The sequence below is a fragment of the Phyllobates terribilis genome, unplaced genomic scaffold, assembly GCF_046119375.1.
Source record: "Phyllobates terribilis strain yellow unplaced genomic scaffold, ASM4611937v1 Scaffold_65__1_contigs__length_7625178, whole genome shotgun sequence".
Classification (NCBI taxonomy): domain Eukaryota; kingdom Metazoa; phylum Chordata; class Amphibia; order Anura; family Dendrobatidae; genus Phyllobates; species Phyllobates terribilis.
In genome coordinates this window covers 2,437,291-2,509,379 of record NW_027362825.1, presented here as the reverse complement: position 1 = coordinate 2,509,379, position 72,089 = coordinate 2,437,291, and the positions used below count along the sequence as shown (strand labels likewise).

The 72,089-nt window shown below is 45.5% G+C and overlaps 1 protein-coding gene across 1 annotated transcript; it reads left to right on the top strand.

Moving 5' to 3' along the window:
* Positions 1-17,131: 17,131 nt before the first annotated feature.
* LOC141193184 (prostamide/prostaglandin F synthase-like) lies at positions 17,132-39,358 on the top strand. Its single transcript, XM_073662112.1, has 7 exons — positions 17,132-17,255; positions 22,482-22,686; positions 31,564-31,615; positions 33,009-33,072; positions 37,726-37,801; positions 38,107-38,225; positions 39,248-39,358. Exons 1-7 carry the CDS (start codon positions 17,193-17,195, stop codon positions 39,272-39,274), a joined length of 606 nt encoding a protein of 201 aa, XP_073518213.1. The 5' UTR covers positions 17,132-17,192; the 3' UTR covers positions 39,275-39,358.
* Positions 39,359-72,089: the final 32,731 nt, after the last annotated feature.

Here is a 72,089-nt window from a genome sequence, read left to right as displayed (position 1 = left end):
TCCGTCACTGCCCACACCACTGCCAGGAACTCTAGCTTGAAGGAGCTATAATTCTCAGGGTTTCTCTCTGTTGGCCGTAGTTTTCGGCTGGCGTAAGCAATTACCCGCTCTCTGCCCTGCTGGATCTGGGATAGTATGGCTCCCAGCCCCACGTTACTGGCGTCCGTGTGGAGGATGGAAGGCTGGCCGTAATCAGGGTAAGCCAGGATCTCATCCCCTGTGAGGGCCATCTTCAGCTGGCGGAAAGACTCCTCTTCCAGCTTGTCCCACCTGAAGGCCGGCTTCTGATTCTTGGTCTTTGACTGAACCAACAGGAGATCTTGCATAGGGGCTGCCATTTTGGTGAACCCGGGGATGAATCTTCGGTAGTAGCCTACCAACCCGAGGTACTGCTGCACTTCCTTTATGCTGGAGGGTCTTGGCCAGTCCTTAATCACCGTGATCTTATCAGGGTCTGGAGCTACTCCGTCAGCACTCACCACATGTCCCAGGTACTGTACCTTTGGTTTCAGTAGATGACACTTGGAGGGTTTCCCCTTTAGGCCGTAGCCTGCCAGGGCGTCAAACACTGCCAGGTGCTTCAGATGGTCCTCATATGTTTTGGAATACACGATGATATCGTCCAGGTATAGCAGGACCGTCTAGAAATTCTTGTGCCCCAGAAAGCACTCCATCAACCGCTGGAAGGTTCCTGGTGCATTGTAGAGTCCGAACGGCATACAGTTGACTTCACTGAGACCCATCGGGGTGGTGTCACGGGTGTGTCGCCACGAAGATCGTCGCGATTACACAGCCTGACTTCTCGCAGCTGAGTTTTTGGTGCTTGGTGTTTTTCGGCAGGGAGGGAGTTAATTCTCTCTCTCTGTGCTAGACGAGGCCCAGCCTCGCCCAGCTGTAGTTAATTCTGCAGTATTGGGACTCCTTCAAATACCTGCCGTTCTGATAGGGTAGTTGTCGGTGAAAGCTTCTCATGCAGACTATCAGAGCGGTACGTGGTATTGTGGAGTTGGGAGTGAAGGGTACTCGGTGTGGTTTTTTCCCTTCCTCGCTTTATTCTTTATCCCCTTACCCGTTGGTGTTCCCTCCGTTGTAGTGGTGTAAGTTTTTGTATGCGAGGTGGTTTTTGGTTTGCCCCTTGTACAGTCTCGTTCGTCTTGTATTGTGTTTGGCAAATACGGTCCTGTCCCCAATTGTTGTGATCGGGGTCCTTCTCAGGACTAGATTACTGAGGTTCAGGGATTCTCAGGAGGTAGGTTTACGCTGGCGGCCTGGACCTCTGTACCATCAACAGTACCTCCAGGTAGAGGGATTAGGCAGGGCCTCAGTGTAGGGTCAGCATAGGCTCCTGACCTCCTGAACGCCGAGACAGCGTGACATTTTCACCGAAACACTAAAAGATTCTCTCCAGCCACCATGGATCCAATAGCCAATATAGCTCGGCAGTTGCAGAGTTTGTCCTTGGAGCTGGCGGACGTTAAGTCCAAGGTTTTGCATCCCCTGGAGCAAGCCGGATCAGAACCCAAAGTAGCTCTCCCTGACAGGTTCACGGGGGGGCGGGACAAGTTTTTTGTTTTCCGGGAGGCATGTAAGTTGTACTTTTGGCTGCGGCCTCGGTCATCGGGGAGTGAAGAACAAAGGGTGGGAATTGTCATCTCTCTCCTTCAAGGGGACCCCCAATCTTGGGCGTTCTCTCTTCCCCCAGGCTCTCCGGCTCTCCGGTCAGTGGATGGGTTTTTCTCTGCTCTGGGTCTCGTATATGATGACCCGGATCGGATCTCCCTTGCTGAATCTAAGTTACGTAGGATCCAGCAGGGAGATCGTCCAGTGGAGGAATTCTGTTCAAAGTTCCGTAGGTGGGCCACGGACACCCAGTGGAATGACCCGGCTCTTCGGAGCCAGTTTTGTCAAGGTTTATCTGACAAATTAAAGGATATGTTGGCACAGTATGACTCTCCCGCGTCGCTGCAAGCCTTGCTATTCGCATTGACAGACGGCTTCGGGAGAGGTGTGGGATAACTCCACCCCCTGTGATGACTCCACCTTCTACAAGGGTCCCTTGTATGGAGGTTCCCCTGGTCAGTCCAGAGGAGCCTATGCAGTTAGGAGGGACATCCTTTCGGGGTAGGGGACCGGCGGTGCGCCACAAGACAGGAAGGTGTTTCTTCTGCGGGAGAAAGGGACATTTTATTGGGGGGTGTCCTTCCCGTCCTTTGCAGAGCAAAGAGTCGTCGGAAAACTATTGATCCTAGGTTGTGTGGTGGACGGCAATCTGGGAGTAGGTATTTCGTCCCTAGGTTCGTCTCAGTTTCTTGTACCGGCGGAGGTGGTGGTGGGTACGAGAACTGAGAGGTTATCTGTTCTTCTGGATAGTGGGGCCGGGGCTAATCTGGTGGATGCTCGGTTTGCTCGGGTTCAAGGTATGCGATTGAGTGTGTTGGCTAAACCCATCTCCATATTCTCGATCGATGCCAGGCCTCTCGGTCAGGGAAGTTTTTCGCAAGTGGTGCATAACATAAATCTTCAGGTGGGGGCGATACATAAAGAACTGTTGTCTTGTTACGTGTTGGAGGGTCTTCCCACTCCTATTGTGTTGGGCCTTCCTTGGTTAATTAAGCATAACCTGGTTATTAATTGGCAATCCAGAGAGATAAGTCAATGGAGTAAATTCAGTAAAAAAAACTGCATGAATACGGTCATCGGTACGGTCGCTCCTAGGGTCTTACTCCCATTTCTGGCTGACTTTGAGGATGTGTTCTCGGAAAGAGGGTGTCAGGAACTACCTCCTCATCGCGTGTGTGACTGTTCGGTAAAACTGCTACCTGGGGCCAAGTTACCTAAATCTAGGTTGTATAATTTGTCTGGTCCGGAGAGGCAGGCCATGAAGGATTATATTTCTGAGAGTCTGGCTAAGGAGCATATTAGACCTTCATCTTCCCCGGTGGCCGCAGGGTTCTTCTTTGTGAAGAAGAAAGATGGAGGCCTACGCCCTTGCCTGGATTTCCGTGAACTTAATCGGATTACGGTCCGAGATCCGTATCCACTCCCACTTATCCCCGATCTCTTCAATCAGATCGTGGGCGCCAAATGGTTCTCTAAATTGGATCGCAGGGGGGCGTACAATCTGATTAGGATGAAGGAAGGGGATGAGTGGAAGACGGCTTTTAACACTCCGGAGGGACATTATGAGAACCTTGTCATGCCATTTGGTCTGACTAATGCCCCGGCGGTGTTCCAACACTTTGTTAATGACATTTTTCACTGCCTGGTGGGTCAGTTTGTTGTTAATTATCTGGATGACATCTTAATTTACTCGCCTGATCTTGTGTCTCATCAGGAGCATGTTAGGCAGGTGTTACAGATCTTGCGGGATAATAAACTGTACGTCAAGTGGGAAAAGTGTGTGTTCGCCGTTCAGGAACTCCAGTTTCTAGGCTTCCTGGTGTCAGCGTCTGGTTTTCGTATGGACCCTGGGAAAGTGCGGGCAGTTCTTGAGTGGGATCGGCCAGAGAATCTTAAGGCACTACAACATTTTCTAGGGTTTGCTAATTATTACTGGAAATTCATTCGTAATTTCTCGTCCATGGTTAAACCTCTCACAGACATGACAAAAAAAGGGACGGATTTTTCTAGGTGGTCTGACAAGGCTTGTCAAGCTTTCTCCTCCTTGAAAAAATGTTTTGCCTCGGCACCCATACTCATTCAACCTGATGCGTCACAGCCATTCATTGTAGAGGTAGACGCTTCTGAGGTGGGGGTAGGGGCAGTATTATCACAAGGTTCGTCTCCTGGTGAATGGCGTCCGTGCGCTTTTTTCTCTAAAAAATTGTCGTCCGCTGAGAGGAATTACGATGTCGGCAATAGGGAACTCTTGGCCATTAAGTTAGCTTTTGAGGAGTGGCGCCATTTTTTGGAGGGGGCAATCCATCCGGTCACCGTCATCACCGATCACAAGAACCTGCTATATCTGGAGTCCGCAAAACGTCTGAATCCCAGACAAGCTAGGTGGTCATTGTTTTTTACCAGGTTTAATTTTGTCGTCACATATCGTCCTGGATCAAAAAATGTAAAGGCGGATGCCTTATCTCGTAGTTTCCCTGGGGCCGGTAATACGGATGACCCGGTTCCTATCCTTCAGGAGGGGGTGGTGGTGTCGGCAGTATGCTCTGAGCTTGAGGAGGAAGTATTGGAGGCTCAGGGGGACGCCCCTGTTGGACCTCCTGGGAGACTGTTTGTTCCAGATCAGTTGCGACAAAAGGTGATCGAGGCACACCATAACTCAGCTTTGGCAGGACACCCAGGGAGTAAAGCAACTGTGGATCTCCTTTTGCGTCGGTTTTGGTGGCCTAATTTACATAGGGAGGTGGGAACTTTTGTTGCATCCTGTGGGGTTTGTGCACGCTCTAAGACCCCATGTACCCGTCCGTCTGGGGCTCTCTTACCTTTGAAGATCCCGGAGCGTCCTTGGACTCATCTGTCTATGGACTTTATTACGGATCTCCCGCCATCTTCGGGTAAAACGGTCATACTCGTTGTAGTGGACAGGTTCAGCAAGATGGCACATTTTATCGCTCTTCCTGCTCTTCCTAATGCTAAAACTCTTGCGCAGGTGTTCATTGGGGAGATTGTAAGGCTTCACGGTGTACCCTCTGATGTGGTGTCAGATCGGGGGTCTCAGTTTGTGTCCAAATTCTGGAGGGCTTTTTGTACACGGCGGGGGATGCATTTATTGTTTTCTTCGGCTTTTCATCCTCAGACCAATGGTCAGACGGAACGTCTGAACCAGAGTTTGGAGACATATCTCTGGTGTTTTGTGTCAGAGAACGAGGAGGACTGTGCTTCTTTCTTACCTCTGGCGGAGTTTGCTCTTAATAATAGGCAGAGTGAGTCCACTGGTAAGTCCCCGTTTTTTGGGGCATATGGTTTTCACCGCCAGTTTTGTTCTTTCAGTAGGGGGGGCTCTTCGGGGGTTCCTGAGGAGAAACGATTTTTGTCATCACTTGCTTCGATATCAAAAGGGGTGCTGAATAATCTAAGTACTATGGGGAACCGATACAAACGTATGGCTGATAGGAAGAGAGTGTCTGGTCCGGACCTAAGTGTGAACGATCGGGTATGGTTGACTACCAAGAATATTAAACTTAAGGTTCCCTCCTGGAAACTGGGTCCCAGGTTCATCGGGCCGTATAGGATCTGCTCTATAATTAATCAGGTGGCATTTCGTCTTGACCTCCCCTCTACTTTTAAAATTCACAACGTGTTCCACAGATCTTTGCTTAAAAGGTATGTGGCGCCGGTGATACCGTCACCTTTACCTCCTCCTCCTGTGGTGGTCAATGGTAACTTGGAGTTTCAGGTATCGAAAGTCATCGATTCACGTTTTAATCGCCGGTCCCTTCAGTACCTGGTTCATTGGAAGGGGCATGGTCCTGAGGAGAGGATGTGGGTTCCTGCGTCGGATATTAACGCAGACCCTCACCCGGATAAACCTGCGGCACGGGCTGACCATTGCTGGCTATGATGCTCAAATCGTTATCTGGGTAGCGGGTAATATCTGAGTCATTCCAGTACCGCTTAAAAAGCACATAGGGGATGGTGGTTACCTGTGACCCGGTGTCCAATAGTGCACTCATAGGAATGCCATCCAGCACCACAGGCAAGACCGGTCGTCCCCCTATGCACTTATCACGCCAGCTCGATGGGCCTGATGGTCTTATGCCTGGGGGTCGGCCCTCAGCCCCAGGTTGAGCCCGTTTAAATGACAGTACCTTGTCATATGTCCTGGTTGGTTGCAGCCGCGGCAGATAGATTGTCCGTCCTGGTCGTAGCGGTCGCTGGGCCTTCCTCTGGACGATGGGACCCTCCTCTGTCGGCGCAAAGGGGCATCCTCCGGACTGGAAGCCAGCTGGCTCTTTCCTGGAGGGGACACCTGTAAAGACTGCACAGTTCTGGTTAGCGCGGCAACGCTTTTGGTCAGCTCTTGGACCTGATGGTGCAGGTCTGCAGCCAGGGCTTTGTCCAAAGCCTGTGCATCAGCTCCCACAGGCTCTGCAGACAAGGGCGCCGCCTCCTGGTGATAGGGGGGCGCCTGTGGGTTACAGCGCCACCTGGTGCCGGTTCTTGGAGCACCCGGATGGCGCTGTCTTTAAACTGCGCAAAGTCTAAATCAGGGTTCTGCAAGGCCATTACACGCAACTGGGTTCGGTGGGCGCTGGACAGCAGACCCTGAATGAACTGTTCAGTCAACAGCTTATCCTCATTCCGCACGCTGTCAGGGTCTGCCTGCTTAATGGCTCTCAAGGCCTCCTGCAAATTCAAAGCATAGTCCTGTATACTGTCTTGTGCCCGCTGTTTGCACCCATAAAATTTTAGCTTGATCTCTGCTGAGGTGCGGGTATCAAAAGTGTCCTTTAGACGGGCCAGTATTTCCTTTACAGTCCCCTTTTCCCTGGCTGACCAGGACTTTACTTCTCTTTGGGCTGCTCCGATTAACTGGCCTATCAGGATGCTCACCTTTTATTCCTCGGACAGGGGGTATACTTTGAATAGGCTATTCAGTATTTCCTTAAAGTCGCTCAGGGTATGTGACTCCCCTGAGTATTGGGGTAACCATGCCGCTCCGGGGATATACGGCATCGTGAACGGCATCACTGCGGCAGCAGCCGCGCTGGCAGCTCCCTCCATTCCTGGTGTATTCCTCCCACCTAGTTAACCGCGGCCTACCTTCCGTTGCTTTTTCTCCGTAGGCCACGGCTCTGCAGGTGATCGTCGGGGTCGAGAACCTTGCGTCGTGTGCTGATGACGTCGGCGTCTGCTGGGCTCCTTCCAGGACCTTGCGCAGCGTCAGTACGGAAGGCGGGGCTTCAGCTCTCGCGCGCTTTTTGGCGTCCACGCCCCTCTTCTTCCCGTGCGGCGTCACGAAAATGGCGCCCAAAGGCGGGAAAATGTCTGCGGATGGCGGGAAAACGGCTGCCGATGGCGGGAAACTTCACCACGGTAAGTATCACAGTCTTTCTTCAGGCACGCAGTACCCGGTGGTTGCGGGCACAAAATCCTGCCGACTACGCCAAAGTTGACGCGCCCCCTGGGCCGTGTGTAGGGGAATACCCGGAGCCGGGTCTCTGTGTAATGCTGGGGGTTGTAGTCTCCGTGGTGGCGACCCGGTCCCGTGGCTCAGGGTGGTCAAACCAGTGGCGGATCTGTTTATTTGGTTTTCAATGTTTAAATGTCCGACTACGCCACCCGTGGATCGCGGTCACTGAGAACCGCCGCTGTGGGGCAGACCGCTGAGGCTGATGTTGGGTGCGCAGCAGAGGGTAGTATAACTCCCCACGGGAGGAGTATAGCCTCAGGGCAGCGTGTGTAGATGATGAGGGTTGTGGTGCATGGGCGCAGCAGAAATGACTCAGAGTCCGTGCAGTGCAGTTCAGAGTCTTTACTGTTGGTAATGAAGAAGGCCCTGCCGGGAGTACTGGCTAACATTAGAGGCCTGGTCAGTCTGTGAGCGAACAAGAGTGCCCCTGGCCAGGTGGAGGTGTAGGCCTTCCCGTCTGACTGCACTCTTCCTGGCTACCTTGCTGTAGTCGTGTAGTAGCCCACGTCCCTGAGTGCACCGTGTGGTGCTCACCCGTATGGCTGGTGACTTGGGGCTTTTGGTAGCCTCCCCTCCTCGATGGCGGTGCCGGTACCTTGCGTGTGACTGAGCCTCCGGGCTTCCTATGGCCAGAGAACCTGAAATCCCCTGCCAGGTGGTTTCTGCTGCTGGATGTGGAAATCCTCACAGCCTCGGACTCCTGTGTCCGGTTCTCTGCGTCTTCGGCCAGGACGAGCTCTGCTAGCTCAAGTCCCTGGCCTTCAGCTCCTGTCTCCTACAGAGCTCCTTGCTTGCTGCTCTGACTCTCACTAGACTCTGATTCACTAACCCCGCCCCAGACCCAGTTTATAAAGGGCAGGTTCCTCAGCTCCCTGGACTGGGGCAGGAGGTGTTGCATGTTACAGTGCTCCTGACCAGGAAAACCCATGCTCGCTCTCAGACATGGTATTTCTACCACTGTGGAAACCAGACCCCTGGGATGCCACATGACCAAGTTGACAAGCACTTTCCAAGTGATGCTAAAATCGCTTAGAAAGCGCTTGACAACCCGCATGCGGAAATGCATGTGAACAACGCTTCACATCTGTATGTCCCAAGCAAGAAAAACGCATGTACAATCCAATCCGCATGTACAATCCGCATGCGTTTTTTCTGCCAGGGAGATGCAGAAACACTCAGGAAAAATCCGGAGCATTTCTGCATCGTGGGCACATAGCCTTAGACACATTATGTAGTACACACAAGCATACACAGGTATATACGAAACCTTCATATGTACACATACCCTATAATATACACAGGTATACATACAACACTCACATTTACACATACTATAAAGTATATAGACACACATGTACACACAGGTATACACACACCACTCACATATACACTCATACTATAGAGTATAAACACATATAGACACTTTATATAACATACACAGTGTTAGGATCATTCAGCCATGGAGGGTCCTTGTTGGAGTCGGGGTATCCCCGTAACAAGAAATACACAGACACGTAGTGTATAATCAAGTACTGGGAAGCCCCTGAGCGCGTCTCTCTCTATGGGTGCTGTCCCTTTATTTATACTAATAATCATATTTTTTTGTCAGACATGCGCAGTAAAATGCCTTTGTTTCACAAGCAGTGAAGTGATGATTCATAACAGTGGAATGTTGATAAGAAAGTTTCATAAACAGAAAAGTGATAATTAGTAGAAGGTTGCTGAGACAGCTAAAACAAGTTACAATCTAGTTTCTGGGCGTCAGTCCAAATGTCCAGATAAGGGAAGAATAACTTCATCTGTGTCTTACATCGTAGTCTTGGGTGAAGTATAACTCCTATCATCCTCTCAGTCCCCCCTTTGATTCTTCCTTATGGACTTTTGGCAGAAGACCTGGTCCGGGAGTTCTTTTCTTTCATATTCTTGAGTCCGTGTTACAAAGCTTATTTATGCATATTAAAATAATTTTTAATCCTATTTTAAACACTACATATATGACTACTATAATTAGCACAATCTGTAATATACCTTGCAGAATTCCAGCCACCCAACCTCCAATACCCTTAAACCAGTTCTTTGGGTTGAGAAAGGAGAAGGTGTCTGACCACCAGCTATCTTTATTTTGGTCATTGTGTCTGTCATATTCATCCCGTAATCGTTGTATATCTGCCAGCTTGAACCTCATACTCATTGTACTGTTTGGATCTATGTAATGACAACAGGTTGGACCAATAATTTGACACATTCCTCCCTGGGCCGCAGTTAGGTAGTCTAACACTACAGTATGTTGATTAGTAACAATTATAAGTTGATTTTGGACAGCTATACTAGTATTAAGTATATCCATAATATCCCATATCTGATCATCTAGATAGTCGGTGGCCTGAACTAATTTATCCCACATCTGCATCAACATTGGATACACAAAGAAAGTGCTGAATATTTTATTAGGAATTCCCATTTGGACCACATGTGGCCTACCTGAAGGTCTAGGCGAGTTGTCGGCTGCTCTTTTGTATAGTGTGTGTTTAGGTACTGCTTGCATATCTACCTGCTGATTCTGAACTATAAATGTGGCCGGTGTTAAGCGTCCTAGAGTACATGCACCTTTTATTCCTACTGGGAGCCATTTGTATGCTCCATTTCCACAAATCCAGAAGGTTCCTTCAGGCAGATCCCATATTGCAGAGTGTTGGAGCACCAACCTATGTACCAAATCTAAAAATTTAGATACATTCTGAAGTATACACCAAGGGGGTTTTTGACCTAATGGACTACAGTATCCTGCATCTGGATTTTCACAAGTCGGTGTACCTGGGTCATATGCACTTTACTCATTACATAATATATTACCTGGTATCTTTGAACATGTATCATTGTTTCCATCGGGGAATAATTGTGAATATTTCCAACCATTATTGTGTATGTATTTTTCTACTATATCAGGTTTAAAAGGTTGAGAAGAAGATACTGTGCTACTAAAACTGAGTTGTATATTTTCTGTAGGAATTAACCCTAAGTCTGTTAGTCCCGTCTTATTTCTAGGAACCCATACACCTCCTTTAAACGCTAAATATTGTAAGTTGTTTATTTTTCCGGTCATATTACCTTGCCACCAGGGAAATCCCACCCACCCCACAACTGGGATGGCAACAGTGGTGTTCCACAATCTAGAATTAACGGTTTGGTTATTTGCTAATTTGTCTGAGCAATTAGTCCATGTAAACACTTCCTCAGGGGTCATGGGTACGGCCAGGAAGGGTATGCTCGTGGCTGATATTGGAGAATGCGTACAAATCCAACAGTCTGCTATTTTCTGTCCGCCATCGAGCAGCCCGTTTACCAATGTCTCATGATGTTTTATAAATTTATTATCTGTAGGTTTTGGGGAACTTAGTTTATCCCACAGGTCTCCCTGATCTATCGTTATAGCTAACACAAGTACAATCACCACTATTTCTTTTTGCAATGGCTTGCATGTACCCATGCTGATTTTCCTTCCAATTTTACTGCAGTTGGAGTTGTCAATAACACCTGATATGGACCCTCAAATCTGGGTTCTAGCGTTCTTCTGTTATGTCTTTTTACGTAAACTTCGTCTCCTGGTTGCAGCTTGTGCGTTCCCTCGATGGAATCTGGATCTGGAATGGAAGAGAACACTAAAGAGTGTATTTTAGACACATGCTTACATAAATTTTGTACATAAGCAGTTAAGCTTTCAGTTTCTAACATTAAAGTCTGTGGGAAATACAATCCTGTATTGGCAACTCTACCAAACAATATTTCATGGGGGGTGAGTTTGCTCTTTCCCTGGGGGGTGTTTCTGACTGAATACAATGCTATTGGGAGACACTCAGTCCATGGTTTCTGTGTTTCTGCCATGGCTTTCTGTATTTTTAACTTAAGTGTTCCATTCATTCTCTCAACCTTACCAGAACTCTGTGGGTGGTAAGGGGTGTGTAGTTCACTTTTTATACACAACATTTTCATTACATTCTGAAAGATCTCTCCAGTAAAATGTGTACCTCTATCTGACTCGATCACTTCTGGGATACCATAACGGGGTACCAGTTCATGTGCTATTTTTACTGCAGTGACTTTAGCCGTGGCTGTATGAACTGGATAAGCCTCTGGCCACCCCGAAAACATGTCCACACATACCAGTACATACTCATAGTGTCCATGCTTAGGCATCTGGATGTAATCGATCTGAAGTCTCTGGAACGGATATAGTGGTCTTACATAGTGCTTCTGGGGGGTCTTAACAGTCTGTCCTGGATTGTGGGCTAAACAGATTTCACAAGAACCACATTTTGCTCGAGCTACCTGGCCGAACCCTGGGGCTAACCACTTCTGTTTGACCCTCTGTATCATACCGTTTGCAGACACATGTGTAGGTCCGTGGGCTTCACTGACCACAACAGGGTACCACGCTCGGGGGAGACAAAGCTCATCTCCTTTTCTCCATAGTCCTTCTTTTTCTTCTGCCCCCTGTTTCTGCCACTCTTCTTTTTCTTCTCTACTCACCTGCTGGTGGGCTTCTTTGAGCCGTGTAATTAAGTCAAATTCTGATACTGCACTAATAGTGTGGTCAGTTGTCAGAGGTTTTACTGCAGCTCGCTTAGCAGCCTTGTCGGCTCGGTCATTACCCCTAGCTATCTCGGTGTCGAGTCTTACATGTGCAGGTACTTTTATTACTGCTACTTGTTTGGTTGAGGCAGCTGATTCTAGGATTTGTCTAATCATTTGTCCATGTTTTACTGGTTGACCTGAAGCTGTCATGTAACCTCTAGCTCTCCATATACATCCAAAATCATGTACAATACCATATGCATATCTAGAATCAGTAAAAATATTAGCGTTTTTTTCTTTTGCTAACTGTAATGCTCCTATTAGAGCTAATAGTTCAGCTTCCTGGGCTGAACAGCTGGCCTGCATTGGCTCAGCTTCAATAACATCATAATCTGATACAATGGCATAACCTGTGTGAAAGTTACCAGTTTCATCTGCATACCTACTACCATCTATATACATATGTAGGTCTGGATTGTCAAGAGGGGTGTCCTGTACATTAGGTAGCCCTTGTGTTTCTTGTTCTATACACTGTAAGCAATCATGTATTATATTGTCTTGTTCGTGGTATTGTAAAAAATTTTCATCTTCGTCTTCCTGACCTCCTTCCACTCCCCCCTTTGTCTCTAGTGGTAACAGAGTGGCTAAATTTAGAGACAATATGCGGCGAAAAGTGAGGTTTGGTGGCATTAGTAAGGAGCATTGTAATCTAAGATGTCTAGCCATTGAAATGTGTTTTGGCAATACCTGATTCAGTATGCCATGTACATCATGTGTAGTTTGTACTATTAGGGCATGGTCTAGTACTATTTCTGAGGCTTTTTCTACCAAAAGAGAGACAGCTGCTACTACTCTGACACATGATGGTGCAGCTTTGGTAACATTATCTAATTGAGCAGAATAGTATGCGACAGGTCTTTGTTTATTTTCATGCTTCTGTGTTAGTACTCCTGTAGCATGATTAGACATTTCCGCAGCCATTAATTGGAATGGTTTGGCGTAGTCTGGGATTCCCAAGGCCGGGGCTGACATGAGACCTTTCTTGAGGTCTTGAAAGGCTATGAGCGCTGATTCAGTTAACTGGAAAGGCTCGATTTTTAAACAATCATATAGAGGTTGCATAAGCTGACTAGCATGTATAACCCATTGTCTGCAATGTGATACTATTCCCAAAAATGCTCTTAATGTTTTGTAGTTCTTGGGAGGAACAAGATCTCTAATGATTTTTAGTCTGTCGGCGGTGAGGTGCCGAATACCTTGTGAAATGCAGTGTCCTAGAAATACTACCGTAGTCATACAAAGTTGTACTTTTTTCTTGTTAACTTTACAGCCCATGTCTGCTAGAAATATTAACAACCTTATTGTGTTGCTGTTTGCGGACTCTTGAGCAGGGGCACATAACAATAGGTCATCAACATATTGAAGAATTACAACCTCATCCGTAGGTTTGAAATTTTGAAGAACTGATCTCATAGCTTCTGAGTACAAGGTAGGTGAATGTATCATACCCTGTGGTAATCTTGTCCATGCTAATTGTCTATTCTTAAATGTAAATGCAAACAGTTTGTAACAGTCTGGGTGTAATGGTACTGAAAAAAATGCATTTGATAAGTCTATGACAGAAAATACTCGTGCTGTTGCTGGGATCTGTGATAGCAACGTGTGTGGATTTGGCACAACAGGAGTAATAGGTTCCAAAATTTTATTTATCTCTCTCAAATCATGTACCATCCGGTATCTAGCAGCTGACCCCTCAGTAGATTTCTTTTTTACGGGGTACAACGGTGTATTGGCTGGTGACTTTACTTCTATCAGTACTCCAGTTTTTAGATAATCTTTTATCTGTTCTCCTATGGCGTGTTCTTGTTGGGCACTAATAGGATACTGTCTCAATTGGGGTAGTGTCACACCTGGAACAGGAGTGACTTTTACTGGAGCTATTGGCATTAGTCCTACATCGGTGTCATGTTGTGCCCATAATTTTTCTGGTACCTCAGAAAGATCTAAAATAATTTGGGTAGGGGCAGGATCTTTCTCATCCTCTAAGGCTTGGACTTTTACAATGTTTTCTAGAGACTCTTGGTCATCAGGCACCAAAATTTGGACTCTACCATCCTCCAAAAATTGGATATTCATTTCTGTCTGCTTTAATAGGTCTGTACCTAGAAGACAAGTAGGTGCCCCTTTGACAAAAAGAAATTTAGATAAAAATATTTTAGATCCTATCTTTGTTTCAAGGGGAATACTATATGGGAGTGGCCTGATTCCTCCATCATACCCTTCGGTATAGGTTACATCATCTGATAAACAATCAGCATTTGGTAAGGCGTCTTCATTGAGGACGGAGGAAGTTGCTCCGGTATCTATTAGAAAAGGGCATTGTTTTCCTGCTACTTTTACCTGAATTATTGGGTGCCTTCCAGTCAAAGTGGTTTGCATCACGTCTAGTCACTCGCTTGCTGCAGGAGCAGAAGCCTGTACTGTCTTTTCTTGTGATTCTCTTGGGACATAGGTACCATCTTCTATATCCCTGGCTTTTTTCCTGCATTCTCTAATCCAATGTCCTGGTTTCTTACAGTAGTGACATGGATTAGTTTTCTTATCCAAGTTCCCTTTGTCATAGGTCTGATTTGATCTGTTGTTTTTATTGACCAGACTATTATTTGCTGCTACTCTGATGGGTTTGGATGCTGCCTCACGCATATCCATTTCTATCCCTAATAGTTTTTGTCTGACTATCTGGGGATCATCTAGGGTTCTCCAATCAGGAGTTGCAGCCTTGAACTTTTCCCTAAGTTTTGGGTTAAGATTCTCTATAAAAGTTTTTGTCATCAGTCGAATGACTCCTTCATTGGTAAGGTCCATTCCCTCGTCTCTGTAACTGTTTTCTACCGCTAAGTAGTATTCATCTACAGGCTGTCCTGACTTCTGGGAGACAGTTCCTGAAGTCCCTCTCATTCGTTGTTTAGTTCTCATAAACTTCATAAGTCTGATCATAAAATTCTGTCCTGACAGTGCGGTATTTGGATCCTCACCATCTACTGGTTGAGGTCTATGAGGTTCTATAACTGTCATCAATTCCTGATACAACCCTGGTGTCATTTTCATTCTACATAATTCTGTCCCATCTGACCATGTTCCATTATGGGTGCGTATTATCTGCTGTATGTACGTAGCAAATCTTAGTGGGCATTGTATTGGATCTGGTGCATTCTGAAGTAGGGACATTCCCTCAGCGGGGGTCCATGGAAAATATTGTCTAGTCTGATGGTATCTAGTTACTCTACGCGGTGGATTGCCACCATCTTCTTCTCTGTATGGTCGACTGAGGATACGCACTGGTGCCAACATATCATGTGGTCGTGGTGCTCCACATCCTGCACATGTGTCTCTCCAGTCTGGATTCTGGAGTCCACAGTTTGTACATGTCCATCCACCCGGACCCCGAAAATCAGGATACAGTGTGGGTTCTGACCTGGGCTGATATGGTGGTGCCAATGGGTTCATTTGTTTACTGTTTTCTGTTTGTACAATGGGACCCTGTCTGACTGGAGTTCTCCATAATCCATTGTCTTTATTAAAAGTCCAATGGTCTGTCTCTGCTGTTTTTGATAGTTCGACCATGGCCTCTACTTGTTCCTGCCATCCTTTGTCTCTTATCACTCCTGCTTTTCTAACCCGAATGTCCTCCCATAGTTTCCTGTTAAACCTGTCATGCCTTGCTACCTGAAAAGTTTTGCAAACTTTCCCTAAATTCTTAGTTGCTTCTACACCACACCTTTCTTTCACGATTGTATAGACATCTTGTTCATCATTTGTGGTCTTAGTCTGTTTGTTGCCCATTTTTCCTGACTATTCTTACCTTAGGAGGCTTTTTGGGTTAGATAAAATATATTCTATATTCTACCTTTCCTCGTTACCTATTCTGTCCTAAGGAGCCAGTATCTGAAACGGTTTCTCTGGACCGTTTTGTCTGAAGTGTAGAGTAATTCTAACACACATATATATGGCAACAAGGGCAAGACCAACAATACATAAAATGAACCATACAGTCTCCATTATATATCGTGTCCCTGGAGTATTATCATTACTTCCATGGGTTCATTCTGTCAATCTCTTATCCGTCAAAAAGGAGGACAAAGGTTCGGGAGTTAAGCGTGAGCGAAGGTTTCCCCGAAAGGACACAACCTTATGACTCAGTTAGGCAATCTCCGTAATACATATGTCATCTACCTTAGTGCGGCTTATGAGGCTATTCCCGACATCCACATCTCTTTCATACCATCCGTTCCATAACCTTCTCTGACCTCTCCTTCGGCAGATCCTACAGTATATACATGAATGACCCGAGCTATAGGTATCCTTCTCTACTAGTTCCTCAATCCCAACACAAGATATGCATGAAATTTACGGACTATCGCAGAGCAGATGTAAGAGAACTAACAGTGTCTCTTACCTGGCCAGGTTTGTCATCTGCTGTTCCGATGTCCCAATCTCAGCGGTTACTCGTGCCGGTCGATGAACTTGAAGGAATACGCAGACCTCGGGTCCCTGTTTCGGGCGCCAGGAATTGTTAGGATCATTCAGCCACGGAGGGTCCTTGTTGGAGTCGGGGTATCCCCGTAACAAGAAATACACAGACACGTAGTGTATAATCAAGTACTGGGAAGCCCCTGAGCGCGTCTCTCTCTATGGGTGCTGTCCCTTTATTTATACTAATAATCATATTTTTTTGTCAGACATGCGCAGTAAAATGCCTTTGTTTCACAAGCAGTGAAGTGATGATTCATAACAGTGGAATGTTGATAAGAAAGTTTCATAAACAGAAAAGTGATAATTAGTAGAAGGTTGCTGAGACAGCTAAAACAAGTTACAATCTAGTTTCTGGGCGTCAGTCCAAATGTCCAGATAAGGGAAGAATAACTTCATCTGTGTCTTACATCGTAGTCTTGGGTGAAGTATAACTCCTATCATCCTCTCAACAGGTATACACACAACATTCACATATACACACATACTATAAAGCATTTACACACTATAAAGTATATACACATAGACACTTTATATAGCATACACAAGTATTCACACAACACTCACTATAAAGCATATACACACATACTATAAAGTATATACACATAGACACAACACTCATACACACAGACACTTTATAAGACATACACAAGTATACACACAACACTCACATACACACATAGAAACGACATACACAAGTATACACACAACACTCACATGTCACACACACAGTATACAAGGACTGTTCCACCACCCGCTGTAGCAGCAGTTCTGCCGGAGCCGTTATCTTGTCACGTGTCATCTTTTCAGAGCGATGTTATGAAAGATACATTGTATCGACTTATACAACTAAGCCCCGCCCACATACCACATAAGGCTCTACAGCTCGTCCTTTCAACCCCATCCCGGCGAGGTCCTGAGCTGTGATTGGCTGAGGGGATACCGCTGCAGGACCAGTAGTAATACTACCAGGAAGCAACTCTCCAAAACACCGTACGATATGGGGGATGTGGACCTGGTGAAGCTGGGAGCTCTCCCAGTGAAGAATGCTCTGACCGGGGAGGTGAGCTGGGGTCTGGTCATAGTGTTCTGGGGTCTTAATACCATTGTTTCCTTATCCTCGCTGTCTAGATCACACCCAGATCCGCAGTCTCAGCTGTGGTAATGAATTAGGGGATTTCATCACTCTCTGCAGTGCCTGGTTATATAGCAATGCTGGTGAGTGATCATTATACATGCTCTGCAGTCATTATGCACATGTCTGCACATTATATACCCTATAGACTAACTATGGGGCTCACCTGATCACCCACATACCAGAAAGTGGGTACAGTCACCCAGAAGTGAGGTACAACTGTGGGGCTGCTTTCAGATTGCTGTGGTCTCCACAATGAGGTGATGGGGCTCCATGCAGCAGTCTGCGGGGGAGTCTATTCTTACCCACCTTCAACTAAGGCCTCATTCAGACCTCCGCTTTTCACATACCTGTTCAATCCGTATTTCACGTTAACCCATTATAGTCTATGGGGCTATTCACACATCTGTAGTTTTTTTTTTCTTTTTGTGGACGGAGTGTCCATGATGAAAAGAATAAGGGACATGTTTGTTTTGGATTCAAATCAATAAATCTGTGAACATAAGGCTACGTTCCCACAATGGGTTTTTGGTGAGGTTTTTTTTTTTTTACGCTGTGTATTTTAACCCCTTTACAGCCTGGGGCGTAATAGTACGCACCACACTATCACCTCCTGTTCAGCGCTGGCTCCGGCGCTGAGCCCACACTGAACCGGGCACATGTCAGCTGATTTATACAGCTAACATGTGCCCGCAACAGCCGCGGGTGGAATCCCGATCCACTCGCGGCTGTCAACATGTTAAATGCCGCTGTCAATCTCTGACAGCGGCATTTAAGGCTGCGTGCCCACTTTGCGTTTTTCAAGCATTTTTACCGCTGAATTTCCGCAGCGAAAACGCTTAAACGCTTGGTAATACGTGCCCAATGGTCCCCAATGATGATCCACATGTGCTGTGCACATGCTGCAGAAATTTCCGCTGCTGATTATCATTGCGGAAAAAATACACAGCATGTCCATTAATTTTGTGGACACGCAGCGTAATTGCCGCCATTGACTTGCATTGAATCGCTTAATATCCGCATGACTACATATGCACATGCGGATATTAAGCTATTCAATGTGCGGATGGTACCCGGGTCTGGAGAAGAGGAGACTCCCCTTCAGACCCGGGTACCATAGTACCTGTTAAAAAAAGAATTTAAAATAAAAAATAAACATACTTACCTTATGATAGCTCCCGGTCTTTTCTCCGCTGCGTCCAGTCTCTTGTACGGCTCTCGGTGGTGGGAAAGGACCCACCATGACATAAGCGGTCACGTGACCTGTCACATGACTAAATGACACCATGAAATGTCCTTTCACACCACTTCCAGACGTACAAGAGATTGGACGCAGCGGAGAAAAGACCGAGGGCCATCAGAAGGTAAGTATAATGTTTTTTCTTTTAATCTTTTTTTAACTATTACTTGGTCACACTATATAAATCCATGCCGGTTGCTAAAATCGCTTGGAAAAGCGCTTGATAACCCGCATGAAGAAATGCATGCAAAAACGCTTGACAAACGCTTCTACCTGGAGGGAAAAACACATGTAAAATCCGCATGCATTTTTCCTGCCAGGTAGATGCGGAAAAAATCTGCAGCATTTCTGCATCATGGGCACTTAGCCTAAGGCTATGTGCCCACGATGCAGAAATGAAGCAGAAAATTTCTGCAGCATTTCTGCATCTCCCTGGCAGAAAAAACGCATGCAGATTGTGCAAACGGCATGGCTTTATATAGTGTGACCGTAAAAATAAAAAAATAAAAGCTATACTTACCTCCGATGCCGCCGCGTGTGCTGTCGCGCTCCTTCCTGGTTCCTTCCTGGCTTGCCGGCATCTCGGGAGACAGCCTGCGGTCACTTGACCGCGACGTCATCTCAGGTCCTGGAAGGAGAAGCGCTGCAGGGGCCGCCGGACAGGTGAATATAAACATTATTTATTATTTTATTCTTTTTTCACAGGTACAATGGTACCCAGGTCTGGATGAGAGTCTCCTCTCCTCCAGAACTGGGTACCATCCGCACATTGAACCGCATATAATCCGCTTGTACAAATGTACAGACACGGATTCTATGCGTCTCAATGCAAGTCAATGGCGGCCCTTCCGCTGCGCTTCCGCAAAATTAATGAACATGCTGCGGATTTATTTGCGCTGCAGAAGCGCTGCGGAAAAATCCGCAGCATTTGCATTGACATTGCGGAATGCCATTGGGAACCATGGGGTGCGGATTACCATGCGTTTTTGATGCGTTTCCGCTGCGGAAATTCCGCAGCATAAACGCATGAAAAACACATCGTGTGCACGCAGCCTAACAGCGCCGCCCCGGAACTGCGTCACTTACCCCACCCATCGGTGACCCCGTCACGTGATCGCGGTTCACTGATGGGTGGGCATGACAACCCTGGGTCTGCAGCAGACCCCAGTGGTTGTCATGTACTGATCGCTATGAGCGCCATCTGGTGGTTGGCGCTCATAGCACAGGAGCATTTCTGCTACATAGAGGTGATCTGCTCATCACCTCTATGTAGCAGAGGCGTACGGACAATTGCTGCTTCTAGTCTCCTATGAGACTATAGAAGCAAGCAAAAAGTGTAAAAATGTTTTTAGAAATATTAAAACAATATAAAAGTTTAAATCACCCCCCTTTTGCCCCATTCAAAATAAAATACTAAAAAAAAAACCACATACACATATTTGGTATCGCAGAGTTCAGAATCGCCCGATCTATCAATATAAAAAAAAGAATTAATCCGATCTGTAAACAGTGTAACGAGAAAAAAATTCCAAACGCCAGAAATACGTTTTTTTTTAAAACATCGGATCTACCCCAAAATGTCAATAAAGCGAACTCTAAAGCGAAATCTCGATCTGCCCATGTGCCGCCTCGGCGCCATTTTATTGAAGTCCTGCACATAAGACACCAGCTCTCACTGTGCACGTGTCGCCCACACAATGATGGCGGCGCAGAATTTCAAAACTGAGTCAGGTCACTGAATAATCAGTGACCTGTACAAGAAGCAGAGGAGGCTTGGGGTGTGGGGGGAGAAGATCCTGCCCCCACGTTACGCCCTGAAGCACACAAGACGTCATTTTCTGAAAACTTCACAAGGTGAGTATTCAGCAGCCACTGAGTGGATCCCTTCATATCAGGTATCAGATTAATCAGCTTCGCTGTGCCATTATAGCCCTGCCTTAATTTAAAGGGCTAAATACTGCTGACAGGTTCTCTTTAACGAGTAGGAGCAGTTTGAATTTGAGATGGTCACTTGGATCAAAAATGTATGAAAATGTAATTCTGCACATTGAAGAGAATCTTATTTTTCCTCTTATTTAAAGGAGTACTCAGAATTTTTTAATTTCTTCCATTGGTAGCTGTTAGGTGTGTATGTCCAATGAGCGCAGTAATATATTCTCAGGTTACCGTTTTCAGCAGCGCACTGATATGACCACATTTGTGTCCTTCTGAACCTCACTTTCTGCTGTATGGAATGGAGGTCACTTTTTGAATTTTCTCAATGTGTAAGGGCTAATGCAGACAACCGTATGATCTGTCCATATAAAATCCAACAAAACATTGTATTACACCCAGACCAATGTTAGTCTATCGAGCTGTTCAATAATTATTTATGCATGCTCTAGTTTGATCTGATATTCACATCGCACTCAGCCATGCAATTCAGTGAGTGCGTGGGAAACATTGGACTGCACTCGGATGACATCTGAGTGCAGTCTGATTTCCGATCACTGACCGAATGGAGAACATTCAGACATTTTTTTTTCTTCATCTTCTCCACTTGTGCTCCGATTCTCTCATCTGAGAGAATCTGAGCACACTGATCGGAGTGTGATTTGCATAATCGGCCCGATGAGAGAATCTACGGCAGTCTGCACCTGCTCTTAGCCTATGAGACACTTAACGAGACCTCATACTGAGTCTCATAGACGTAAATAGAGAAAGCATCCACCGCTCCACACAGAAGATGCAGTATGATCTGATGATTTACAGATGCGGTCACGTGGTACCGGCATGGACCAGAGTGCTGCTGAAAACAGCCAAAGATGGCGACCAGTGAGAATTATTTAAAAAAAAAAAAAAAGCCTTACTTCTAGATTTTTAATTTTATATTTTTGAGCATGATATGCTGCTCGGTGGAGAATTATTGACTGACAGGTACTAGAACATAAATAGAATAGGGCATCACCAAGTGCAAGCGTAGGGAGCTCCACGGTGCATTGCACTGATAGTGGCCCACATTCAGAGCAACGCCAAATTTAAAGGGTGGTCCTAGAAGACCTTGGTTTGTGCGGTATTTATCTGCCTTAGCCACCCTATACAGCAGGAGGCTTACAGGTTTCCCTCCGCTTTTTGCTTTCATGTCTTGGAAGATTTTAATGACTGAAGAAGAGACTGGCTTAGAGTTTATGTAAATGGTAATGTGTCCTGGCACCAAAGTCAGACTGGATGGCATAACAGATACGTAGAAGGGCCAACTGCCCCTAGGGATTTGTGTAACAGCTTTATTTTTAATAGGAACTCGTGTACTAACAGGTCTCCCTAAGGATAGGTTTATGCGATAGTATAAAAAATAGGTCCAAACTTTCATCCAGAAAAGTATGGTGAATTTTTTTTTTCTCTCACTTGTCAGCCTTATACAATCCGATAGATTATATATATATATATATATATATTTTTTTTTTTTGACTGATAACAGTTGTGTGTACGAGCCCTGAGTAGATCAAGACTGCTTGTCTAATACCCAAAGCCCTACCTAGCAGCTCGGGGGGCCTGTAGGGTAGCACTGCCCAGATATGTACCCTGCCTGAAGATTTCTGTGGCGTAGATCCCGTTCTGTGCTGCTTGTAAGTTCTGTGATCCGGAGCATGGACACCGTATCTGCCATTCGGAGGAAGAAAGGTGGTAATCCTAAAAGTTTCTTTTATTAGCTATGCATACAAACTGGTGACAGGTCACCATGCGGACATCTACCCGTTTTGTGTGCTGAGACAGTCCTTGGTCATGATGGGAGGTCATGTATGTCCAGTGTATATGTTACATGTGTATCTCAGATGCAGTGGACATAGGGGAGTCTAACCATGATGAATATACAGATGTCTGGACGCTGCTGATAGTCAGCTGTGGGGATTACATTTGGCATTTTGCACCTTCAGACAGTTGAGTTGCAGTCGCTGTGGAGAGACCACACCAGCGTCCTGTTCTTCCTGAGAAGATTCGGCTGCCAGGTTTGCCGCTGGATGGCAAAAGAAGTTTCCAAGCTGCAAGATTCGTTCGGTGACAACCAAATCCGTCTGATCGGGATTGGACCGGAGAGTTTGGGGCTGGAAGAATTTGTAGATGGTAAATTTTTCACAGGGGGTAAGTGTACATATAGGCAAGTTTGGCTTTTTACAGGCAACATGTTGGTCAAAGACCCCAAGACATGGCAAGGAAGCTGATGTACTGATTTGCATTCACTGACATGGAAAATTATTGGCTGCCTGGTGATAAAGTAAGACTCCTGTAAAAATGAATACACCGTGTTGTGTCTGTCTGGCCAGACTGGACAGAGCATGATATGAAATAACCAATTGTGACTGACACCCTCCCTGTGCCATATTTCGCCCCTCAAGGTATATATTATATATTGGCTGGAGTTTTCCTTTACATTCTTCCACTATTAGTATCAATGGCATCAATCAAGCTTCTGTAATGTCAAAAAACATCTCTATGATCTTGTCTTATTAAGCTTTACATTTTAAATACAGTTATATGAAAATGTTTGGGCACCCCTATTAATCTTAAGCTTAATGTTTTATAAAAAGTGGTGTTTTTGCACCAGCTATTTCAGTTTGATATATGTAATAACTGTTGGACACAGTAATGTTTCTGCCTTGAAATGAGGTTTATTGTACTAACAGAAAATGTGCAATCTGCATTCAAACAAAATTTGACAGGTGCATAAGTATGGGCACCCTTATCATTTTCTTGTTTTAAATACTCCTACCTACTTTTTACTGACGTACTAAAGCACTTTTTTTGGTTTTGTAACCTCATTGAGATTTGAACTTTATAGCCCGATGTATGCAATCATGAGAAAAGCTACTTAAAGTGACCACTTGCAAGTTGTTCTCCTGTCTCAGAGATTTAACCTGTCAGTTTCCACTGTGAGGAACATAGTAAGGAAATGGAAGAACACAGGGACAGTTCTTGTTAAGGCCAGAAGTGGCAGGCCAAGAAAAACATCAGCAAAGCAGAGAAGAAGAATGGTGAGATCAGTCAAGGACAATCCTCAGACCACCTCCAGAGAGCTGCAGCATCAACTTGCTGCAGATGGTGTCACTGTGCATCGGTCAACTATACAACGCACTTTGCACAAGGAGAAGCTGTATGGGAGAGTGATGCGAAAGAAGCCGTTTCTGCAAGCACGCCACAAACAGAGTCGGCTGAGGTATGCAAAAGCACATTTGGAGAAGCCAATTTCTTTTTGGAAGAAGGTCCTGTGCACTCATGAAACCAAGATTGAGTTGTTTGGTCATACAAAAAGGCGTTATGCATGGCGGCAAAAAAACACAGCATTCCAAGAAAAACACTTGCTACCCACAGTAAAATTTGGTGGAGGTTCCATCATGCTTTGGGGCTGTGTGGCCAATGCCGGCAACGGGAATCTTGTTAAAGTTGAGGGACGCATGGATTCCACTCAGTATCAGCAGATTCTTAACAATAATGTTCAAGAACCAGTGATAAAGTTGAAGTTACTTAGGGGATGGATCTTTCAGCAAGACAATGATCCAAAACACCGCTCCAAATCTACTCAGGCATTCATGCAGAGGAACAATTACAATGTTCTGGAGTGGCCATCCCAGTCCCCAGACCTGAATATCATTGAACATCTGTGGGATCATTTGAAGAGGGCTGTCCATGCTCGGTGACCATCAAACTTAACTGAACTGGAATTGTTTTGTAAAGAGGAATGGTCAAAAATACCTTCATCCAGGATCCAGGAACTTATAAAAAGCTACAGGAAGCGATTAGAGGCTGTTATTTTTGCAAAAGGAGGATCTACTAAATATTAATGTCACTTTTCTGGTGAGGTGCCCATACTTATGCACCTGTCAAATTTTGTTTAAATGCAGATTGCACATTTTCTGTTAGTACAATAAACCTCATTTCAAGGCAGAAACATTACTGTGTCCAACAGTTATTACATAGTTCAAACTGAAATAGCTGTTGCAAAAACACCACTTTTTATAAAACATTAAGCTTAAGACTGATAGGGGTGCCCAACCTTTTTCATATAACTGTAGCTGCTCTTGTCTAAGAATAGGTGCTATATTATCAGATGTTGGAGCAAAGATCTGGTTAGGAGTCACTACTGCAGATCATTTTCACAATCTTCTCATTTACAAGCCCATAACAACTTGTTTGGCAGTTAATAAAATATGTTTTTCCCCTTCTCCCATGACAGCACCACCTGAGAGAGGGTATCCGCCCACCAAGGACAGGAACCTACTGAATAAAAAGGCGGTACCTCTCCTCCGCTTCAGTTTTGGTTCCTGTCCCTTATGGGAGCCTCACCAGGTGGTACCTCACGCACCTGGATTATGGACGGTGCGGCCTGGAGGCCGTGGAAGCAGCAGATGGTCCCTGTTCCCAGCCCATCTGGCTGCTGCCCGGGTCTGCATGTGGGGAGGAGGTGCTGCTTTTTGGATTCCTCCCCGCGTGCGCCGGTGACTGCGGCCGGGTCTGCGCCTCGCAAAGCGAGCTGAGCGCGCCGGCCGGCAGGTCTTCCAGGTCTGCGCACGTGGGGGTCGCGTCGCATCCTGTGACGGAGCGCGCCGGAAGTCCGAGCTGCGCATGTGCGGGTGGGAAGCTGTCATCCCGCTGCAAGCGCGCTGGGTGCCGCTAGGCTGCGCACGCGCAGAAAGGAGCGGATCTGCAGTGTAGCGCGCCAGCTGGCTAAATTTAAAAAAAAAAAAGGGAAATTGAATTGAGCACGCTGCCGGAAGGGGAGGAGCCTAAAGGAGGTGGAGCCCTACTGCTTTTAAGGATGGGGAGCAATCAGAGATGGCGGTGTCTGCATCCCCGCCATGATGAATGAGGAGCCGCAGTCACCTGGGCAGCAGCTGTCTCCGCCACAGGAGGTACAGCAGCAGCCACATCCATCAAAGCAGCGCAAGCAGCTTAAGCAAGTGGACTGGTGGACATGTCCGGTCAACCTATCTTTGGGGGTTCCTTGGACCTTCCAGGTGTCGGATACAATTACAACAGACACAAGTGCAGAAGGTTGGGGAGCTCACCTAAGGGATCGTTCTGTACAAGGCCTCTGGTCGGACAGCGAGACAAGTCTCTCTTCCAACATGAAAGAGCTGTTGGCAGCCAGAAACGCTCTAAAAGAATTCAGTTCTGTTCTTCATGGTCCTCACATCAGGATAATGTCAGACAACAAATCAACAGTCGCCTACATCAATCATCAGGGGGGTACCAGGTCTCTCCCTCTGATGTTAGTAGCAGATCAGATCTTCAGGTTTGCCGAGAGTCGGCTGGTTACGCTCTCGGCACTGCATATAAAAGGGGAAGAGAACATAAAGGCCGATTTCTTGAGTCGTCACATCTTGAAACAAGGACAGTGGGAGTTGAATCCAGCCGTTTTTCAGCAGATTGTGGGTTGGTGGGGACAGCCCCAGATAGATCTATTTGCAAACAGACACAATCGGAAGACCGAAACCTTTTGCTCCCTGAATCCAAAAGAGGGGGCGTTTGCGGTGGACGCGCTGCAGATTCCGTGGGATTTTACTCTAGCTTATGCCTTTCCCCCTTTAGTACTGATCCCTACTATCCTGAGGAAGATCTGAGAGGAACGGGCGAGTGTTATATTGATCGCCCCGTTCTGGCCCAAGAGACCATGGTTCACTTGGATGAAGAGAATGTCCCAAGCAGATCCATGGGTTCTTCCGGACATCCCGGATCTCCTCAGGCAGGGCCCAGTCTGTCATCCCCAAAGAGCGGGCCTGCATTTGATGACCTGGATTTTGAGAGGTCGCTATTGACGCAAAGGGGGTTTTCTCCGGATCTTGTTACTACCCTTCTGGCAAGTAGAAAGCCGATAACAACTAGAATCTATGGTAGAACCTGGGCTAAGTTCTTGTCTACCTCAGGTCAGTCCGCCAAAGGGAGGATTCCTATTGAGGCCATACTAGAATTCCTCCAGAAGGGGTTAAACATGGGACTAGCCACCAGTACTCTTAAGGTACAGGTATCAGCTCTGGGGGCACTGTATAATTATGACTTGGCAGCAAATAGATGGATCATTAGATTTATTAAAGCTTGTCATAGATCCAGACCTATTCCAATTCCAAGAATGCCTCCTTGAGACCTTAATTTAGTTCTGGAAGCATTAACCAAACCTCCCTTCGAGCCCTTAGAGAAGGTTTCAGAAAAAATCTTAACTTTAAAGACTGCTCTACTGGTAGCCCTGACATCAGCTCGTAGAGTGAGTGACTTACACGCACTATCCGTTAACTATCCATTCACTCAAGTATGTACGGATAGAGTAATCTTAAAACCAGACCCGGCCTATCTTCCAAAGGTAGCCTCCAAGTTCCATAGGGCACAGGTAATCACTCTCCCTTCCTTTTATCCTAATCCTAGGGATTCTGAGGAACATAAGCTTCACACCTTAGATGTTAGGAGAGTGTTAGTCCAGTATTTGGAAGTGACAAAAGCCTGGAGAAATAGTGACGCCTTATTTATATCCTTTCAGGGGGCTAGGAAAGGACTTAAGGTTACAAGAGGGACCATAGCTAGATGGGTCAGGGATACTATTACCTTAGCCTACTCTTGTAGCAATCTGCCGGTTCCAGAGAACCTGAAGGCCCATTCCACCAGAGCGGTCCCTGCTTCCTGGGCTGAGAAGGCGGATGTGCCCATCGACATCATATGTAAGGTGGCAACTTGGTCATCCCCCGCTACATTTTACAGACATTACCGTCTTGACCTTTCCTCTTCTACTGATCTGTCCTTTGGTAGAAGGGTGTTGCAAGCGGTGATCCCTCCCTCTGGTATTTGATCTCTATAAATCTCTCAGGTGGTGCTGTCATCGGAGAAGGGGAAAAGATCCTAGTTACTTACCGGTAACGGGATTTTACAGAGCCCATGACAGCACCCTATTAATTCCCTCCCCTTTATCACTATGGTGTGCACTTTTTAAGGTGTTTAGTACAAATATTGAGGTGGTGGTTATGTATTAACCTGTCTTCGGAGGCCCTCTCATGCTCTGAAACAAAACTGATGCGGAGGAGAGGTACCGCTTTTTTATTCAGTAGGTTCCTGTCCTTGGTGGGCGGATACCCTCTCTCAGGTGGTGCTGTCATGGGCTCTGTAAAATCCCGTTACCGGTAAGTAACTAGGATCTTTACTGTTTACGCTGGTCTGTATCCCCCTTACTTAAAGGGGTTGTCCAGGACTAAGTTTTTAGGCTCACAGTAAAAAAAAAACAGTGACCACTACAGTGGCATATAAAAGTTTGGGCTCCCCTGGTCAAAATTACTGTTATTGTGAACAGTTAACAGTTGAGCAAGTTGAAGATGAAATTATTTATAAAAGGCCTAAAGTTCTTTCAATAAGGTTAACGCCCCCTGGAAGAAGCGTGGCGAAACGGCGCCGTCGGGGTGCAGCACCGCTTAGCGTGGGACACTGGTTTCGTTTACTTCGGCTGTAAGTAGTTCCATCTAATGGCTTATCCTTATTTATATTTGTCTCGGTGGTAATGGTCTGGTTTAACACTATCTATTATGCCCAATGGGGAATATCTGGGGACCTGGACTTACTAATGGGCACGGTCTGATAGGGATCTAGTCAAGACATGATTGCTGCGAGCATGGTCACTTTATGAGGTACCGCTCAGGCACCTATTCAAGGCTACTGACACAGTCACTTTACTGCATTGACACTTTATTGCATTGACACTTTGAGATAGCTTTGAATAACATATTGAATCTTTGATTGGAGGAAGCCTAGCCCTAGTATCACCTGTTCCATTTTGATACAATTGTATTGGATAATCTGTCATACAGCCCGTTGTGTTGTAACCCACTTGCATAAGCCCAGGTGCTGATTTATTAATCAATTTTCCTGTTTAATTTTATTCATTTTGTGTACATTTTAATTATTATTGAATAAAAATGTAGATATTTTATCGCTTATCTTGTGTCTGGACTCCTATGTACTCCTTGGTATTGCCTCTAAGGAGATTTGTGTAGTATATAGATAATTTGGGAGTGACTATGCTAATACAGTGACTTATGATTGTGGTTCTAAAGTTAAGAAGACAGATTTCCTTTCTATTTTAGGCAAAAAAAATAAAAGTTAAAAAAATATATTATATGTGTGTGTGTGTGTATATACATACATACAGAGGATACGGAAAGTATTCAGATCCCTTTAAATTTTTCACTCTTTGTTTCATTGCAGCCATTTGGTAAATCTAAAAAGTTCATTTTTTTTCTCATTAAAGTACACTCTGCACCCCATCTTGACTGAAAAAAAAGCAGAAATGCAGAAATTTTTGCAAATTTACTAAAAAAGAAAAACTGAAATATCACATGGTCATAAGTATTCAGACCCTTTGCTCAGACACTCATATTTAAGTCACATGCTGTCTATTTCCTTGTAATCCTCCTTGAGATGGTTCTACTCCTTCATTGGAGTCCAGATGTGTTTAATTAAACTGATAGGACTTGATTTGGAAAGGCACACACCTGTCTATATAAGACCTCACAGCTCACAGTGCATGTCAGACCAAATGAGAATCATAAGCTCAAAGGAACCGCCCAAGGAGCTCAGAGACAGAATTGTGGCAAGGCACAGATCTGGCCAAGGTTACAAAAGAATTACTGCATTACTCAAGGTTCCTAAGAGCACAGTGGCCTCCATAATCCTTAAATGGAAGAAGTTTGGGACTACAGAAGTCTTCCTAGACCCGGCTGTCCAGCCAAACTGAGCAATCGTGGGAGAAGAGCTATGGTGAGAGAGGTAAAGAAGAACCCCCAATATCACTGTGGCTGAGCTCCGAAGATGCAGAAGGGAGATGGGAGAAATTTCCACATAGTCAACTATTACTGCAGCCCTCCACCAGTCGGGCCTTTATGGCAGAGTGGACCGACGGAAGCCTCTCCTCAGAGAAAGACATATGAAAGCCTGCATAGTTTGCTCAAAAACACACGAAGGACTCCCAGACTATGAGAAATAAGATTCTCTGGTCTTATGAGACGAAGATAGAACTTTTAGTGATAATTTTAAGCGGTATGTGTGGAGAAAACCAGGCACTGCTCATCACCTGCCCAATACAATCCCAACAGTGAAACATGGTGGTGGCAGCATCATGCTATGAGGGTGTTTTTCAGCTGCAGGGACAGGATGACTGGTTGCAATTGAAGGAAACATGAATGCGGCCAAGTATAGAGATATCCTGGATTCAAACCTCTTCCAGAGTGCTCTGGACCTCAGACTTGGCCGAAGGTTCACCTTCCAACAAGACAATGATCCTAAGCACACAGCTAAATAACAAAGGAGTGGCTTCAGAACAACTCTGTGACCATTCTTGACTAGCCCAGCCAGAACTCTGACCTAAACCCAATTGAGCATCTCTGGAGAGACCTGAAAATGGCTGTCCACCAACGTTCATCATCCAACCTGACAGAACTGGAGAGGATCTTCAAGGAAGAATGGCAGAGGATCCCCAAATCCAGGTGTGAAAAACTTGTTGCATCATTCCCAAGAAGACTCATGGCTGTACTAGCTCAAAAGGGTGCTTCTACTCAATACTGAGCAAAGGGTCTGAATACTTATGACCATGTGATATTTCAGTTTTTCTTTTTCAATAAATTTGCAAAAATTTCTACATTTCTGTTTTTTTCAGTCAAGATGGGGTGCAGAGGGTACTTTAATGAGAAAAAAATGAACTTTTTAGAATTTACCAAATGGCTGCAATGAAACAAAGAGTGAAAAATGTAAAGGGGTTTGAATGCTTTCCGTACCCAGTGTGTGTGTGTGTGTTTGTGTGTGTGTGTGTGTGTGTGTGTGTGTGTATATATATGTACTAGATGGTGGCCCGATTCGAACACATCGGGTATTCTAGAATATGTATGCGGCCGACCGGGCGCAATCAGCAGAGCGTTGTTTAAATTTGGCACCAAAATCGCTGATTGGTCGCAATCAGCGAGATTGGTGCCAAATTTAAACAACGCTCTGCTGATTGGCCGCGGCCGCCCGCGACCAATCAGCAGAGCGTTGTTTAAATTTGGTGCCAATCAGCGAACCGTATTACTGAGGACTGGGCAGTGGAGCCGTCCCTCCCTTCACACATGCCGTCGGGAGATCAGCGGCCCAAGCCGCTGATCTCCTGACGGTAGCCGCATGGAGGTTAGTGGCGCCGCCCGTCGGGGTACTTGTGCTGCCAGCAGCGGGGAGATGAGCGGCTAACGGCCGCCATCTTTTTCTGAAATCCTGCATCGCTGATTGGCCGCGGCCGGACCAATCAGCTTCACGGGATTTCCTGGACAGACAGACAGAGACAGACTGGATAAGACGATTATATTTATTAGATATCTCTTGCTTAACTGTACACAATAACAGTAATTTTGACCAGGGGTGCCCAAACTTTTACACGCCACTGTGCCTGCCGGCGAATCAGCTGCTCCACATCAACAGAGCAGCTTTTCTTCCAGGCTACTTTTTCGAAGGGGTGTGATTGCTGAAAAAAAAAATAGTCCTAGATAACCCCTTAAGTGCTGTAAGAATGCACACAGTAGTTTTGCCCACAGAACATAAGATACTGCATTGTTTTAAGGGGAATCTGCATAAACAGCACCTATGTCTTGCAGACTGTACGTGAAATAAAATGATCAGAAAATAAGATTTCCCACAATCCTGTGATGTTATTGTTATCCCCCTTAATAAAGGAAGGAATGGTTAATAACATATTTTATTGAGAAGTAGCTAATTATGCAATGTCATGACATGATGCATCCAAGGAGGAGCTTCAGCCTGTGGTGGGCATATGATATAAGTCGTCCTTGAATTACTCCAGGTTTTGCGCAATAGGTTTATGGCTTTTTGCACAACCCTGATTGCCATTCCCTTATCTTGTTAATGTACATCATGCCTTGTAAACTCAACAGCACTCGGCTGCCTTTTATTCTCTGTAGTTTTCCGGCTTTTGATGTTGTGTAACTACAAATCTCTGCTTTATTTCAGAATTATATCTGGATGAATCCAAGCAGAGCTACAAGGAGCTGGGATTCAAGAGGTCGGTGTCTGAAAAGTCCATAAAGTTGGGCTACGACCGATGGTTATATTAGACAACCTTGTGTCCTAGCCTAAGCAGAGGTGGGCTAATTCGTAGTTTTCGTTTAAAGGAAACTTGTCCCCAAGTTTTCCAAATATAAAGTACAGGAAAAGGGGAAATCCAGCATTCGAATCTTCGTATAAAAGTACTATTTTATTTAAAAGCACGCAGATGTGTATGGTCATATCCAATAAATTAGTCCCAAAAAAACATGAATAAGGGGGGAATTATTCACTGGTAAAAGCGATTCAAACTGAAGTTCCTAATCATTGCAGTGATGACAGCCCTTGTGACAGGTACCCTTTTAAAGCCATGTGTTTCTGTTTTATGCTATTAAAAAAAACAACAAAAAAAACGTACATACATATAAATAAATCTTTTTTTAGGGTATGTGCACATGATGCAGAAATGCTCAGGATTTTTTCCTGAGCGTTTCTGCATCTCTCTGGCAGGAAAAAACGCATGCGGATTGTACATGCGGTTTCCTGCCAGGGACATGCGGAAATGAAGCGGTCTTCACTTTCATTTCCGCATGCGGGTTGACAAGCGCTTCCCAAGCGATTTTAGCATCACTTGGAAAGTGCTTGTCAACTTCACACTATATAAATCCATGCAACCGGCATGGATTTATATAGTGTGTGATGTCAAAAAATAAAAAATAAATCTATACGTTACCCTCTGATGGCCCCCGGTGTCCTGCTTCATCGGTCCCGGCTGCCGGCAGTGAAGACTGTAGGACCTTCCGACGTCAGCGTCACGTGACCCGTCACATGACTCTGACGTCAGCGAAGGTCCTTCTTCATTCAACCGCGAAGTGCCCGGGAAGCCGTCAGGACGCAGCGCGGGCCGTCAGGAGGTGAGAATATATATATTTTTTATTTTATTCTTTTTTTTTAATGGTACCTGGGTCTGGATGAGAGTCCTCTCATCCACACCCGGGTACCATCCGCACATTAGACCGCATGAAAAGCGCATCAACATATACAATGATGCGGATTCCATGCGGTCTAATGCAAGTCAATGGCGGCAAAAGAGCAGCGTTTCCGCAAAATTAATTGACATGCTGCGGATTTTTGACCGCAGCGTTTACGCTGCGGAAAAATCCGCATCATGGGCACAGCACATGCGGATTTCCATTGGGGAACATTGCTGCCCTTCTACCATGCGTTTTTCATGCGTTTCCGCGGCGTTTACGCAACTGCAAAAACGCCGCAGAAACGCATGAAAAACGCATCGTGTGAACTCAGCCTTAAAATACCCGTGGCCACATAAACTTCTGCTAGGAGCACTATATTAGGGAATCTTTTTCTATGCAATATACTGAGGGTTCACTTATGTTTATTTCTCATTGTAGGTATAATGCTCTTTCTATAGTTCCTGCAGCTCTTGGGAAAAAGGTTCGAGATATTGTCACCAAGGTGAGAATATACTTATGCAGAAAATATATACAGTATAGACCAAAAGTTTGGAAACACCTTCTCATTTAAAGATTTTTCTGTATTTTCTTGACTATGGAAATTGTACATTCACACTGAAGGCATCAAAACGATGAATTAACACATGTGGAATTATATACTTAACAAAAAAGTGTGAAGCAACTGAAAATATGTCTTATATTCTAGGTTCTTCAAAGTAGACACCTTTTGCTTTGACTGCTTTGCACACTCTTGGCATTCTCTTGATGAGTTCAAGAGGTAGTCACCGGAAATGGTCTTCCAACAATCTTGAAGGAGTTCCCGGAGATGCTTAGCACTTGTTGGCCCTTTTGCCTTCACTCTGCGGTCCAGCTCACCCCAAACCATCTCGATTGGGTTCAGGTCTGGTGACTGTGGAGGCCAGGTCATCTGGTATAGCACCCCATCACTCTCCTTCTTGGACAAGTAGCCCTTACACAGCCTGGAGGTGTGTTTGGGGTCATTGTCCTGTTGAAAAATAAATGATGGTCCAACTAAACGCAAACCGGATGGAATAGCATGCCGCTGCAAGACGCTGTGGTAGCCATGCTGGTTCAGTATGCCTTCAATTTTGAATAAATTCCCAACAGTGTCACCAGCAAAGCACCCCCACACCATCACACCTCCTCCATGCTTCACGGTGGGAACCAGGCATGTAGTGTCTATCCATTCACCTTTTCTGCGTTGCACAAAGACACGGTGGTTTGAACCAAAGATCTCAAATTTGGAATCATCAGACCAAAGCACAGATTTCCACTGGTCTAATGTCCATTCCTTGTGTTCTTTATCCCAAACAAGTCTCTTCTGCTTGTTGCCTGTCCTTAGCAGTGGTTTCCTAGCAGCTATTTTACCATGAAGGCCTGCTGCACAAAGTCTCCTCTTAACAGTTGTTGAAGAGATGTGTCTGCTGCTAGAACTCTGTGTGGCATTGACCTGGTCTCTAATCTGAGCTGCTGTTAACCTGAGATTTCTGATGCTGGTGACTCGGATAAACTTATCCTCAGAAGCAGAGGTGACTCTTGGTCTTCCTTTCCTGAGGCGGTCCTCGTGTGAGCCAGTTTCTTTGTAGCGCTTGATGGTTTTTGCAACTGCCCTTGGGGACACTTTCAAAGTTTTCCCAATTTTTCGCACTGACTGACCTTCATTTCTTAAAGTAATGATGGCCACTCGTTTTTCTTTACTTAGCTGCTTTTTTCTTGCCATAATACAAATTCTAACAGTCTATTCAGTAGGACTATCGGTTGTGTATCCACCTGACTTCTGCACAACACAACTGATGGTCCCAACCCCATTTATAAGGCAAGAAATCCCACTTATTAAACCTGACAGGGCACACCTGTGAAGTGAAAACCATTTCCGGTGACTACCTCTTGAAGCTCATCAAGAGAATGCCAAGAGTGTGCAAAGCAGTCATCAAAGCAAAAGGTGGCTACTTTGAAGAACCTAGAATATAAGACATATTTTCAGTTGTTTCACACTTTCTTGTTAAGTATATAATTCCTCATGTGTTAATTCATTGTATTGATGCCTTCAGTGTGAATGTACAATTTTCATAGTCATGAAAATACAGAAAAATCTTTAAATGAGAAGGTGTGTCCAAACTTTTGGTCTGTACTGTATTTGTCAAGCATTTTTGCATGCATTTCTGCATGCGGGTTATCAAGAGCTTTTCCAAGCGATTTTAGCATCACTTGGAAAGTGCTTGACAACTTGTTCACACTATATAAATCCATGCAACCGGCATGGATTTATAGTAGTGTGACCAAGTTAGTTAAAAAAAAAGAATAAAAATGGTAAAAAATTTTATACTTGCCTTTCGATGTCCTCCCAGTGTTTTCTCCCCTCTGTCCAGTGTCTTGGGCGGCTCGCGGTGTTGTGAAGGACCTGCGGTGGCGTCATTGAGTCATGTGTCAGGTCACATGACTCAATGGCATCATGGCAGGTCCTTCACAACACCGCGACCCATACAGCAGACCAGACAGAGGGGAGAAAACACCGGGAGGACATCAGAAGGTAAGTATAATCTTTATTTTTTATTTTAAATTCTTTTTTTAACAGGTTCTATGGTACCTGGGTCTGGATGAGAGTCTCCTCTCCTCCAGACCTGGGTACCATCCGCACATTGAAACGCATAATATCCGTGTGTGCAAATGTACTAACACGGATATTATACGTTTCAATGCAAGTCAATGGCAGCAATTACGCTGCTTGTCCGCAAAATTAATGGACATGCTGCGTATTTTTCCGCAATGATAATCCGCAGCGGAAATTTCCGCAGCATGTGCCCAGCACATGCGGATTATCATTGGGGACCATGGAGCACGTATTACCAAGTGTTTTTTAAGCGTTTTCACTGCGGAAATTCTGCAGCAAAAACACTTGAAAAACACATAGTGGGCACGCAGCCATAAGGTGTCCATATCCCCAAGCGCTCACATTATTAAATAGGATAAGCAATTCTGCACAAGAATTTGCTCAGGATACAGGGTGTTAGCAAAGGATTAGAAACAGATTAGATGATGTGTACACAGCGCACACTTAACAAGTAAAGCTAAACATGATTAGAGTGCAAATAGTGTACCAAGGTAGAGTGGATAATGTAACAATAATACAGGCTAATTACCATATCATTACAGTCACAGGTCAAAATGAACAGCTTCACATCCTAGGCCAACCTTGATCTTTATTTAAAAAAAATAAAAAAAGGTCCAATTGAGGAAGTTTTTCCTTCTCAAATATAACCATGAACCTTGTCATATGGAAACTGACTTGGGGCTCTTTCACACATCAGTATTTCCGGTACGTGTGCTGAGTTTCCACACGTACCGGAGACACTGGCACATGTAGACCCATTCAAATCTGTGGGTCTGTGCACATGTCAGTGTGTTTCCACAAACCATGTGTCTGTGTGCTCCACAAGCTCACATGTCCGTTTTTTGAACGACAGCACGGATAACACGGATCCATTCAAGTCAATGGGTCCGTGTAAACACGTGCCTAACACGGATGCCATCATTGTGACACGTACCGGCGCATGGGAATCAGTGTACAGTTAGCCCTGTTCCCAAGTGCCGGGTGCTGAATTCTGTACTCTTCATGGTTTCCTGCCGGCGCTGCGATCAGCACCAGCAGGGACAATGAGAGTAGTAGGGTCTGCTCCCGCAGTGTCCACCTGTAAAAATAAAATTAAAAATCCTTATACTCACCTGTCCTAAGTGTTCCCGTGTATGCTGTAATCCATGCAACTCATCAGTAGAGGAGACGGGCAGAATGTGCGGGTCCTGGAGCTGTGCTTAGTGAGAGACGGACATTGCTCCTGAGCTCAGCAGAGCTCTGGGGCCCGCTCACGACAGCGGCTCATTCTCCTCGGCCTCAGCGGTCGTATGGATTACAGCCAGGGACACTTAGGACAAGTGAGTATAAGGATTTTGTATTTTATTCTTATTTTTACAGGTGGACACTTCGGGAGCAGAATACTACTCTCCATTGTGTCCCTGCTGGTGCCGATCACAGTGCCTGCGGGGGACAATAATGAGGGCAGTGTTCAGCACCCTGCATTTGGGAATAGCACTAACTGTACACTGATTCCCAAGCGCCGGTACGTGTGCTCTTGATGCGGCACACGGTTGCCACACGTGTGACACACACGGACATGGATATCTCCACTACCGGAAATATACGGACAGACATGTGAAACTAGCATTAAAGTAGTTGTCCTACAAACAAAGTAAATTTTAAGTAATAGATCTTAGAATAAAATATTTGGAATATGTTATGTAAGAGCTGTAGAAAGCATATGGCCTAATTTAAATATGTAATAACAAAGGTTAAAAGCCTTGAATAATACAGATCATAAAGTCTAATGCAAACAAGTGCCCCCCCACTCCCAAACACAGTAAGATACCTCCACAGTGAATTCCTCCATATTATGGTGACCCCATCACAGTATGATTGCTCACACAGAGTAATGGGCCCCGCATAGCGCTCTGTACGGAGTAATGGGCCCTGCATAGCTGGCCCCACATGATCCTCTGTAGAGTATAATAGGCCCCACATTAAACAAAAAAAAATACTCCCTTCTCCTCATTCCACTTCCCCCTGCTCCAGTCTCTGCAGTGCATCTTCTGATCCTTTGCACTGCTTGGAACAGTGGGTGCGTTGTAATGACATCATCGCGCCCGCTGCGCTGAAACGTCAGATGTAGAGGGAGAATGATGGGAGAGGGAGCGTCAGCAGAAACTCCTTCCATCATTGCTTTCAATTTTGTCGGCATCTAGGATGCTGATACAGTTGAAAGTGCGATGCCGGGCGGGTGGCCTGCCTGGCGTTGTGGGCTAAATATAGTTGCCCTGCTGACCAGAGTTTGAGATATGTGCCATAGAGTATAAATCCCTGTACATTGTGAGCCCTGGTGGGCAGGGTCCTCGCTCCTCCTGTACCAGCCTCCGGCTTGTATTGTTCAAAATTTACTGTAATTGTTTGTGCTACTGTATGTATATCCCTTTCACATGTAAAGCTCCATGGAATGAATGGCGCTATAATAATAATGAGTTTTTCTTGACAGATGATAGTGTTTACCTAAGTTAGACTTTATTTCAATTACCTTACATTTTACAGGCAAATGCAGATGGGGTGCAAGGAAGCTTCAGTGGAGATCTCCTGCAGAGTGGGGGGATGTTGATTGTCACTAAAGGTAAAAGGATTTTATATGAATTGTTCACAAATTAGAATTGTAAGACTTTATCTAAAACAACCACAAAATGGCAGGATGGAGCTTATCAGGCGAAGATAGTGAGGAAGAAGGGTAAAACCTGTCATAAACCCATAGAGCTGGGGGTCCACAGCGTGTGGCTCCCCAACTCTTATGAAACTACAGCTCAGTATGTTTTAATAGGAGATATCCATCACTGCTATTTTTTTTTATTATTTAGCTGAAATTAAACTGTTTAACTTGCTCTATCCCCCTTTTTTGTTTTTTTGTTTTTTTTTTTTTACAAGGAGGAGAAAAAGTTTTGCTTCATTTTGTACAAGATTCCCCTGGGGACCACATTTCTCTAGAAACCTTAGTGAAAACTCTGGGAATTTCTGCAAATGTGACTGAAGGACAGCGCCCTCAGGTAACTCATATGGAGCAGGACCTGTTAGTGGACTGCTCTATTCTACCTTTTTCTACTCCCCTTACTTTAAAGTGAATTTTCGCCTTTTACTTCCATATAATTTCTAGCTTCAAGATTAATTTAATCTACAAGACTATCCCTACAGCACGGGGTGCTCTGAAACAGAGCTCCAAATCTTCTACAATAGGTTGATTTGAAGTTGATGTATTAAGACTGACTTTGTGCATTAAAGTTTTTAATGAAGGGCTCGCTGGTGTACGTTGTGCCAATTCATTAAAGGGGTTATCCAGGACTATTTTTAAAAATTTTTTTAGTACAGGCCTAAGAACTAACAGGTAAGTAGTTGCGCCGATCTCTGCCGACACAGACCGCTTCTGCAGGAAATTCTACTGCTTCCGCTCTGCTCTGTTGACAGGGCGTGACTGCCAATTTCATGCTGACTGACAGCCGGCTCCCCGCTGCCTAACTGCAGGGAGCTAGGTGTCAGTCATTATGACATTGGCAGTCACACTCCATCAACTCTTAAGTGGAGCAGCTGAATCACTGGCATGAGCGGTTAGTGGCCGCTCTGAGCCGGCGCCGTGTACGAGTAGAAGAGGCAGGTAGTTTCCTCTGGTAGTAATTACCTGCCTGTTAGTTTTGAAACTCATATTAAAAAATAAAATAGTCTGGTATAACCCCTTAAAAGGTGCACGCCACTTAATGAATTTGGAGCATCTCCTCTGTGGCCTGCACCTCGCCAGGAAAGCTTCATCCAGTCTCGGTCTGGATTGGCATTTCTGGCTTAAAAATGTCAGCACTTTTTGTGAATTTGATGGGTGGGCATAGCCATGCCCAGTGCCACACCAGCTGCGGCCATTTTGGCAGAGCTACTTTAATGTGACTTCTCCTGCGTGGACTTCAAGTCATTAATTCTGTCTTAGATTCTGTATAAAATATTCATTTTGATGCGGTCTCTAGAAGAAGTGAATTATAGTGCGTGTGTAGCCATTTTGACATCACCTTCTTGTTTCTCCCCACAGTGTAATGATGATGTGTGCACATACTGAATGAAGAATCCTTTCCCGTTTCTTATGGGAGTTGCATCGTGTCTCTACTTATCATATTTCTTGCACTGACTGGAATCTTCATTGCTTGAAATCCCACTTCTGACAAGAGGGGTCTCACACTATTCTAATGGGCCATAACATGAAGGGAGGGTCCCCTTTGTCACTAAAAAACGTTTTCATTGTAAACTCTAATGAAACAAACTGTAACTCCCTAATTGTATTTGTTTTTATTCATTGCTGTTTTACAAGATCTCTGCTTGCTGTTAGCAAATGGAAATCTTATTCCTTAAAGGGGAACTATCATGTTTTCTCCAGAGCAGCTCACAGCTCTGCAGTTTCTGTGCTTTCTTGTTGCTTGGGGGAGGGGTGGGTGCTCCATGTTGAGTGACAGTTCTAGCCAGGGTCTTCGTCCTGCTACAACACATTAATGCTCTGTCAGTGTTTGTTCTTCCTCTTTACTCTTATCACTATATTTGCACTTAGACATAAGGTGCATTTGAACAATTACAGTGGTGGCTAAAAGTATTGGCACCCCTGCAATTCTGTCAGATAATACTCAGTTTCTTCCTGAAAATGATTGCAATCACAAGTTCTTTGGTATTATTATCTTCATTTAATTTGTCTTCAATGAAAAAACACAAAAAGAATTGTCCTAAAGCCAAATTGGATACAATTCCACACCAAACCTAAAAAAGGGGGTGGACAAAAGTATTGGCACTGTTTGAAAAATCATGTGATGCTTCTGTAATTCGTGTAATTAACAGCACCTGTAACTTACCTGTGGAACCTAACAGGTGTTGGCAATAACTAAATCATACTTGCTGCCAGTTAACATGGATTAAAGTTGACTCAACCTCTGTCCTGTGTCCTTGTGTGTACCACATTGAGCATGGAGAAAAGAAAGAAGACCAAAGAACTGTCTGAGGACTTGAGAAACCAAATTGTGAGGAAGCATGAGCAATCTCAAGGCTACAAGTCCATCTCCAAAGACCTGAATGTTCCTGTGTCTTCTGTGCGCAGTATCATCAAGAAGTTTAAAGCCCAAGGCACTGTGGCTAACCTCCCTAGATGTGGACGGAAAAGAAAAATTGACGAGAGATTTCAACGCAAGATTGTGCGGATGGTCGATAAAGAACCTCGACTAACATCCAAACAAGTTCAAGCTGCCCTGCAGTCCGAGGGTACAACAGTGACCACCCGTACTATCCGTCGGCGTCTGAATGAAAAGGGACTGTATGGTAGGATACCCAGGAAGACCCCACTTCTTACCCCGAGACATAAAAAAGCCAGGCTGGAGTTTTCCAAAACTTACCTGAGAAAGCCTAAAACGTTTTGGAAGATTGTTCTCTGGTCAGATGAGACAAAAGTAGAGCTTTTTGGGAAAAAGCATCAACATAGAGTGTACAGGAAAAAAAAAGAGGCATTCAATGAAAAGAACACGGTCCCTACAGTCAAACATGGCGGAGGTTCCCTGATGTTTTGGGGTTGCTTTGCTGCCTCTGGCACTGCACTGCTTGACCGTGTGCATGGCATTATGAAGTCTGAAGACTACCAACAAATTTTGCAGCATAATGTAGGGCCCAGTGTGAGAAAGCTGGGTCTCCCTCAGAGGTCATGGGTCTTCCAGCAGGACAATGACCCAAAGCACACTTCCAAAAGCACTATAAAATGGTTTGAGAGAAAGCACTGGAGATTTCTAAGGTGGCCAGCAATGAGTCCAGACCTGAATCCCATAGAACACCTGTGGAGAGATCTCAAAATGGCAGTTTGGAGAAGGCACCCTTCAAATATCAGGGACCTGGAGCAGTTTGCCAAAGAAGATTGGTCTACAATTCCAGCAGAGCATTGTAAGAAACTCATTGATGGTTACCGGAAGCGGTTGTTCGCAGTTATTTTGGCTAAAGGTTGTGCAACCAAGTATTAGGCTGAGGGTGCCAATACTTTTGTCTGGCCCATTTTTGGAGTTTTGTGTGAAATGATCAATGATTTGATTTTTGCTTCATTCTCTTTTGTGGTTTTTCCTTGCAAGCAAATTAAATGAAGATAATAATACCAAAGAATTTGTAATTGCTATCATTTTCAGGAAGAAACTGAGTATTATCTGACAGAATTGCAGGGGTGCCAATTCTTTTGGCCACCACTGTACATGGCTCAAGAAAGTGAGAGCAGTGATTAAAAAAACTGCTGATTTGGGGGGATACTGGTGATTGAAATTTTGCTGGACTGATAACCCTGTCAGGTGCTGAAGGGGAGGGAGGTGAGCAGCTAACTGCTGTATAGAAATCAATGTGCTGGAGAGAGCTGGCTGGTATCTCTTGAGTTAACTCCCCTTCTGAAATTTAACTACTGCAAATACTCAGCAAGGGTCTGGTGGTTAAGCTCCTTGGAAGCCAGATGTACATTCTGTAAGATAAAAGTTCTCATTGCAGGAGAATGACGGCAGATAGAAAAGTCAATTGAAAACTTGCCATTGTTTATGCTGTCTAACTAATTTAAAGCAATTTAATAACATGAGACTACCCCTTTAATGAGTTTTCAGCCTCTGGATTTGGATAACATGATAGTAATAATTTAAGCTTTATTTACCTTAAACTGGAAAACCCCACAAACTGCTGCTGATTTTTTAGTTGTAATATGGATTCTAAAATACAGCCGTTTAATGTCTGTGTGAAGTTGGCCTTTAAAATGGTTGTCCAACCTTAGGTGCAAGTTGTAGCGTCGGCGTCCCTGCCTCTTGCTAGGCAGGGACGCTGTTCCCCTCACCTCTTCCTCCCGCTCTGCTGGCAGCGCGCGCTCCTTCCCGGCCACTGTGCTTAGGGCGCGTGCGCGCTCCCCCTCTCTTAAAGGGGCCGCGCGCACCGTCCTAAGGAGTCCCCGGCCAATGGCCGGAGGACCTCTCCATATATAAGGCACCTTCTCCATAATGGAGGTGCCCCAGCAATGTTGTTGCATAGCCTATCACTCTGCTTCAGCCCTCAGGTCCCGTTACCAGATACCTGCCAGTTACCTGCCAGTTTCCTGTTTGATACTTGCCTGATACGTGTCTATCTGCTGACATTCCTGCGGTCCGACAGTCTGCCTACCAGCCCTGCCAGTCTGTCTATGGATCCGTCTGCCCGCTCACCTGGGAGCGCTCACCTGCTACCTGCTTGCTAGCCTACCTGGAGGCTCTGCCGTCACGTGCTGTGACCACCTGCCCGTCCAGAGACTCTTGCCCGCTCACCTGGGAGCGTCCACCTGCTACCTGCCTGTTAGCCTACCTGGAGGCTTAGCCATCACTTGCCGTGACTACCCGCCTGTCAAGAGACTGTCCCCGTCACTTGCCGTGACCTCCTGCCCTCTTACCCAGAGACTGTCCCCGTCACTAGCCGTGATTGCCTGCCCGCCTTCCCTGGGTGTCACCCGCTTCCTTACAAGGACTGCCCCTTTGTATAGTTGCTCAGTGGTTCCACCTCCCAGACCCGTTACACAAGTCTTCAGTCACTGTGACTTGCATACATGCGGTCACATGCCAACTAGTTTGCATTGAGGGAGGCCGCGGCCAGTGTATAGAGCAAGGCCAGATGCGTATAGTCAAAATGTAGCCGGGAGTATGCAAATTGCATACTTGTGGTCCCATGACCACCAGGCACTGGCATTCACAGTGCGCGAATCGTTTGGATTCACAAGTCTGCAGTCACCTCTTCTGATGCAGGATAACTACCTCGTGTCTTGCTGCTGTGCTCAATATTGACATAGTATATGATCTGTGATCTAAAACGGTTTTCCACAAACTCACCTTCTTTAAGCTACCTACACAGCTATTTCTGCTTCAGTCAATGACTGTATTTCAACTTGCATGATGAGCGGTATCACCTGTTTGGTATAATTGGTTACTCATACACCTGACTATAATCCTAGAAAATCCCTGACTTTTTGCAAGTGTGCCTGGATGAATTGATGCTGTTTTAAAAGCAAAGGGCGGTCACACCAAATATTGACTTGATTCCGCTTTTTCTTTTGTTCATTCACTTAGTTTTTTTATGAATTAACACTGCATAATTAACACTTCTATTTTTGAATGCATTCTTATTTTGCAATATTTTTCCACTTCTGCCTAATTGTTTTGCACAGTATTATCGTATGTAATTAAAGAACATGAAATCAGTGTAAAATGACATGGACATTCATTCCTAAACTATTGTGAAGGACATAAACCACCGCACTGACAAGTCTTTATTAGTCAATATACTTAAATTCATTATTTTTACATTTTTTATTACCACATGTGATCAGTTTTGTTATTTAGTAATTGTATAATAATTATAAATTATATTACACAGTGGTCTATTTGTCTTTTTTTACCACTTTTTTTTTAGAAGTTCTTTGCACATCTGTATTTTGCAAATGAGCCGCTAGTGAAACGGGGCTGAAACTACACTTTCATCTCCCCTCTGTCTCCACCTGCCTGTGTCATTGACTGACAGGTCACTCTTGTCTAAGTTGCCCATTTTCCCCTCCCGATGGGTTGTCTTGGTGAAGAAGACTGTCAATGTCTAGCCCTGTCTGCAAGCTAATCAGCTAATGCCAGATACTGACAGCCTTCTTCATCAGGACCGTACTGTGCATGGACTGCCCCGCTCTACTTGTAGCTCATTAGTATAGAAAATGTGAAGGGAAATCGCCTCTCTACGACAAAGTTGTGTATTGGGTCTTTACAGCTACTTTACAGTTGGAGGTGAAAACCTACTGACGACAAGTCCCCGTTGAGTTTCTTGGATTAGGTATAGAGCAGCAAGCTATGCCCATCATAGGACATTAGGTTACTACCTAAAGACCCAATACACAGTGCAGCACAGCTGGAGTCACTGATTATAGCTGAACCCTAACAGATACTAGGAATACATGTTCATCTTAAACAGCTTTTTAAGAGGTAAGGTTTCTCTGTGGAGAGCGCCACATTGTCGTAAGGAGACTTCCAGGCCATGCAATGATTCTCTTGCAATTTAAATGTGCAAATAGAGGAAAAGGACTAGAACTCTAGTGCCATCTACTCACCAGTTCTCTTGCTTTGCACTGATGAGGATCAAACACCATGAAACATGTGTCTAGTTTGGCTTCTTATCCATGTGACAATGTTAAAGGCTCAATATTGACGTTTGGGATTGGTACATCCAGTAGGTGGCACTAGAGTCCTTGTCCTCTTTCTCTCTGGAGAGGTTATTTAAACAGGTTGTCTGGCCTTAGAATGAATGCAGACTTGTAGCCTATGTTACTGTAGAATTGTGAATCCTCTCAGCGAGCACACTGCATGGATTCTCTGGTGGTGGGTGTATGACTGCAACTATGTGATTTGCATACATGCGGTCACGTGCCGACTAGACGTGCATGACCACACTCTGACAGCATACTTGTACTAAGGATGGACAACCCCTTTAAAGCATTTTTAGAGAGACTTCAAATGTGTGAGCAGGTTTAGGAATTGTTTACATCCACTAAAAGAAGAAATACATACGCTATATGTGTGTGTGTGTGTGTGTATGTATGTGTGGAGATATATATATATATATACACACACACGTGGTCAAAATTGTTGGTACCCCTCGTTGAATGAAAGAAAAACCCACAATGGTCACAGAAATAACTTGAAACTGACAAAAGTAATAATAAATTAAAAATCTATGAAAGTTAGACATTGCTTTTCAACCCTGCTTCCACAGAATTTTTAAAAAAATTAAACTCATGAAATCGGCCTGGACAGAAATGATGGTACCCCTGAAAATAATATGAAAAAAGAGACATGTTAAATCAAGTTGTGTCCACTAATTAGCATCACAGGTGTCTACAATCTTGTAATCAGTCAGTGTGCCTGTATATAGGGCTACAGATACTCACTGTGCTGTTTGGTGACACGGTGTGTACCACACTCAACATGGACCAGAGGAAGCAAAGGAAAGAGTTGTCTCAGGAGACTAGAAAGAAAATGATAGACAAGCATGTTAAAGGTAAAGGTTATAAGATCATCTACAAGCAGATTGATGTTCCTGTGACTACAGTTGCACATATTATTCAGAAATTTTATGATCCATGGGACTGTAGCTAACCTCCCTGGACGTGGCCGCAGGAGGAAAATTGATGACATATCAGAGATGGATAATACGAATGGTAATTAAAGAGCCCAGGATAACTTCTAAAGAGATTAAAGGTGAACTTCAAGCTCAAGGAACATCAGTGTCAGAGCACACCGTCCGTAGTTGTTTGATCCAAAGTGGACTTCGTGGGAGATGACCAAGGAGAACACCATTGTTGGTAAAAAAAAAATTCATAAAAAAGCCAGACTGGAATTTGCCAAACTACACGTTGACAAGCCACAAAGCTTCTGGGAGAATGTCCTATGGACAGATGAGGCAAAAATGGAAGTTTTTGGCAAGGCACATCAGCTCTATGTTCACAGACCGAAAAATGAAGCATATCAAGAAAAGAGCACTGTCCCTACTGTGAAACATGGAGGAGGCTCTGTTATGTTCTGGGGTTGCTTTCCTGCATCTGGAAAAATTTTGGAGGAAAAAAGTGCGTCTTTTATAGTCCGAAAAATATGAAATATATAATATATACATATATATACAGTACAGACCAAAAGTTTGGACACACCTTCTCATTTAAAGATTTTTCTGTGTTTTCATGACTTTGAAAATTGTACATTCACACTGAAGGCATCAAAACTATGAATTAACACATGTGGAATTATATACCTAACAAAAAAAGTGTGAAACAACTGAAAATATGTCTTATATTCTAGGTTCTTCAAAGTAGCCACCTTTTGCTTTGATGACTGCTTTGCACACTCTTGGCATTCTCTTGATGAGCTTCAAGAGGTAGTCACCGGAAATGGTTTTCACTTCACAGATGTGCCCTGTCAGGTTTAATAAGTGGGATTTCTTGCCTTATAAACGGGGTTGGGACCATCATTTGTGTTGTGCAGAAGTCAGGTGGATACACAGCTGATAGTCCTACTGAATAGACTGTTAGCTGCTTTTTTCTTGTCATAATACTAATTCTATGTAAAGAAAAATGAGTGGCCATCATTACTTTAAGAAATGAAGCTCAGTCAGTCCGAAAAATTGGGAAAACTTTGAAAGTGTCCCCAAGTGCACTTGCAAAAACCATCAAGTGCTACAAAGAAATTGGCTCACATGAGGACCGCCCCAGGAAAGGAAGACCAAGAGTCACCTCTCCTTCTGAGGATAAGTTTATCTGAGTCACCAGCCTCAGAAATTGCAGGTTAACAGCAGCTCAGATTAGAGACCAAGTCAATGCCACACAGAGTTCTAGCAGCAGACACATCTCTTCAACAACTGTTAAGAGGAGACTTTGTGCAGCAGGCCTTCATGGTAAAATAGCTGCTAGGAATAGAGATGAGCGTTGTTCTACTCGAACTGTTCGCCAATCTCAAATTCGAGCTGTTTTGGGCGGTGTTCGAGCCGTTCGGCGAACACAAACAATTTGAGAAAAATTCGGCTGTTCGAGGTTATGTTCGATAACTGTTCGTGCACCAAAATCATAACTGGATTTTTTCTCAGTAATGATGAAAATTAATGTTAATACGCAGTTTGAGTGTACAGCGGGGTGGGAGGAGGGTCAGGGGATGTATCTCTGCAGGAACAATGAAGATCTCCATTTTTTTTTCTCTTTCCCGCATTTACAGTGGGGAGGTGCAATCTGTCAGCCTATCAGCAGCGCACACACGGAGCGAAGTGCTTTTTTTCACACAAGCAAGGGCATGTGTCATTGGCAGTGTATGTCACATGTCCTTGCCCTATAAGACCAAGCCATTTTCCCCGTCGCCACCATTTTCTCACTGCTGCAGCTGCGTGTTAGACGGCACCGCTGTTGCTGTGTGCGCTATACCTTGTTAATTTCAAGCCAATTTTCGCACAAATATACAGATAGCTTGGGAGTAGGGAATAGTTGTGATTGCAGACCTTTTAAGGACTAGGTTACAGCATTTCCTACGACTTTTATCAGGGAGGTCTGTGCTCTTAAATAGATAGGTTGTGGGAGTAAAGACTAATTGTAATTGGAGTCCTTTTCAGGACTAGGTTACATGGGTTCCTATCAGTTTTTGCCAGGCAGGTCTGTGCCAGTGCTGTGCAAGTTTTTTTCACAGCATTTGGCTGAATCTAGCAAAGCTAATCCTTTTCGGCCTATTGCAGAGTGTGTTAGTCAGTGGAGTAGCCTATCTGTGTTGCAAGATATACCACCTGTGTATAGAATATCAATTTTTTTACTGCACCTAGTGAAGTAAAATCTTTTGGGCATAGCATCATTCTATTAGTCCATCTATACTGACCTCCATCAGGTTGCAAATTAAAACTAATTTTTATCTGCATCTACAGTACCTCTGAAAAAATATTTGGGCTTCTAGCAGTGTGTGGGACTTGTTCTATTAGTCCATCTATACTGACCTCCATCAGGTTGCAAACTGAATATATTTTTTTCTGCATCTACCTCTGAAAAAATATTTGGCCTTCTAGTAGTGTGTCGGACTTTCTCTATTAGTCCATCTATACTGACCTCCATCAGGTTGCAAATTAAAACTAATTTTTGTCTGCATCTACAGTACCTCTGAAAAAATATTTGGGCTTCTAGCAGTGTGTGGGACTTGTTCTATTAGTCCATCTATACTGACCTCCATCAGGTTGCAAACTGAATATATTTTTTTCTGCATCTACCTCTGAAAAAATATTTGGCCTTCTAGTAGTGTGTCGGACTTTCTCTATTAGTCCATCTATACTGACCTCCATCAGGTTGCAAATTAAAAATAATTTTTATCTGCATCTACAGTACCTCTGAAAAAATATTTGGGCTTCTAGCTGTGTGCGGGACTTGTATTAGTCCATCTATACTGACCTCCATCAGGTTGCAAATTAAAACTAATTTTTATCTGCATCTACAGTACCTCTGAAAAAATATTTGGGCTTCTAGCAGTGTGTGGGACTTGTTCTATTAGTCCATCTATACTGACCTCCATCAGGTTGCAAACTGAATATATTTTTTTCTGCATCTACCTCTGAAAAAATATTTGGCCTTCTAGTAGTGTGTCGGACTTTCTCTATTAGTCCATCTATACTGACCTCCATCAGGTTGCAAATTAAAACTAATTTTTGTCTGCATCTACAGTACCTCTGAAAAAATATTTGGGCTTCTAGCAGTGTGTGGGACTTGTTCTATTAGTCCATCTATACTGACCTCCATCAGGTTGCAAACTGAATATATTTTTTTCTGCATCTACCTCTGAAAAAATATTTGGCCTTCTAGTAGTGTGTCGGACTTTCTCTATTAGTCCATCTATACTGACCTCCATCAGGTTGCAAATTAAAAATAATTTTTATCTGCATCTACAGTACCTCTGAAAAAATATTTGGGCTTCTAGCTGTGTGCGGGACTTGTATTAGTCCATCTATACTGACCTCCATCAGGTTGCAAATTAAAACTAATTTTTATCTGCATCTACAGTACCTCTGAAAAAATATTTGGGCTTCTAGCAGTGTGTGGGACTTGTTCTATTAGTCCATCTATACTGACCTCCATCAGGTTGCAAACTGAATATATTTTTTTCTGCATCTACCTCTGAAAAAATATTTGGCCTTCTAGTAGTGTGTCGGACTTTCTCTATTAGTCCATCTATACTGACCTCCATCAGGTTGCAAATTAAAACTAATTTTTATCTGCATCTACAGTACCTCTGAAAAAATATTTGGGCTTCTAGCAGTGTGTGGGACTTGTATTAGTCCATCTATACTGACCTCCATCAGGTTGCAAATTGAATATATTTTTTTCTGCATCTACCTCTGAAAAAATATTGGGCTTCTAGCTGTGTGTGGGTCTTGTTCTATTAATCCATCTATACTGACCTCCATCAGGTTGCAAACTGAATATATTTTTTTCTGCATCTACCTCTGAACAAATATTTGGCCTTCTAGTAGTGTGTCGGACTTTCTCTATTAGTCCATCTATACTGACCTCCATCAGGTTGCAAATTAAAACTAATTTTTATCTGCATCTACAGTACCTCTGAAAAAATATTTGGGCTTCTAGCAGTGTGTGGGACTTGTTCTATTAGTCCATCTATACTGACCTCCATCAGGTTGCAAACTGAATATATTTTTTTCTGCATCTACCTCTGAAAAAATATTGGGCTTCTAGCTGTGTGTGGGTCTTGTTCTATTAATCCATCTATACTGACCTCCATCAGGTTGCAAACTGAATATAATTTTTTTCTGCATCTAGCTCTGAAAAAATATTTGGCCTTCTAGTAGTGTGTCGGACTTTCTCTATTAGTCCATCTATACTGACCTCCATCAGGTTGCAAATTAAAACTAATTTTTGTCTGCATCTACAGTACCTCTGAAAAAATATTTGGGCTTCTAGCAGTGTGTGGGACTTGTTCTATTAGTCCATCTATACTGACCTCCATCAGGTTGCAAACTGAATATATTTTTTTCTGCATCTACCTCTGAAAAAATATTTGGCCTTCTAGTAGTGTGTCGGACTTTCTCTATTAGTCCATCTATACTGACCTCCATCAGGTTGCAAATTAAAAATAATTTTTATCTGCATCTACAGTACCTCTGAAAAAATATTTGGGCTTCTAGCTGTGTGCGGGACTTGTATTAGTCCATCTATACTGACCTCCATCAGGTTGCAAATTAAAACTAATTTTTATCTGCATCTACAGTACCTCTGAAAAAATATTTGGGCTTCTAGCAGTGTGTGGGACTTGTTCTATTAGTCCATCTATACTGACCTCCATCAGGTTGCAAACTGAATATATTTTTTTCTGCATCTACCTCTGAAAAAATATTTGGCCTTCTAGTAGTGTGTCGGACTTTCTCTATTAGTCCATCTATACTGACCTCCATCAGGTTGCAAATTAAAACTAATTTTTGTCTGCATCTACAGTACCTCTGAAAAAATATTTGGGCTTCTAGCAGTGTGTGGGACTTGTTCTATTAGTCCATCTATACTGACCTCCATCAGGTTGCAAACTGAATATATTTTTTTCTGCATCTACCTCTGAAAAAATATTTGGCCTTCTAGTAGTGTGTCGGACTTTCTCTATTAGTCCATCTATACTGACCTCCATCAGGTTGCAAATTAAAAATAATTTTTATCTGCATCTACAGTACCTCTGAAAAAATATTTGGGCTTCTAGCTGTGTGCGGGACTTGTATTAGTCCATCTATACTGACCTCCATCAGGTTGCAAATTAAAACTAATTTTTATCTGCATCTACAGTACCTCTGAAAAAATATTTGGGCTTCTAGCAGTGTGTGGGACTTGTTCTATTAGTCCATCTATACTGACCTCCATCAGGTTGCAAACTGAATATATTTTATTCTGCATCTACCTCTGAAAAAATATTTGGCCTTCTAGTAGTGTGTCGGACTTTCTCTATTAGTCCATCTATACTGACCTCCATCAGGTTGCAAATTAAAACTAATTTTTATCTGCATCTACAGTACCTCTGAAAAAATATTTGGGCTTCTAGCAGTGTGTGGGACTTGTATTAGTCCATCTATACTGACCTCCATCAGGTTGCAAATTGAATATATTTTTTTCTGCATCTACCTCTGAAAAAATATTGGGCTTCTAGCTGTGTGTGGGTCTTGTTCTATTAATCCATCTATACTGACCTCCATCAGGTTGCAAACTGAATATATTTTTTTCTGCATCTACCTCTGAACAAATATTTGGCCTTCTAGTAGTGTGTCGGACTTTCTCTATTAGTCCATCTATACTGACCTCCATCAGGTTGCAAATTAAAACTAATTTTTATCTGCATCTACAGTACCTCTGAAAAAATATTTGGGCTTCTAGCAGTGTGTGGGACTTGTTCTATTAGTCCATCTATACTGACCTCCATCAGGTTGCAAACTGAATATATTTTTTTCTGCATCTACCTCTGAAAAAATATTGGGCTTCTAGCTGTGTGTGGGTCTTGTTCTATTAATCCATCTATACTGACCTCCATCAGGTTGCAAACTGAATATAATTTTTTTCTGCATCTAGCTCTGAAAAAATATTTGGCCTTCTAGTAGTGTGTTGGACTTGTTCTATTAGTCCATCTATACTGACCTCCATCAGGTTGCAAACTGAATATATTTTTTTCTGCATCTACCTCTGAAAAAATATTGGGCTTCTAGCTGTGTGTGGGTCTTGTTCTATTAATCCATCTATACTGACCTCCATCAGGTTGCAAACTGAATATATTTTTTTCTGCATCTACCTCTGAAAAAATATTTGGCCTTCTAGTAGTGTGTCGGACTTTCTCTATTAGTCCATCTATACTGACCTCCATCAGGTTGCAAACTGAATATAATTTTTTTCTGCATCTAGCTCTGAAAAAATATTTGGCCTTCTAGTAGTGTGTCGGACTTTCTCTATTAGGTTGCAAATTAAAACTAATTTTTATCTGCATCTACAGTACCTCTGAAAAAATATTTGGGCTTCTAGCTGTGTGTGGGACTTGTTGTATTAGTCCATCTATACTGACCTCCATCAGGTTGCAAATTCAAAATAATTTTTTTCTGCATCTAACCAAGCCAATAGTTTTGGCCTAATATCACAGTTTGGCCACTCAGCTCTGCTCGGTTACCATCCATTGTTTTTTTGTGCAAACAACTCCAGAGTTGTGAATTAGTTAACCACCAAAATGAGTGGAAAAAGGCCTGCTGCTGGTGGAAAGAGGAATAGGCGTGTTGGGAAGGGGAAAAAAGGTTGTGTCCGTGGGGTAGGTGTTAAAGCAACAGTAACATCTGCAGAAGAAAGACCATCTTCCAGCCAAACTAAAATGTCTACTTCTGTTAGCGGACAATGTGATAAGATCCCTTTCTTACGGCCACGCCAATCGCTACAAATTCCAGATGAGGCACAAAAACAGCAGGTGCTTCAACGGATATCAAGTGCTCCTTTAAGTGGGCTCTCCTCCACATCAACTTCAACATCACAAATACTCCAGTCCTCAAAGGTGTCACCCAAATCTCCAGCTGCCCGTCTGAGTATGAGGTAGAACAGATGGTTGAGTCTGCAGAGCTGTTTACTCATACTATAGCCTGGGAATCAGAGGTCGACTTCAGCGCTTCTGTGAATCCAGACGAGGAAATGATCTGCACTGATGCCCAGAATCTTTATGAGTCGGATCCAGGACCAGACGCAGAAGGTTCTGACCATAATGTAGACCCTCATTCCCAAACTGTAACTCCTGTTGGTGGAGACAATGAGGAAGACGATGATAAGACTCAAATACCTGATTGGAGCGACAACTTTAGTTTTTTGTCAGGGCAGGAACAGGTTGGCTCTGAGGACGACGGGTGTGATAACGCACAGGGTGATGATGATGAGGTCGGAGATCCCACTTACTGTCAACCCACAGTCAGCCAAGAGATGAGTTCAGCAGAGGAGGTGGAGGAAGATGCTAGTGACGACGAGGTCAGGTTGCGCCTTCCTGGACAGAGACGTAGTACTGGAAGCACGTCAACAACTGCATCCTCAAACACAACTCTGCCTCTCACCACAAGTCGTGGTGGCTCTTCAGGTCGCATGGGTGCTAAGCCTTGCATAGCCTGGGCATTTTTTCAGATCGATAAAGATGACCCAACTCGTGTTATCTGTAACATTTGTCAGCAAAAGCTAAGTAGAGGCCAAAAAATACATAGTTTGAGTACTTCATGCATGAACCGGCACATGGACATGAAGCATAAGTTGCAGTGGGAAGCTCAGTGTGCTACAATGCGGCCTAGCCGGCCGGGCCAACCACCGTCTGCCATATCTTGTGCATCCGCGGCCTCTTCATCCTCTGTGACTGGGGGGATAGCAGTCACACCTGTTTTGGGGCGCAGACCTGCCACCTCTTTACCCGCAACAGCCAGCGTGATTGGCAGGTCATCATTTTCTTTGGAGGTGGTAACACCAGCTGGTGTTGAGCGCTGTCCGACATCGATAGCACCACCTTTGGATCAAGGCAACCTAACATGTCCGCCTGCATCTTCCTCACAGACCGGCAGTTTGCCGGGGACTCCCTTATCAACCCCGTCTAAGCACAATAGCCAGCCCTCGGTCCCTCAGATGTGGACAAGTAAAAGACCATTTCCTCCTAGCCATGAGAAAGCTAAGAGGTTGAATTTCACCATCTGCAATCTCTTGGCTACAGAAATGCTGCCTTTCCGCCTGGTGGACACAGAGGATTTTCGAGACCTTATGTCCGTCGCAGTGCCCCAGTACCAGATGCCCAGTCGGCACTACTTCTCAAAGAAAGGTGTGCCTGCGCTCCACCAGCATGTCGCACACAACATCACCGCTTCTTTGAGAAACTCTGTGTGTGACAGGGTGCATTTCACCACAGACACTTGGACGAGTAGGCATGGACAGGGGCGTTACATGTCGCTGACTGGGCACTGGGTAACTATGGTGACAGCAGGACAAGGGGGGGGGACAAGGGGCTGCTGTCCAAGTCTTGCCGTCCCCACGAGTTGTGCGTCAATCCTCTTTATGTCAAAGTTCCTGTAACGGGTCTGGGAGGCGGAACCTCTGGGCTACAATACAAGGGGGCGGTCCTTGTAAGGGAGCGGGTGGCGACCAGGCAGGTAGTCACAGGAGGTGACCAGGACAGTCTCTGGGTGTACGGGCAGGAGGACACGGCAAGTGATCGGGGCAGTCTCTGGATAAAGGGTAGGTACGACCTGTGATGGCTGAACCTCCAGGTAGGCTAGCAAGGCAGATGAAGAATGTGTGCTCCCAGGTGAGCAAGCGAGAGTCTCAGGAATAGCTGGTGGTCACAGCACGTGACGGCGGAGCCTCCGGGCAGGCAAGCAGGCAGGTAGCGGAGAAGCGCTCCCAGGTGAGCGGGCAAGAGTCTGGAGTAGCTGGTGGTCACAGCACGTGACAGCGGAGCCTCCGGGCTGGCAAGCAGGCAGGTAACGGAGAAGCGCTCCCAGGTGAGCGGGCAAGCTGGTCCATAGACAGACTGACCGGAGTTGTAAGGCAGACCGTCGGACCTCAGGCAAGCAGGCAGGTAGCTGAGGTGCGCTCCCAGGTGAGCGGGCAGGCTGGTCCTTAGACAGACTGACAGGAGTAGTAAGGCAGACCGTCGGACCTCAGACTAGCAGACAGGTAGCAAGTAATCAGGCAGGAATCTGACAGGTAACTGGCAGGTAACTGGCAACGGGACCTGAGGGCTGAAGCACAGGTGAGACACAGGTGCAAACAACATTGCTCGGGCACCTCCATTTTGGAGGAGGTGCCTTATATATGATGAAGTCCTCCGGCCATTGGCCGGGGACTCCTTAGGACGGCGCGCGCGGCCCCTTTAAGAGGAGGGGAGCGCGCGCGCGCACGCCCTAAGCACAGGGGCCGGGAAGGAGCACGCGCTGAGAGCAGAGCGGGAGGAGGACGCCGGGAAGGAGCGCGCGCTGACAGCAGAGCGGGAGAGGGACGCCGGGCACGGGGCAGAGCGGTGAGGGGAGCAGCGTCCCTGCCTAGCAGAGGGCAGGGACGCCGGCACTACAGTACCCCCCCCTTTAGGCCCCCCCTTTTTTAGGCCAGACAGAAATTTAGCTAGGATGAGAGGGGCATGGATGTTCTCCCGGGGCTCCCACGTTCTCTCCTCAGGACCAAACCCCTTCCAATCTACCAGAATAAAGGTCTTTCCTCTTACCCTTTTGGTGGCAAGAATGTTCTCTACCTCAAACTCGTCCTCAGCAGAAACCGGAGCAGGAGGCGTACCTGTAGACTTGGAAAAAGAGTTAAGTACCACAGGTTTGAGGAGAGATACATGGAAGGAGTTAGGGATCCGTAAGTTGGCCGGGAGTTTCAATTTATAGGCCACCGGGTTGATCTGACTGGTGACCTCCAGAGGTCCGATGAACCGAGGCCCTAACTTGTAAGAAGGTATCTTGAGTCGAACATATTTAGATGAGAGCCAGACCTTATCTCCTGGACGAAATTGAGGAGGATCCAGGCGTTTTTTGTCAGCGTGTCTTTTCATCCGTTCGGACGACTGAAGGAGTGCGGATCGGGTACTCTCCCAAATGGAGGAAAATTTGCTAACGAGAGATTCCGCAGCCGGGTTGTCCACCGAGGTGGAGACAGGAAAAGGAATCCGAGGATGCTGACCAAAGACTACAAAAAACGGGGATTTGGAGGAGGATTCGCTCTCGTGATTATTGTAAGAGAACTCGGCCCAAGGTAGGAGATCCACCCAGTCAGAATGGTGGGCATTAACGAAGTGCCGTAGGTAACTGGTCAGGTTCTGATTGATCCGCTCCACTTGACCATTGGACTGTGGGTGGTAAGCGGAAGAGAAGTCCAGGGTGACGTCTAGTAGTTTACAAGTGGCTCTCCAGAAGCGTGAGGTGAACTGTACCCCACGATCCGACACGATGTGGAGGGGCAGGCCATGAAGACGGAAGATGTGACGAATAAAGTCTCTAGCTAGCTCGGGTGCAGACGGGAGGCCTGGCAGGGGAACGAAATGAGCCATCTTGGAGAAGCGGTCAGCGACCACCCAAATGACCGTACAACCGGCAGAGAGTGGGAGGTCAGTTATGAAGTCCATTGAAATATGCTGCCAGGGGGCAGCAGGTACTGGGAGCGGAAGGAGGCGACCGGCTGGCAGATGTCTCGGAACCTTGTTGCGGGCGCAGGACACACAGGCAGAAACAAAGTCTATTACATCCTTGTGCAGGGTAGGCCACCAGTAGTGCCGGGAAATAAGTTGGAGGGTCTTCTTCTGGCCAGCGTGGCCAGCCAGTTTAGACGAGTGACCCCAGTGAAGGATCTTCTCCCGATCAGGTACTGATACAAACGTCTTTCCGGGAGGGAGACGATTTAGACTCACGGGAGCCACCTGCATTACTCTGGCGGGATCGATGATGTGTTTCGGATCTTCCTCGAGATCAGATACCAGAAAGGATCGAGACAAGGCGTCCGCCTTGACGTTTTTGTCAGCCGGGCGAAAATGAAGGACAAAATCAAAACGAGCAAAAAACAAGGACCACCGGGCTTGGCGCGGGTTAAGTCTCTGGGCATGCTGGAGGTAAGCCAAGTTCTTGTGGTCAGTGTAAATTATTACCGGGTGAAGAGCCCCCTCAAGCAGGTAACGCCACTCCTCCAATGCCAGTTTGATGGCCAATAACTCTCGATCTCCTATGGAATAATTGCGCTCTGAGGAGGAGAAGAGTTTAGAGAAGAAGCCGCAAGTTACCATCCTCCCGGAAGAAGATTTTTGAGTAAGTACCGCTCCAGCTCCAGAGGAGGAGGCGTCCACTTCCAGGAAGAACTGCTTGTTGCCGTCCGGGCGATGCAGCACCGGGGCGGAAGAGAAGGCCTGTTTTAAGGAAAGAAAGGCTTCTTCTGCTTCGGGCGGCCACTCTTTGGGATTAGTACCCTTATGGGTGAGTGCGGAAATTGGGGCAGTCCGGGAAGAGAAGTGTGGTATGAAGAGGCGGTAGTAGTTGGCGAAGCCCAGGAACCGCTAAATGGCCTTCAACCCCTCCGGTCGGGGCCATTTCTCGATGGCAGACAGTTTCTCTGGATCCATTCGTAGGCCGGTCTGAGAAATAATGTAGCCCAAAAACGGAAGCGAGGTCTGCTCAAAGAGGCACTTCTCGTATTTAGCGAAGAGGTGATTCTGCCTGAGCCTGAGCAGGACCTGACGAACGTCCCTCCGGTGAGTCTGGAGATCCGGAGAGAAGACCAAGATGTCGTCCAGGTACACCACTACGCAGGAGTAGAGAAGGTCCCGGAAGATGTCATTGACCAACTCTTGAAAGACGGCGGGAGCGTTACAGAGACCAAAGGGCATTACCAGGTATTCATAGTGGCCGTCCCGGGTGTTGAATGCCGTCTTCCATTCATCCCCCTGACGGATACGAACCAGGTTGTACGCCCCACGGAGGTCTAGTTTGGTGAAGATTCTAGCCCCCCTCAGACGATCAAATAATTCTGGAATGAGCGGAAGGGGGTACTTATTCTTCACCGTGATCTGATTTAGGCCTCTATAGTCTATACAGGGACGGAGAGAGCCGTCCTTCTTTTTGACGAAAAAGAAGCCTGCTCCCGCCGGGGAGGTAGATTTCCGGATGAATCCCCTGGCCAGATTCTCCTCTATATATTCGGACATCGACCGGGTCTCAGCAGCGGATAAAGGATAAATACGCCCACGGTGAGGAGTAGTACCGGGTAACAGGTCGATGGGACAGTCGTATGGTCTATGAGGGGGTAATGTCTCTGCCTCCTTTTTATTAAAAACATCAGCATAAGACCAATAAGGAATCGGAAGTCCAGGTAGATTAGCTGGGGTAGGAGAGGGACGGACGGGATGGACGGGAACCAGGCAGGTCTTATGACAGTCTTGTCCCCAGCGAAGGACTTCTCCGGTTTGCCAGTCAAGCACGGGTGCATGTTTCTGGAGCCAAGGCAGACCTAGCAAGAGGGCGTGAGAGAGTCCAGGCAGAACATGAAAGGAGATACTTTCAGAATGCAGCATTCCCACCTGCAGAGTAATGGATTCGGTGATGAGTTGGATGGGGCGTGGTAAGAGCCCCCCATCCACGGCAGCCACAGACAAGGGTACAGCCAGAAGTTTGGTGGGGATGCGGTATTTCTCTACCAGGGACTGTGAAATAAGATTCCCGGCTGCTCCAGAGTCCAGTTGGGCTAGTTCGAAATAACGGTTCTCCCCGTAGACGATTGAAACTGACAACAGCAGGGATGGAGAGGATTTATTCTTGTCTAGGTGGACCTCTCTGAGCGAACCTAGACACAGGCGTTTCCCGACCTCTCCGGGCAGGCACGGATCCGGTGCTCCTTACTGCCACAGTAGAAGCAGGTCCCCTCGGCACGGCGTAAGTCCTGACGGGTCTTGACCATCTTGGTCTGGTCGACCTGCATAGGCTCAGGAGGGTGTACCTGGTTAGAGACAGAAGGAGTGACGGGTTTCTGAAAAGTAGGAGCTAGACGTAGTAACCTCCTCTCACGGGTGACCTCTCTGGCACGCTCCTGGAACCGTAGGTCAATCCGGGTGGCAAGAGTTATTAAGTCATCGAGAGTGGTAGGAATGTCCCGACCGGCAAGTTCATCTTTAATACGGCTGGACAGACCCTCCCAGAAGACGGAAACCAGAGCGTCGTTATCCCAAGCCAGCTCCGAGGCAAGGGTACGGAACCGTATGGCATATTGGCCCACGGTGAGACCTTCCTGACGGAGGCGTAGCAAAGATGATGTGGATGAGGTCTTCCGTCCGGGTTCGTCGAAGACTTTCCGGAAAGCCGTGAGAAAAGCAGGCAAGTTGGACACCAGGGGGTCTCCTCTCTCCCATAGAGGATTTAGCCAGGCCAGGGCCTCCCCGGTGAGATGGGACATGATGAATGCAATTTTGGCTCGGTCGGAGTTAAACTGGTGGGACAAAAGTTCAAAGTGCAGGGTGCACAGATTTATGAAGCCCCGAGCCTGGGCGGAGTCGCCTCCGAAGCGAGGAGGTGCAGAAAGCCGGGGTCCGGGATAGGATACCATGGTACTGGCGGAGGTTGTCGGTGGAGCAGTCAGAGTGTCCAGGCGAGTATTGACATTCCGCAGGTGACCCAGGATGGACTCCTGTTGGGACCTTTGACGGGACAGTTCATGACACAGGTCCGAGAGCGAGGGAGCTTGGGTGCCACCGGGTTCCATGGCCCGAGCAAACTGTAACGGGTCTGGGAGGCGGAACCTCTGGGCTACAATACAAGGGGGCGGTCCTTGTAAGGGAGCGGGTGGCGACCAGGCAGGTAGTCACAGGAGGTGACCAGGACAGTCTCTGGGTGTACGGGCAGGAGGACACGGCAAGTGATCGGGGCAGTCTCTGGATAAAGGGTAGGTACGACCTGTGATGGCTGAACCTCCAGGTAGGCTAGCAAGGCAGATGAAGAATGTGTGCTCCCAGGTGAGCAAGCGAGAGTCTCAGGAATAGCTGGTGGTCACAGCACGTGACGGCGGAGCCTCCGGGCAGGCAAGCAGGCAGGTAGCGGAGAAGCGCTCCCAGGTGAGCGGGCAAGAGTCTGGAGTAGCTGGTGGTCACAGCACGTGACAGCGGAGCCTCCGGGCTGGCAAGCAGGCAGGTAACGGAGAAGCGCTCCCAGGTGAGCGGGCAAGCTGGTCCATAGACAGACTGACCGGAGTTGTAAGGCAGACCGTCGGACCTCAGGCAAGCAGGCAGGTAGCTGAGGTGCGCTCCCAGGTGAGCGGGCAGGCTGGTCCTTAGACAGACTGACAGGAGTAGTAAGGCAGACCGTCGGACCTCAGACTAGCAGACAGGTAGCAAGTAATCAGGCAGGAATCTGACAGGTAACTGGCAGGTAACTGGCAACGGGACCTGAGGGCTGAAGCACAGGTGAGACACAGGTGCAAACAACATTGCTCGGGCACCTCCATTTTGGAGGAGGTGCCTTATATATGATGAAGTCCTCCGGCCATTGGCCGGGGACTCCTTAGGACGGCGCGCGCGGTCTCTTTAAGAGGAGGGGAGCGCGCGCGCCCTAAGCACAGGGGCCGGGAAGGAGCGCGCGCTGAGAGCAGAGCGGGAGGAGGACGCCGGGAAGGAGTGCGCGCTGACAGCAGAGCGGGAGAGGGACGCCGGGCACGGGGCAGAGCGGTGAGGGGAGCAGCGTCCCTGCCTAGCAGAGGGCAGGGACGCCGGCACTACAGTTCCTCCACTGCTTCTGCCTCCTCAACCTCCTCTCGGTCTTCCACCTGCACCCAAAGCCTGTCTGGTTATGCCACAAGCTTTCTAACTGCGCAGAAGGGATCCTGCACACCTCCTTACTATGCTGGCAGTAGGGCTCAACGTCATCAGGCGGTTTTTACATTGAAATGTCTGGGAAATGTGAGTCACACAGCTGAGGAGTTGTGGTCAGCTCTGGAGAACCAATTTCATGAATGGTTGTCTCCACTGGACCTGAAACCAGGGAAGGCCGTGTGCGACAATGCTGCAAACCTGGGTGCGGCCCTTCGCCGGGGCAATGTCACACACGTGCCTTGTATGGCTCACGTGTTGAACCTGGTTGTCCAGCAATTTTTAGCCCACTATCCCAGACTAGATGGCCTTCTGCAGAGGGCACGGTCGCTGTGTGCTCACTTCCGCCGTTCGCATCCCGCAGCTCAGCGACTTACATCTCTACAGAAGTCGTTGGGCCTGCCACTTCACCGGCTAAAATGCGATGTGCCTACCCGGTGGAATTCAACTCTGCACATGTTGCAGCGACTGTGGCAGCACCGACAAGCCCTGGTGCAATACGTTCTGACGTATAGCCTGGGCCAACGAGATTCAGAGGTGGGGCAAATCACGCTGGAGGAGTGGTCTCAGATCAGGGACCTATGCACCCTTCTGCACAGTTTTGAAATGGCGACGAAGATGTTTAGTGCTGACGATGCCATTATCAGCATGACTATTCCGGTGATTTACATGCTGGAGCACATGTTAAACAGAATTCGGAGTCAGGTGGTGGCACAAGAGGAGGTGGAGGAAGTAGAGGAGGAGGAGTTGTATGCGGAAGGGCTAACATCTGCAAGGTCCAGAAGGTCGGCAGCACCAAGGCGGCAGGCATGTGAGGGTGGGGGAGATGGTTTTACCAGGGCGCATGGTAGCAGCCAAACTAGTGAGGAAGGTGCAGGAGCCCAGGAAGAAGTGGAGGACGAACTGATGGAAGACTCATCAGATGAGGGAGACCTTGATCACATTTCTGTTGTGCGAGGTTGGGGGGAGAGGACAGAGGAAGGAAGCATGATTGTTACCTCGCCACCAACACAACAGGGACTTGGTGCTCCTGGATGCGCAACACACATGAGTGCCTTCTTGCTGCACTACCTGCAACATGACCCTCGAATTGTGAGAATTAGAAATAATCCTGACTACTGGGTTGCCACACTGTTAGATCCCCGGTACAAAAGTAAATTTGCAGAAATTATTCCTGCCATAGAAAGGGATGCACGCATGCAGGAGTATCAGCAGAGACTGTTGCAGAATCTTACATGTGCTTTTCCACAAAATACCAGTGGTGCACGTAGTGAATCTCACAGTTCCAACTTGCCAACCGTGGGACCGTCAAGTGTTCAGCACTCAAACCGTAACAGAACCACAGTATCTGCTGGTAACATCAATTTTGCGGAATCATTTCACCACTTTTTTAGCCCATCCTTTGCAAGGCCACAGGAGACAAGAAGTCTGACACATAGTCAACGCCTAGAGACGATGGTACAGGAGTATCTCCAAGTAAACATTGAAGCCACGACTGTGTCACTGGACCCTTGCTCTTTTTGGGCTTCCAATCTGGATAAATGGCCGGAGCTAGCCACTTACGCCTTGGAGATCTTGTCATGCCCCGCAGCCAGCGTTCTGTCTGAACGTGTGTTCAGCGCTGCTGGTGGTGTGCTGACAGATAAGCGCACGCGGCTCTCCACTGATAATGTAGACAGACTCACGTTCATAAAGATGAACAAATCATGGATCCGAAACGACTTTTCTAACCCTGTGTCATCCTGGGGAGAGTAAAAGCTTGATGATTGGTTAAAATCACCCTACCAAACGTTTTAAGCTTTCAAATTACTAATCATGTTTATCTGTATCTTGACTGGAAAATAATTTGGGCTTTGTAGCAGTGTGCAGCACTGATCCTATTAGGCCATCTATAATAAGCTCCACCAGATTTAAAATTAAAAATAATTTTTAGCTGCATCTAGCCCGGAAAATAATTTTGGGGCTCCGAGATGCGCAAGACACATAAGTGCCTTCTTGCTGCACTACCTGCAGCATGACCCTCATATTGTCAGAATTCGAAGTAATCATGACTACTGGGTTGCCACACTCTTAGATCCCCCAAACTTTTCGATCAACCTTTTCATTTTAATAAAGACCAAAAAAATGGTCATTTTTGAAATTATAAGCATTAGCAGGTTGTTAGAAACTGAAATCAAACAGTTTTCAACTCAAAACTTTATTCTAGGTGATGTTACATTTTCACATAGGACCCCTTGTTCGAAAGGAGCTTCTGAACTCTCTCGTCCATTGAATTTGTCAGGTTTTGGATGGTTTCTGCTTCAATTGTTTTGCATGAGGACAGAATACCCTCCCAGAGCTGTTGCTTAGATGTGAACTGCCTCCCGCCATCATAGACACTCCTTTTAATGATGCTCCAAAGGTTCTGAATGGGGTAGAGGTCAGGGGAGCATGGGGGTCACACCATAAGTTTGTCCCCTTTTATGCCCATATCAGCCAGAGATGCAGATGTTTTATGTGCAGCATGAGATGGTGCATTATCATGCAGAAAAATGATCTTGCTGTGAAATACACGGTTTTTCTTCTTGAACCATGGCAGGAAGTGCTGTTTGAGAAAATCCACATACATTATGGAGTTCATCTTTAGCGCCTTCAGGGATCCTAAAGGGGCCGACAATCTCTCTCCCCATGATTCCAGCCCAAAACATTACTCCACCTCCTCCTTGTTGGCGCTGTAGCCGTGTTTGCGTGGGGTGTCCATCAACCAGCCATCCTCCACTCCATCCATCTGGACCATCGAGCGCTGCACGGCACTCATCCGTGAACAAAACAGTTTTGAAATCAGTCTTCATGTAATGTTTGGCCCACTGGAGCCGTTTCTGCTTGTGTGAAGTGGATAGAGGAGGTCGACAGGATGGCGTATGCACAGCTGCAAACCTCTGAAGGACCCTGCATCTTGTTGTTCGGGGGACGTTGGAGGCACAAGCAGCTTCAAAAACTTGTCTGCTGCTATGACAAGGCTTTTTTGCCGCTGCTCTTTCAACCTGACGTAATTGCCTGTAGGAAAGAGTCCTCAATTTGCCCTTATCAGCACGCACACGTGTGTACTGTGAATCAGCTACATACTTCTTGATTGCCAAGACACTTCATCCTGATCACCCCACAATGTTGATTGTAGTCATGCCTTGACCTAAACACTCCACAATTTGTTGCTTCTCAGCAGCCGACACATCCTTTTTCTTTCCCATTTTGGCAGAAAATGTAGGCTGCTTAATAATGTGAGAGAGCCTTCTTAAGTAGTCTTGCCTTTTATTGGACACACCTGACAAACTAATTAGCACAGGTGTCTGCAATTGCTTACAGTGATATAAAGAGCCCTGACACACATCACCATCAATGAGTTTAACTGACAAACAAACAAATTCTTCCCTTATCACTCCTAAACACTTTTTGCATAATAATTTGGAACGCGGTGTACATGTGCTTTTCCACAAAACACCAGCGGTTCACGTAGTGAATCTTACAGTTCTAACTTGCCAACCGTGGTCTGTATGGAATTGTTCAATAAAGGGCCCAAAATTAAGATAACATAGATGGGAGAGGTCTCTATGAATAGGAATTCCTAAGTATTTGATACCCTGTGAGGGCCAGGCAAAGGGAAAGTTGGACTGGATGGAATCCTATATGGATTTGGGGAGGGAGACATCGAGGGCCTCAGACTTCGCTGCATTGATTTTAAAATTTTACCATGTAACAAAGTGATCTATTTCAGCCATAACAGCATGGATGGATATATGTGATTGAGTGATATATACTAGGACATCATCAGCAAATAGAGAGCACTTGTACTCGGTGCCTCCCACCTCAATCCACCTAATATTGGGGTTATGGCGAATTGATGAGAGCAGGTGCTCCGTCACTAGGATGTATAAGAGAGGGGACAGAGGACATCTCTGCCTTGTCCCATTGGTGATTGTGAAAGGTGATGAAAATGTTCTGATGCACCCCCTGGGCCTTGGGACACCCGGAGCCGGACCCTTTTTGGTGGATGCTGGCGGTTGTAGTCTTCGTGGCGGCGACCGGGTTCCGTGGCTCAGGGCGGTCAAACCAGTGGCGGAACTATTTATGTGGTTTTGATGTTTAAATGTCCGACTACGCCACCCGTGGATTGCGGTCAGAGTGAACCGCCGCTACAGGGCAGACCGCTGAGGCTGGTGTTGTGGGTGCAGCAGAGCGTAGCATAACTCCCCACGGGAGGAGTATAGCCTCAGGGCAGTGTATGCGGAGGATGGGGGTGATGGTGCAGGGCAGCAGCAGTAACGACACGGAGTCAGTGATGCAGTCCAGGGCCTTTACTCACAGTTCTTATTATCCAGACCACGTCTGCAGGTAACGGCTGCCCACGTCGTACTGTGCTCACCAGGTGAGGGGCTCAGACAACTCCCAGATAACTTTGGAGCACTTCACAGGACCCCCTTTGTGTGTCCTTTGTCTGGCCTTTCTTACCAACACTTCTGTCCGGCTGCCTCGGGCCTCCTCTTGGTAAACTTGGCGCCAGTTTCCCTGACCCTATGTGGTGCCTTCCTAGCGGGTGTAGCGAGGGGCTGCGCCACATAAAATGTCAGAGCCTCCGGTTTCTAGCTGAGGGTCGTTTCCTGCCTCCACTAGTTCGGGGACCGGTCTCCCCCTTTGGCCTGACCCCTCCACGCAGGTGGATTCGGGCGTGCGGTGGCGACTCGCCCGTCCGCACCCCTGGGATCCCTTCATTCCTCGTTCCTGGAGCCTTCTCCGCTCCTCTTCCTTCCTTCTCCCTCTTCCAGGCCTGGGCCTCTGTTACTAGGCCCGCCTCCGGAGCAGAGCTCATGCAGAGCCCCTGCTCCCTGCCACTTCTGCTCAGACTTCTCTGCACTGAACTAAGATGGTGCCCACCTTTTATACTCCCTTCTCAATGCACCCAGGAACTGCTTCCTCCCTGCTCCTGCACTACAGGGTTCCCCTTCCTCAGTGTTCCCTCCCCCCACTCCAGCCAGGGACAGGGACTGTCGTGCCCATCTCAGGGGCATATTGGTCGCCCTGCCCCACGGCAATGTGGTGTAATGCATGCAGGTGTCGGGTCCTGATCCATACTCCATCCTTACCTGAGAGTGAGATATCACACCTCTGGGTGAGGTGCAATACGTCTGTAGCAACCGAGCCCTCAGGGTGCTACAGTTCCATTTATCTTCAGCCTAGGTGACGTATTGCGATACAGGGCCGTGATTTTGGCTATAAAAGGGTCCCCTAGACCCCTACCCCAAGCTTTTTAAGAGAATCATATATGGCGTGCCAGGAGACTCTATGGAATGCTTTCTCAGCATCCAACGAGAGTATCTAATTACAAATTTTTAACTGCATCTAGCCCAGGAAATACTTTGTGCCTAGTAGCAGTGTCTGCTAGTCAGCGGATTATCCCGGCTGTTAAGCAAGCTACACCACCTGTAGTTTAGACACTTAATTTTTTCAAAGGAAATGCTTCGGGACCATTGGATACTCAGTGAAGAGCATCAGGAGGCACCCCAAGGCATAGGGGCTGGGACTGGCAGTAGGATGCCTTGCGGTGGACAGCCGAGCTCGATCCTTATAAAAGCTTTTTAACTGCAGCAGCTTTAGTGGACGCTACTGGAGCTGGAATTACGCGGCTGCTGGCATGAGACTTGCCCTCCAATAGATCCTTGTAAATGGATTTAAAGTGTATTCATTCAAATTAGAGAGACAATTTAAATTAAAAAGCTTAGAGCTGCCTCCACCACAGGGGGGCTCGCTCGACCCACCAGCGGACAGGCACCAGTATTGGGAGAGGGGGGCTGGCCGTCAGGGTTCACCGCGGCTCTGGCACAAACCCGGCGACACGGAGGTGGCACGGGCAGGAGCGGACTGGCCGTGTCGGCTTCTCACTTTTTGGATTTTAGAAGGGCATGACATGCCTATATCTGTGTCTCCCCCTCCTTTTACTCCTCCACCTCTTTTATTTTCGCATGACTATATGTACTTGTCACTTTTCCATGTGTTAGTTGTGTCTTCTGAGCAGTTTGTCAGCTTTTGGACACCTTTGAAGGTGTTTTCTATGTGTTTCTATGTGTTTTTGTTTGCCTGCCATTGGTTTTAACGGTGTTCGAAGGTGTTCGACGAACAGTTCGACGAACAGTTCGCCGAACACACGGGTGTTCGACGAACCGAACCGAACTCGAACACTACGGGGGTGGCTCAACACTAGCTAGGAAACCACTGCTAAGGGCAGGCAACAAGCAGAGGAGACTGGTTTGGGCTAAAGAACACAAGGAATGGAAATTAGACCGGTGGAAATCTGTGCTTTGGTCTGATGAGTCCAAATATGAGATCTTTGGTTCCAACCACCGTGTCTTTGTGCGACGCAGAAAAGGTGAACGGATGGACTCTACCTGCCTGGTTCCCACCGTGAAGCATGGAGGAGGAGGTGTGATGGTGTGGGAGTGCTTTTCTGGTGACACTGTTGGGGATTTATTCAAAATTGAAGGCATACTGAACCAGCATGGCTACCACAGCATCTTGCAGCGGCATGCTATTCCATCCGGTTTGCGTTTAGTTGGACCACCATTTATTTTTCAACAGGACAATGACCCCAAACACACCTCCAGGCTGTGTAAGGGCTATTTGACCAAGAAGGAGAGTGATGGGATGCTAAGCCAGATGACCTGGCCTCCACAGTCACTAGACCTGAACCCAATCGAGATGGTTTGGGGTGAGCTGGACCGCAGAGTGAAGGCAAAAGGGCCAACAAGTGCTAAGCATCTCTGGGGACTCCTTCAAGATTGTTGGAAGACCATTTCCGGTGACTACCTCTTGAAGCTCATCAAGAGAATGCCAAGAGTGTACAAAGCAGTCATCAAAGCAAAAGTGGCTACTTTGAAGAACCTAGAATATAAGACATATTTTCAGTTGTTTCACACTTTTTTGTTAAGTATATAATTTCACATGTGTTAATTCATAGTTTTGATGCCTTCAGTGTGAATGTACAATTTTCATAGTCATGAAAATACAGAAAAATCTTTAAATGAGAAGGTGTGTCCAAACTTTTGGTCTGTATTGTATATACGCATGTTTTTATAGAGCTACTATATTTTTATATACCAGCTGTTGGACGTAAAAGCAACACATGCTATACTAAATATTTTATGATTCCATTTCAATGTTTCCGATTTCATTGCTCAATTGAATTTTCATAGATTCAGATTTAGATTTATTTTGATTTCATTTAATTATTTCGTCTGACATTGCATTGGAATTGAGCTGTGTTGTTTACCATAGCATTCATTTCGTGAGTATAATTTAGTCTGCGTTTGAATTGAAATATTTCGTTAGCATGTTTTTATTTATTTTTTTGTTTTTTAGTCTGTGTTTCTTCCTTTTTTAACTTTCTGTCTTCTTTTTCAGTGCAATCGATCTGCTTTAGTTCACCCAAATAATGCCTGGCAGAACATCAAACTTAGGTTGTCGTACTTGTGGAGCACAAGCAACCCGACGAGTAATTGTAAATCAAACTGAGGAAGAATGGACATCAGCGAACGAGTGAAATAAACAAAGAATGGCTCAAATACGTTACGTGCCGAGGAAGCAGCAGAGCGACATGCAGCCAGACTTGAGGATGCACGGCGATCACGTTCTGCAGCTTCAGATCTGCTTCGTTCTCAACAGAATGAACGCGACAGGCTGAGAGTGGCTGAAAGACGTCAGCGAGAAAGAGCAGATAAGCGTCAAACACGACTCCGTGCCTCCAAAGGTGAAGATGTCCTCATTCCTCGTATTCCTATGATTCCAATGGATATGCCATTTCAATTTAAGAGATTGCAATTCCCAATTTGATTGGCGTTTATAGTCACCATCAACAAAGCTCAGGGCCAGTCTTTAGAATTGTGCGGTTTACATCTAGACACGGATTGCTTCTCACATGGACAATTATATGTTGCGTGTTCTAGAGTCGGCAAACCAGACAATCTCTATATCTACACAATTAATGGAACAACAAAAAAATATTGTATGCCCACAAGCATTGTGAAATTAAATATTTTAGAAACGTGCGTTTTCTCTTTTCTTTCTTTTCCATTTAACCAGACTGAGCCACAGCAACGCGTGGCCGGGTACAGCTGGTAAATAAATATATATTATATATATTTTATACATTTTTTTTTTGTTTCATAACTTAAAATTGAGAAATTATTTGCAAACAGATCTTGTTTTACTACATTTTATGCAGTGTCAGTTTTTCCCACTAGAGGGCGTTTCTACAAAGGAATCTACAATGCAGGAGTGTAGACACTTCAATTTCAGCAGCCATTACTGAAGTCAGCAGATAATGACATCTATCTGAAACCTCTTCAATACAACAATAATAGAAATTATCAAGCATGTTGAGATAGTAAGGTCCATAGAGAAGAAAGGGGTGTATGATGACCAGAACCTATATACTGAGAGTGCGGAAACTTGTGTATCTGTTTAGATACCCTCTAGTGCTGTATGCCCATAGAGTAGGTGGTCATTCTGACTCATATAACAAGAGTTCTCACATATCTGATTGGTTATTTGAGGTCTGAAAAAGGTTGGAATTCTCCAACTGTTCTGGACCAGATTATAGGACTTTGTGGGATATTAGAAGACAGAGTAAAGGAAATTGTTACTTTGTCATAAATATAGAACATTTAATTATCTTTTTAAAATGTATTATTACATGTTTTTTATGTTGTTTTTAAACTAAAGCTGGCATGTTTTTTATAATCTTGTAAAACCCCTTTTATCTGACCAGCAATAATGCAGTCTTTTCTACGTTGAAAGTGAAGCCGAAGTGTGCCTAAGACACCATTATTGACTATTAATATAAAGATGCATGCTGGGCCACTAAGAGTTCTGTGAAGACAAGGAATAAGTAAGAGTATGTTGGTAGTTTTAAAGTTTTTTTTCTTACCAGGCTGAAAGAAAATGCCTGCATTTGCTCTATGTGACTGCAGACTGCCGAATATGACGGTGTGCAACGCTCATGCTGTCACAACTCCCCTGAATTTCTTGTGTGGGTGCGTAGGTGGCGGTTTGCACTCATCTGACTTCTCTCAATAAAGAAATGTGAGAACCATGGTGAGTCTAGTCGGCACGTGTTTGCAAATCGCACACGTATGATCACCCCGCTCCACCCCCACATGAGGAATACTATGAAATTATGACAAGATGCGGATCACGCTGTCATGATTCGGCAGTCTTCAGTCATTTCAGCCAGGACAACCTCTTTTAAACTGCAAATGTTTCAGGAGAACTTGAAGTAGAATATCTATGTCTGCCTCTAGCTCCTCACCCTCCATAGAATTTTATGAGCACCAACTGTCCTCTTCTATCTCAGTAATGGTAACATCCACCTGAAAAAAAACTGAAGGGTAAGTGCACAAGATGTGTTTTTTTTAGGCAGGTTACCTTAGGACCCTGCCTGAAAAAGTGCTTAACAGATACTAAAAATAATGAAGATATGCACTCAATGGCACAACTGTGCATTTGTTTACACATTTTTTAGCTTATTTTTACTCTTTCAGGTTGTAAGGTCAGAATTTTCATTGTTGTAATAACCAGCAAAATAGGTGCATAAGGTATCAAAAAAGACGCTCCAGGAAGAACACCTGCATTGTCTTCTACTTGAAAAACCCAATGGATACACCAGGGTCTAAAATGCGTTGTGTACACTTCACCTTGAATGGTTTGTCCACTACTTGACATCCCTTTAATAACCGCTCCCTGTACAGCATAGCATAGAAATATTGAATACTTACCTCTGATATCACCCCGGTGTCCCTCAGCAGTCAAGTCGCATAATGTCACATGGCCCCTGATTGGCTGCTTTGTTCACATTCTTTCATGTGACCACTGAGGGACATAGAGGTGACATTGTAGGAAATGCGCTAATCTGGGAGGTAAGTATTCAGGTATTTTATTTTACGCTGCACAGTGGAGCTGGTAGTAAGAGGTTGTCCAGACTAATAGTATTAATAGATTGGTAGTCTGAAACCCGCCAACCCTACTGATCAGCTGTTTGCAGATGAACTGCACTACCTGACAGCTGTTGTCAGAGGAAATAACTCCCCAATTAACCACACTCTGTTGGGTGACTTATGCAATCACCTGAAATTTGTAAAATTGCTACTGCTGATTTTTTTAGGAGATTCATGTGAATCGAATCACTCATCGTTCGAAATTGCTGGTAACTGCAATAGCCATGTGCCAATATCCATGTCCCCTTCCCAGCCTATTAATATCAGCCCACACAGCTGTCTGCATAGCCTTTTCTGGTTATTAAATATAGGGGAGACGCCACATAATTTTTTTTTTGGGACCCCCTTTTCAATAACCAGTAAAGGCTATGCAGAGAGCTGTGAGCTGATATTAATAGGCTGGGAAGATCCATGGAGAAGATCTGGCCCATTCCCAGAATAACAACACCAGCTCATAGCTGTCTGCTTTTCTTACTAATATGATGACATTGATAAGAATAGTCTACATTGACTTACATTGTTTTTGGACTGTGTGTTGTCTAGCCTCACACCATTTTATTGATTCTATCCACTCAATGTTTACTGACTAATTTAAGGGATTTATGTCATTTTTCTATCCACTACAGAATATAATACAAACTTGTCTCTCACTCAAAGGGCTCTCCACAGATCTGCATCACCCTACATCTCCTCCATCATCTGTCTATCTCCCTACCTGTGCACTCCACTTCGCAACTGATCTAAGATTAACATCCTCCATAATTCAAACCTCCCAATTCCATCTCCATGACTTCTCTCATGCTGGGCTAGTTTTCTGGAATTCACTACCCAGGACCATATGACTAATACCTAGCCCACACATTTTTAAGAGTGCTTTAAAAACACATCTCTATAGACAGGCCCATCACCTCAATTCACTAAGCAAACTCTCCCCTGTTCCCTTTTTCTACATTTTCCTCAGAATATTTGTCCACATCCTCCATGCACCCAATAGTACTTGGTAACTGTACCTACACAGATACTGGCTGATGACGGGATCATTCAGCTTTATATCATAACCCCTATTTATAATAATAATGGCTGGACCGTACATGACAAGCACTTTTTACCTATTGTGTGCCCCCCTACAATCCTTATAGATTGTAAGCTTGGGAGCAACAGGGCCCTCACTCCTCCTGTAACTGTTGAATTACGCGTTCCTTTGTGATGTATTTATTGTTTGTACATGTCCCCGCTTAGTTGTAAAGTGCTGCGAAATGTGTTGGAGCTATATACCGTAAATAAAAGTATTTACTGGGACAAGGTGCTTTTGTGCCCTCGGCAGATGAAGCCGATGCCACCCCCCCACCCTCAGCCCCATGAAGAGGAATGGGTCAAAGATTAAGGTAACAGGACCCCTAATGTACCTCCCCTGCTCCCCAGATGGGTCAGGTAACAAGCTCCTGATGATCACTTCCACTAGAATTGTTACCTGTTTCACCAAAAAATACCAGAAAAAGTAAAAATAAAAAAGTGGTGTACTTTAGAGCTGAGGATCAACAGGAATTGTGTTTTCATAGATATGGAATCATTCATTGCTTGTAGACCATTTACATGATGCCAGTGAAAAATAGCAATATTCATCCCATACATCCTATATTTTAAATGTCAAACCCAAGGACGGTCATAGAAACTAATATTACTTAATTATAATTGGGGCCATTTGGTGTCAATTAAGGTGTGTAGCGTTTGCCGGATACCCCAAAGGAAGCTGAACAGACCCCATTATAAAGGGATATGTATGATGGTTTTTATTTCTGTCATGCAATAAATACAGTTTGCAACAAAACTGATGGTGGTTTTGGTGCCATGTTATAGTATAGATAGTGGTTCTGGTCTTGAATTCCTGTACTGATGGTGGTAGTGATGGTTGTTCTTGTGCTGTATTAATGTACTATCGATGGCTTTGGTGATCAATTCACATAGTGATGATGATTCTGTCACGTCTTAG

What these genes read in the sequence shown, in the direction of transcription:
- LOC141193184 (XM_073662112.1), top strand. Translation starts at nt 17,193, where the DNA reads ATGGGGGATGTGGACCTGGTGAAGCTGGGAGCTCTCCCAGTGAAGAAT. An exon ending in AGAATGCTCTGACCGGGGAG is followed by an intron (nt 17,256 to 22,481) that starts GTGAGCTGGGGT and finishes TTGCACCTTCAG; the next exon opens with ACAGTTGAGTTGCAGTCGCT. An exon ending in TTCGAGATATTGTCACCAAG is followed by an intron (nt 33,073 to 37,725) that starts GTGAGAATATAC and finishes TACATTTTACAG; the next exon opens with GCAAATGCAGATGGGGTGCA.